The sequence below is a fragment of the Pinus tabuliformis genome, chromosome 7 (genome assembly GCF_031772625.1).
Source record: "Pinus tabuliformis cultivar Carrire ecotype Pingquan chromosome 7, CPIR1, whole genome shotgun sequence".
Lineage (NCBI taxonomy): Eukaryota > Viridiplantae > Streptophyta > Pinopsida > Pinales > Pinaceae > Pinus > Pinus tabuliformis.
The window spans coordinates 32,760,142-32,832,230 of record NC_142293.1 but is presented as its reverse complement, the minus strand read 5'-3'; the positions used below and the strand labels follow the sequence as shown (position 1 = coordinate 32,832,230).

The following is a 72,089-nucleotide window of genomic DNA, read 5'->3' as shown; positions in this document are numbered from 1 at the left end:
AGGCACAAAATTGTCTATAACAGATGCCCCCTAAAGTATGAGGTCGTTTATCGGGTGAAATGCTTTATTGAGAGGATCCGAAGTTCATTCAATCCGCTGAGAGGTGTCCTGTAATAAGATACAATACGATACATTATTTTTCATACATTTTCATGATCTAGCTGAGGCGGGCATTCCCACGCTCAGCTTTATAAATACATTTTGGTACATAGAACATACGATCGTTTGATTGTAGACTGATAATTCTCTGCTGAAATTATCATCCTTTGAGAAGGATGATCATCTGCTGCAATGATGTACATATCAAATGTCTTTATATCCTGAATATATATCGCAGCCCGGATGGATGAAACTAGATCCGGGGTCTTCAATCTCTTCCGATCTTCACTCGATGTACAAGTCGATCCATGTGAGAATTTCTTGAAGTCGAACATGGAAAGACATCGCTTGATTACCGGCCAATGATGTAAACCGTTAACAAGTGCGAGAGGAATCACCGATAAGGATGATGACCCTCAAGGTACAGCAGTACAATTCACATGGTGGGAATAAAGGACTTGGCGTCGACCACCATGCAAAATCCTCTGGTCGAAGGTCATTGATGTATACCTGTCGCCGGAAGTGAGAAACTTGCCATTGAGGCATGCAAGCTTCAAAGTACTGAAGGGGTTGTTCCTAGATCAACTCCTTGGATAGTGAGCTGATGTCGACAAGGAGCGATCCGTCAAAGGAGGGCCTTAATGAATCCCACATCAGTGACACGGAACGGAGCTAGTGATTGTGATGAGGTGAAAACAAACTGTGATGTATGATTCAGGGTGGCGGTCATGAAGCAGATGAAGGATAATGTATGGCAGTGGGTGGGACACGGTTGACTCTTTGCAGAACCACATCTCTTGAACATATAACGACACTGGTGTGATGGATTGGTAGCATTACCCCAATTGTGGATGGTGTGGCGAGGACCATGGTTATGAGACCGGTGAATGAAACAACCCAACCCGATGTGATACGGAGGACAAAGTGTCATGTTCAAGAGCGACTTGCTACCATTAATGCTGTGAGGTTCTCCCAATTTTTCCCCAGTCATTGCTGACCAGTACCTCTTTATTTTTGTCAAGCTTGAGGAGGATAACATATGCTTGTTCTATAACCTGCCCTTCGGGCAAGCCCATCGCTATGTTTTAACGAGCCTAGCGATAGGGAAACTCGTTCTCGTCTAAAGACAAGTTTGTCGCTATTTAATCATTTTAACGAGTCTAACGACAAGGAAAACTCGGTCCTTTTCATTTTTAGAGAGTCTGAAAAGGTACATAAAGTCAACTCCAAAATCCCTTTTTCGTCATCTAATCCCTTAAGTCCGAAAAAGTATAAAACAATACAGAAGGGATGAATTTTCGATTGCTTTAACGAGCCAAACAAAACAAGCGCTCGATATTTTTGTGCAATAATCCCTCAGGTCCAAAAAGATTAAAATCTAGAGGAGGGATAGCTCTTCCGGTCGCTTTAACGAGCTGGAAGGCCAAAACTCGGCAAACTTTTCATATTTTACGAGTCAGTGAAAAGAACTCAAAGAAGACTCGTCTTTTGAGGAACGAGTGATTAACAGGGTAGCAGCAGATTCCAGGTACAGGTTGGAATATTCCAATCACGACAGTGTCACAAGGATGGCTTAGTGAGATCACTCTTCGCAGCTGTTCCTCAAAATGGGTAAACAAACATATGGAGATGAACGATTGGCCAAATGAACGGATGGAGGTGAGACTGCAAGAACACGACCAAGGGCTTTAATATGGCTGTCAAAGGTTACATTCACCGAGGTTATTTACCGGTTCATTTTTTCTGGGTGAGCTTGAACTCTAGGGGAAGATTGCTCACAACTTATGTTTATTTTTTAACGAGCATGAACTATGCGCTAAAACTGCTCGGATCTTGCGTTTATTTTTTAACGAGCATGAACTATGTGCTAAAACTGCTCGATATGGATGCCCTCTAGCATAATAATGCAGACGAGGCATATGCCCCCTAATCCTTGAGGGGACATTTCATTTTTTAAAGAGGTTGACATCGTAAAGAACTATCCTCTTAACTCCTTATTTCATTTTTTAACGAGGTTGACATGATATAAGAACTATCCTCATAACTTTTAGATCCATTAAAAATAGAAGGTTTCATATTCCGTTGCACCCATCTCCGTAAGATTACTTGGTGGTGGTGGGGCAAAAGTGCCTATCGAAGAGGGGCCTTTTAGGAAAATTACTCCGATATATGGGAGAGGATGATTGCCTTCATGGATTGTTGGAATGCTTCTTGTATTGGATGGCGGCACAACTTCTGTTGAAGTCGTGGTTGAACTGCCTGATCGACCTTTTCTCTCGCCATTCAACAACTGTGAATTTCCATGACTTTTGTTTAATGTTGAAATTAAAGCATCATCTTGGCGCTCAAAACTTGACAACATCATGACTTGCGATGGGGAAGCATTTCCACTATCAACCAGATTCTGACTTGGATCGGCAAAAGGATCAGTCAACACAGCTGGAGTATGCGGATTCTTTACGAATCTTTTAAACTCAGCTTTGTACGGGCAATCTGCCGTCCAATGATCATCGTCACATATGTGACACCCCCCAGGTGGTTTCTCCTCTCTATGAGGAGTTTTTCGAGGAGATGACTTTCTTTGATCTTTCTTCCCTTTGTTTTGCTTCTTCTTGCTTCCTGGTTGATTGGTTTCTTTGCCCTTATCTATCGATATGGCATTTACTTCCGAAGTAAGAACTTCTTCATGCGCATTTTGGTTCGAATCCTTACGGGCCTTCTTTTGATGGGTCCTTTTCGGATTCGTGTTTGCCGTGCCAATCACGCCATCGCCGGCATGAGAGTCACTATTTGATTTAGGAGGAGGAGGGATTGAAAACTCTGGTCTAGGGGCGTCTGGTATTTTGTCATAGAGCGTGCCGGACTGAGTATATACTAAGTCCAAATATTGCGCACGAGCAATGACTTGCTCTTCTGTTACGACTCCCCCCTTTGCCACATCTTCCGTTATGGCCGGAAGTAACGACTTTATAAACCACTCAGCTAAAAGCTGATCAGGAACGTATGTTTTAACCATTCTTCGTCGACGTCGCCACTCATGTATATGATCTGATATATGAGTTGCGGTTGTCTGTTTGAAGTTAGTCAATATTTCTGTTCCCGTTTCATACCTTATTGGCAATTGAAAGTGGGTTAAGAATGTCGTGGCAAGGGAGCTAAAATTGTCGAACGAAGCTCTTGGCAATTCTATATACCATTTTGCCACTGGACCTGTCAATGTCCTCTGAAAGAGGCGAAGCCTTATTGAATCATCATTTAGAGTGTTCGACGAACACCACAGATGAAATGTCATCACATGATTCGACGGGTCTTCACCTGGATTTCCATTGAATTTAGGAATGTCGGATGGAAGTTTGTGTGGAATCACTGGCCACCAAGGGGCGTAAGCAATTGGATCGTTGGTTAACCGATGTAAATCAGGCAACTCTAAAGTCGCCACGAATGGTAACTGTTGGTTTAAGTTAGGTGAAGCGTAACCAGGGTACGATGGAATCGCCTGAACAGTTGGTCTTTGCATACCAGCATAATGGAGTTGATGTTGGTATGATGAATACGGTTGATGGACTTGACCACTATAAAGTGGTTGATTTTGACCATTTTGGATATATGGTTGTCCAGTATTCGCAAAGAGTTGCTGTTCAGAACCTTGGTACACTTGCTGGAATTGTGGCTGTTGGTATTGCACTATCCATGGTTGCGATACCATGGGTTGTTGTGCTACACTAACCATTGGACCAAGATGTGGGGTACTTGTACCCGATTGCACTTGTGTTGCCCCACCAGTAGGCGATTGTGGTTGGGTTGCAGGGTCAAGGGGCTGTTGCATGAGAACCTGAGAAATCTGAGGTTGACATGCAACAAGCATCGTTTGAACTTGCGACACGGTTACAATAGCCGGTGTAGTTGGGATGTTCGTCACAGGTACACACTGTTGCATAGAATATACAACTCTTGGTGGCTGGGATAGCATAGGTACCCAACTACTCGTTGCAATTCCACCATAACTTGAGTAAGGTTGAGAACTCCCGTATGGGTACCCTCCCGAAGGGGGTAATGAAAAGGCATACTGCCCCCTATACGGTGGTAATCCAGAACTCAAGGCAATTGATTGTCCTGGAGGACTGGATGGCCTAAATTGATTCCCAAAAGGGTTAATTTGATGAGTCTCACCATAAGAGTTACCAGACATTACTCCGGAACAGACAGGAACAGACCATACAGTCGATATAGTCCCTTGGTGGACTCCTTCTAGCGATTGAGAGCTAGTTGGGACTGATGGTATGCCGGTGAACATTGTTGGATTTGCAGCAGGTAATTCTGCTGTCGCCGTGTCATTTGACACAGTCCTAGATGTCGACGGTTGTTCAGACATTTTGAGTCTATCCAATTGATTGCCTAGTGATTCTACAGGAACTTCCACTGGTGATGGACAAACTTCTGTTGTAGCAGGGAATAGAGTGACCCCTACTCCAAATTGAATTGGAGTGGATACTTGCGGTTCCTCTATAATTTCCTCTATCGCAATCAGACCAGGTGGAAGAGGAAGACCGTCAGGTCCGTAAAAGATTTCCGGTGCCGAAGAAGGGGTTGTATCGACCGCGACGGATGTTTGAGGAACAAAACTCTCTGGACCGGTTACAGATGGAACTGGTTCAGTCATACAAGTATTTGCCCCCAGACTAGGATCAGTATTACTGTCCCTCTGTGGCAATTGAACTTCTTCTATAGAGGCAGGTTTTCCGGAAATGTTTGGAGTGACCAGAATCTCAGATGTTGTTGGAACACTTGTTCTAACTTTTAAAGGAGATTTTGAACTGGTTCGACGAGCTCGCTTTGTCCGGATTGTTTTCGATTCTGGAGACAAAGACGGTTGACTCGCAAGCCTCCGAGAACGACGGATATTCAATTGACTTTCTTCCACGATTGCGGATTACTCGATCAACTAAAATATAAAGGGGAAAATTTGTGTTTCCGATTTGAATGAATTTTATTAGACGCTTTTAAACATAACTTTGCTTTTTCATGTTTTAAGAGTCGAGAAAAAGCTAAAGATGACTCTGGTCTCCTTCGATGTATTAACGAGCCCGAAGTGACAAATGCTCGGTTGGACCTTTTCAGTTATAGAGTTTGAAAAGGGCCAAAAGAAACTGCTCTGGAGATCTAGGCAGAGGGTGTGCCAAACCTTTCGCGAAACCACAGAATACGTTTTACGGTATGGGTGGTCGATCTTCGTGAATGCTGTGTTCACTGCATCGCGATCAGTAGGGCGGCCGACACGGCTTCCTATGGATAAAGGATAATTGCCTATAGGGGTCTCCCAATATATACGCGACGGTACGTGGGAGCACAAGTCCGTATTAGTGCCACCGAATCTCAGGAGGAATCACCCACCTTCGTAGAGATCGACAATCACTATGTTTAACGACGCCGGAACACGTCTCTACCTAGACCTCTAGATGTTTGCGTTATGTTTCAAATGCGTTGTTAGGTTCATTCAGTATATTTTAAGTTGATCTTTTTAAAGTTTGCCTTTCAAGGTTCACCATGAGATGTATATGACAAATTCCTAAATGCAGCCTAAGATGAGAAGCAAGCTCTTTCAAATCTTTTTGACTGATGAAAATCTTAACTACTGAGAGAGAAGGAAGGCAAATTCTTTTCACACAGTTCATACAGCACAAACTAATGCACTTTCTCCCAAATCATCATGCAAACTTTTTCAAATGCAAAATGCACAATGCATGTATTTTCTTTTCCCTTTCTTAATATGTATGGATTACAAAAAGAAAGTGGTTATATAACTTTGATTTCGATTTAAAGCGAAAGTAAACAAGTTTGTCCAAAATCAAAAGACACCTTAAGATTCACTTGCTTAATCACTGGAAAATACATGAAATCAAACCATACTAACGAAAGTAAAATGACTAATCAGCTATGGACAGCAAACAAGCTAACTCTTTAGACCAGCAAAATGCCTAACACAGGTTCGGATCTAAGAGGCCAAAAGCATGACTAGTTTACTTTTCGTTATGGGAAATTGTAAATGAGTAAGAAATACAAAGAACAAGTACAATTTCGTTATATAACAGAGGCAGAATGATGGCAAGTAATATCGGTTTCAAAACAGGTACAAGACTGACACCTAGCAGCAAAACTAAGTGAAAACAGGCAAGAGAAAGGAGGAAACCCCAAATGCACTAGGAAAATTTGGGCCAACGCAGGCTCTGCACAGCCAAACTGGCTCTCAGCACAGGTAGCCCCTTCGGGACCTGCGTTGCAAAGCAGGTAGCCTGTGTACTACCTGCTTTGGAAAACGAGAATTGCGTTTTCACAGTTTCCGGGTCATAATTTTCTAAAAAATGCTCAGTTTTTGCTCAAATCAGAAGAAATCAGTCAAGCACACTCAAAGGGATGATTAAGAAGGTGCAAAGCTATCACTAAGAGCTTACAAGGATCCTTGTAGATCAACTTTTCAAATAATGAACTTGCTCAGAAATGAGCCAGAGTAGCTGCCCTCTACTTCGCTTTTGATATAGTCAAAAGCTTTTCGATTTGGTACTCTTTTGTTCAGGAAATGAATAGCAAAATACTACAAACACAATCAAACGGATACGATCCCCAGTGGAGTCGCCAGTTTGTTGTAGGGAAAAGTATCCGACTCGGATGACCCTATCCCACTCTAAGGGTGACAGTTCCTTAGCAACAACTGTAAAACTAACTACTTAAGGTTTACTTCTTTATGAAAGCAAAAGAGAATGGAGAAATGCACTAACCGTTGCCTTGCGCTTAATGTCGAATCCAAACTCTTCTCTTTGGCCGCTTGCTCCTAGCTCCTTGTTCTTTTGCTCGCCCAGCTACAATGAGATCCTGCAAAATAACAAAGAAGGAAACTACAAGAGGCATGCAATCATAACTGGTTCATGGATTAGTGTAAACCAAACATGCAATCATCACAATATATCATTGAAACAAGAGCACATAGAAGAACCTCAATAGCTTTTATTAATGAAGAAATAAAGGTTCTGAGAGTATTACAACCATTGAAGGCTCCAACCCAGCAACACCTCCCAGCAGAAAGAATTGCTCTTCTTCACCTCTCTCAAACAATCACCCAATAGTTCTATAGTGAAACCAACAGCATATCATTACTTTGCACAAAATTCCAGCCCCCTGAGCTCATAGGAGAGAGCTCAATATATAGATGAATTGAGAAAGGATGAGTCAGCTTGCAACTGATGTGTAGCTGCCTTGTGTCCTCTCTCTCTTCAGTTAATCTTTAGTTGATCTTCAGTTCTTGAGTCCACTTGGTGAACCTTGCTTCCACTTGGAGAAACAAAGCTTCTGACTCATCACAAGGCGAAATCCCTGATCCAAGTGTCATTTTTGGAAGATTCCAGGGCAATGACGCAGTGTGCCACATGTCCAAACTCGCTCAACGCAGGTGGGCTTTGTTCTACCTGCTTTGCAACGCAGGTACACCATGGAGTAGTTGTGTTTCAGCGCAGAAGCCTAGTGGAGCACCTGCTTTGATTTCAGGATTGCTTGTTTTTGAGTGTTTTCAGGTGGAGAACTGATCTGAGAGCTGTTGGTTTGCTGACCTTGTTCCTCTAGGGGTAGGAACATCATGCTTAGGGAACTTTGGATCCCTTGGATTATTGACAATTCATGCTTGTTGCTGTAAGGCACAAAATTGTCTATAACACAGGGTTCGTGGATGATTTCTTTGAAGATGCGTTTACAGAGCCAATAACACCGTCAACAGATGGCTTTGGCGGAGTTTTGGATGTTCCGGGTCTTGGGGCATCTGGCAAATAATCATATAAAGTATATGACTGAGAATAAACTAAGTCGAGGTACTGAGCATGCGCGATTGCTTGCTCTTCAGTTACACAAGCTCCCATAGCAATGTCTCGCACGATTGCAGGGACAAAGGAGGTTGTAAACCAATCGGTTAGGAGCTGATCAAGAATCCAGAACTTGATCAAACGACGACGCCATCTCCATTCATGTATATGATTGGATATATGCGTGGTCGTGTCCTGTTTAAGAGACATAAGGAGATGCGTCCCTGTCTCATACTGAATGGGTAACTGAAAATGAGTTAGGAATGCCATAGCCAATGAGTTGAAATCTTGAAATGTTCCGCGATTCAACTCAATATACCACTTAGTGGCCGAGCCGGTGAGAGTCCTTTGGAAGAGGCGGAGCCGGATGGAATCATCAAGCCACGAGTTGGATGAGCACCAAAGGTGATAGGTCATGATGTGGGCTTGAGGGTCCTCACCAGCTTTGCCATCGAATTTCGGGCAATCACCGGGTATCTTGGTCGGAACTGGTGGCCAATATGGATTATGAAGAATGGGATCATTAGTCAATTTGGACACATCTGGCAGTTCCAATATCGCTAAGAAAGGTAACTAAGGATTGAAGGACATCTGTGGCCATGGAAGAGAGGTAGTACCAGGGTTCCAACCAGGTGGTGGTTGCCCCCATGGACTTTGTCCGGACGGGCCTGGCCCATAAGGGTTCTGCCCATAGGGATTTTGTCCATAGGGGTTCTGTCCATAAGCAGACAGTTGACTCTGGATCTGCCCCCCAGCACCCCATGGATTAGCAACTTGACTTGCAGGTGCAACATACTGTTGCTGATAATTCTGATAAGGGGTGACCTGCATTTGTTGATAATTTTGATAAGGGGCTAACTGAGTTTTCCCCTGGGGTTGCTGGTAACCATACGGTTGCTGAGCTCCATACTGAGCCTGGTAAACAGGCTGCGCTTGGTAAGAAGGTTGGGATTGTAACCCACCTTGCATCTGAAAACCAATTTGAGTCTGGGGCCCAGAAGGATGTCCTTGAACAGGTTGAGCTTGGACCATCTAGCTGGAAGGTTGTCCTGGTTGGGTTTGGGACAGATCCATTTGCCCAGAAGGACAAGCTTACTGGGTATTAGGTTGTCCTTGTGCAACCGAGGGTTGTCCTTGCGGAACAGATGGTTGGGCGGGCTGGACGGCCGATTGACCTTGAGGTTGACCAACTTGTCCAGAAGGATGACTAGGCTAGGCAGTGGGTTGGCCCTACTGTACGCAAGGCTGACCCCCTTGCCCAGAAGGGTACCCTTGCTGGACTGCCGATTGACCTTGTTGAATATAAGTTTGTCCTGTTTGTCCAGAGGGATAACCTTGCTGGACACCAGGTTGACCTTGTTGGATGTAAGGTTGTCCTGGTTGTCCAGACGGGTAACCTTGCTGGGTACCAGGTTGCCCTGGATTACCAGAAGGTTGAGTCAGATAAGTAAAAGATGGACCACCAGCGGCCGAAGGTTGTCCCTGATAGGGTTGTCCTTGTGGGCCCCCAGGTTGTCCTGGGTAAGACTAGCCGTAATATTGCTGCCCTTGGGGGGTTTGCGTATAAGATGGCTGGCCTTGGTTAGGCGGTCCCTGAAGCTGCGTAGGCATTGCTTGGCCCCCATGGTAAGTGGTGGTGCCCCAAGCAACGGATAATGGTACTGAGACCTCAACAACAGGTTGAGTAGGCAAGGGTCTGGAAAGATAAAGGAACTGACCAGTAGAATCGTAATAATAAAATGGACCTTGCGCGTTCGGATCCTGAACAGCTTGCATATACTGATCATATGGCCCCCCTCCTGGGACGGGACCAGAAGAGGGTGGTGCACTTTGTGCAGGATGAACAACTTTGGGTGTATGTGCTGGCTGGCCACTACTCACTTGACCGTGAGGCGGACCAACACCAGTAGTCACAGCTGAAGATGCCGTAACGGCACTAACAACCAGAGTTGAATGCGCTACACAAACAGTTGGATTCGTTGGAACTGAAGTGACGGGTGTACGGTGAACTTGTGAAACAAAAGGTCCCGTAGTGGAAGTGATACGGAGGTCCCACATGGTACTTGAAGCGGGGATCCTGGCACTCATATTATCCCTCAACGACTTATAGCGTGAGGGTACCGGAGAAGTGGCCAGGATAGGAGTTTCGATACTTGACAAAATGGGTGTCTCACTCACTCTAGGAGATGTCTCATCCATGTGAGAGGTAGACATTGGAGACGAAACACCAGGAGGGGTAAAAGGAATATCGTCCTCTTCAGGCTCCCAAATGGGGTTCCAATGAATTTCGTAATCCTCGTCATCCGGAGCACGAGAGTTGATCGGTTGGATACTCGGGATAACAGGAAGAGTATCACTCACAACCGGTACCTCAGGAGCAATGGAAGACGGAGACCCTTGATCACTTGGAACGGGAGACGGGATCGATGGTTCAGCCAGGATGACAAACTTCAAAACAAAACCTAAGGGAATCTAACGAGAAAGGACCCTACTCAAACTAACGCACACAAGATCTAACCAGGTAATGTTAATCGCGGCCAAATAAATTTTAAGACGCAAGGACACAACTTGACCTTTTCATGTTTTAAGAGTCGAGAAAAGGACAAAAAGATGACTCTAGTCTCCTTCGAATGTTTAGTGAGCCCGAAGTGACAAATGCTCAGATGAGCCTTTTCGTTTAAGGAGTCTGAAAAGGATCAAAAGTGACTACTTTGGACAACTAGGCTAAAAGGTTTACCAAACAAATCCGTAAAACTGCATATACACCTTGGCAGTCATATGAAAACCAAGGACTTCCCGCACGACAGTCAATCTTCTCGAATGTTGTGTTCAGTGCATTATGGCTTGTAAGGTGGCAGACACAGCTTCCTGTGGATAAAGGATGATAACCTAGTGGGGTCTCCCCATATACTCAATGGTACGTGGGAGCTCAAGTCTGTGCTAGACCACTTGTTACGTCACGGAAGGAGGAATCACCCAACCTTAAGTGAAACAAAAGTGACTAGGTTTAATGATGTCGGAGCACGTCTCTAGCCTAGACCTCTAAACAGTGAGCGTTATGTTCCAATGCATTTTTAAGTTCATTCAGTTCATTTTACGGTTGATCTTTGATTAGGTTTCGATTTCCAGGTCCTACCGTATGTAATCTCTCACAATTCCCTAAATGCAAGCTATATGCCAAAAAGTATCATTTTGTTCGATGAACACTAACTACGAGAGAGTTGAGAACTTTTCAATCAAACAAAATGACCATAAACAATCAAGAACCACTCTAATGCAGCTAATGGCAATAAACGAAACTTTTCTTTAAAGTCACTAATCAATGAAAAGCTCTAATTTCCATTAACTAATTTAACGCAAAAGAGACTGTTGGTTTTCTTTTCAATGGCAAAGTGCACTACACAAATTTTGAGAGATAATAACACCGAGTAAAAGAGAAAAATTTCACTCAATGAGAACGCAATCAAGTCCTTAAAACACCAAGGCAGTCCTTCAAACCAAAAAGAAACACAAAGACCTCTATGAGTTATGTGATCTAAGCCCAAACGAAGCCAAGCGAAATCCAAGCGGAAAAGAAGCAAATCGCTTGAATAACAATAAAAGGCTTTGACAACCACTGAGCAAATGCAAAAGAGTAATCACAAAGTCGACTGGACGATCAAAGAACCCAAGACTCCTACGGAAGGCTCGATGCACAAAGCCACTAGATGCCCTAGGGCTGAAATGTGAAATCGATGGAAAGAGGCAAACACCCGAAGGATGGAGGTTGAAAACCAGTCAAACAAGGATCAAACACGCACCAGTAATTGAAAAAGATGTGGCAAGATAGAAATCCAAGCTCAGAAGGCTTGCAAACAAGCAAACTAGAAAATTTGACAGGCTTGGCGTGACTGTCAGGCTGTAACTCGCGCTTTTACGGGATTGGCGTGGGTTGTCTTTGAGCAACATGCGCCAACTGGCGCGACTGTCAGGCAAAAAGGCGCGCTAATCAAGCTTGCTAGGTCAAAAATAAAAAAAAATCAATCCAAGGCTTGGTTAACAGTATCCAGGCACACCAGGAAGCAAGAGACAGCAAGAAATCCAACCTAGAAAGCTATCTAAGCAATCCAAACAAAAGAAAACCAAAGAGACAAGACAAACTCCAAGTTGTTTAGTCCGTAAACCAAACCGGAGATTGACTGAAGTGGTGTTGATCTACTTCGCTAATGCAAAGAAATAGCGTTTTGAAGGCTATCTGGCCGTACTTCAGGCTCCGTCTAAAGTTTACAAATCAAACAACAAGCTAACTCCCCAGCGGAGTCACCAAATTGTTGTGGAGGTAAATCCCCTCTGCGGACAGAGACGATCCCTACTAGCCCAGACCGGGTCTAGCAACAATCAAACAATGCTATCACACAAGTTCCTAATTGCAAATTAAAGGTGGATGATAAGAACCTACTTGGATTCCTATGCTAATATTCGTAGAAGAGACGTCGCTCTCGTTCCTTTGCTTCAGCCGGTCACGATCCCCACGATCTCCGTGATTGGATACCTGCACATGCAAAGAACAACAAATATACAAGCATAAAATCCAATAGATGCAATTATATATCAGTCAGAAAAGATATAACTAAACATCGATCATTACAAAGGACAATGAGAGTGGAACCATAATGACAGTCATCTATTATTGATAAACAACAAAGAAGAATACAACCATAGTTCTGACGTCAAATCCTCCTTTGGCTGGGTGATCAGCTACACAAGTCTTGCAAAGCTTGTTGGGATGGGAAACAAGCCTCTCTCTCTTTGGTGACAAGAATCTCCTCACTTAGATTTGGCCTTATGGATGCAAAGAAGGCTCTTGCAACTTCAATCACTTGAACTCCTGGAATTCTCACTATCACTAGCACTAGCTTGCCCAAGGCATAGAGACAAGCTTTTATAGATAGAGGGGAAGGAGATAAGATCAATCACAATTTCCATAGGATTGGCTTTATCACTTAGAAGCTTCCATGAAAGGTGGCAAACCACTTCCCTTCTATGGAGATTCGAAGCCAAACCATCCTATATCAACATGGATTCAGTTGGTGAATGGGTTAAGGAGAACCTTCAGAAATTTGTTCGTTAAAAACTTTACCCAACTGGGTTGGCGTGAGTGTGACTCTGAGACAGAGTGCCAACTGGTGTGCCCCCTTTAGAGGATTTCCTCCATTGGTGCGGGAAGTACACTGTGGACCCGCGCTAATGCAAAAAGGGCTGTTTTTATGGGTATACTGCAGGAGATGTCTTCAGGGCATATGAAGCTCACATTTAGAGGAGTATAATGCAAGTGGTTTCAGGTTATGTCACTTCTCACAAGTCCCGGAATGAGTCCTCCAATGTACGGGAGAGGGGAAACAGGGACGGTGATAAATGGTGACAAATTATTGTGTAACAGTGTGTGTGTTTTCATTTTTTGGTTTGTTGTGAAGGCTTGATTACCGCTTATTGTGTCCTTTGCTTCTTGTGCAGATGTCTAGTGCACCTTACGTTGGTTTCGCTGATGGTGCCTGCTGCATTACCCGCAACTTATCCTCTGCGGCGTGGGTGATGTACAATCCTCACGGTGAGTTGATAGATCTTCAAGGTGTGTGTTTAGGTCGTACCACAAACAATGTCGCTGAATATAGTGCTGTGATGAGTTACTGGCCGAGGCGATTAATCTCGGTATTTGTGCATTGGTTGTGAACCTGGACTCTCAACTTGTCGTCCACTAACTCAATGGGCAATATTCCGTCAGAGACCATCGCATTTTAAGGTTGTATTTATGTGTTAAATTGTTAGAGAGGAATTTTGACTTCATTACATATCAGCATATTCCATGACGATTGAACACATTAACTGATGCATTGGCTAATCATGTATTAGGCAGAAATTTGCGTAATATGTAATCAAAACATCATACAAGAAAACATACAAAGCACAATAGTAGACCATAGGAATATATATATATATATATATATATATATATATATATATATATATATATATATATATATATATATATATATATATATATATATATATATATATATATATATATATCGTGTGGCGCATCGAGGCGCTCAAAAATAAGTGTACATGTCCAAATATAGTCTGTGTTCTCTATACATCTGAGACACATGTCTCTCAGAAATCACCAGCAGGAAATAAAAACCTAGTGTCTACTACGGTGGGTTGTGCTCCCTATAGTGCACCGCCACTCATGCCACCCACCTCAATAGGCGGTGCATCCTGGGTTCCACTCCTACTGTGTAGATCTGGGATGCTCTCGGGACCTCCTCGATCCCCATGTAATCTGGAATCCTTGCTAGCAGGCCCTCAAGGTTCTGGATCACTATCTCCATCGTATCATCTTCCGGAGGAGCCAGGGCTAGTGCTCCAACGCCCTGTGCATCCCTCCACGCCTCTGGAGCCAGTCCAAGGGGTCTCATTGGTCCTACATCTGCATTCCATAGCATTTGTTATTAGGACATGTACATGAAAAAATAAAAAACATCATTAAAAAAAAATGTGATCAAGTGTCTTACCACCATCATCCCACTACTCTCCAGTAGGCAGCTGCATGTCAGGATCTCCGCGGAAGTCCATGTCGGCATATGGCTAGTCCTCCACGAAGATCGTCTGTCGCTCTAGCCACTCTCGGAAAAATGTCCCCCACGCCACTGGTCGTCCACCACCTCCTCGTGGCATGATGTGAGCCCATCGCATGGCCCTCGTCTCACATGGCCTGGGTAATTCCAAATCCATGTCTTGCAATTGCAGTGCTGACACCCGCTACAGCATGAGCGGGACTAACATGGATACATAACCAAACTGCTTCGTCTCTCCTCAATGACAGTTGGTGAGTTGCTTCTTCATGTTTGCCGCTACTGCCTCTACCCAATTAAAGATGGTAGGATTGAGACACTCGAGGGTTAGCCGGAGATGGGTCTTCGAAGCCTCATGTTGGGCTTGGGAGCCCGCTACCCGGGTCACCATGAAAAGCATAGCATGAAGGATTACGTCCTCCACTTTTGGGATTGCCACCTTCCCACTCCTTGACTTGCGTGCCTGTGGGCACACTTGAGCCATAAGCATATGTAAGGTATCACCCCCAGGTTTCTGCCCCTCCAGAATGGGCCTCTCACCTCGACGAGACAGCTTGGTCAAAAAATAGATGTCTATAGAATCGAACTCGATATCCCAGCCTTGGATGATAAATTTCCCATCTGTGGGATTCCAGGCCCTGATCAGTAGCTCCAGCAAGTTAGGTTGTGCCCGCAGGTGTGGAGTTAGGAAGAATTTGAGCAATCCGCATGCCCATAATGTGTTTCAGCACCCCGCATCGGCGAAAGATTCTATATCATTGTTATCATGCACGCATTCTTGCCAGACGAACGCCATTATAACCCTGCATGACAAAAAATTCCATTAGCGCCTTGGTTGCAAAGATTTAAACGTAAATTTTATTAAAACATGGTCGCGCGGCATCATCGCGTTTGTTTCTAAAACAGACGCGATGATCGTGGGCGCCAGTGTTATTTTTCCCGGTCATCGTGGAAGTACATCACTTTTCCGCGATGATCGGGGCACGGTCTGTGTAAATTTTTATCGGTCATCGCGGACCCGATAGCTAAACCCGCGATGACCGAGAGTGGAATGCGAATTGAAAAATCCACCCAAATTCACACATCCCACCGTCAAATGCAGCTAAAAAGACATTAAATCAGAGCGTAGGATAAAGTCTATCTACCTGGAAGAAGTTTCGGGACGAATGATGGACGAACGGGCTGGAATTTGCTCGCCAACCTCAGTGCTCCAAAACGCTCCACAGTGATTGAACAGTAACAATGGTAAAAAAATTATGGATTAACCTCCCTATTTATGGTAATTTTGTGAAATTAAATATTATATTTCATAAATGTGGGTTTTTTCCTCATGGTTTTTGCTATATGCATGGTCAAAATATGCTTTTTAACTATGTTTTTATGCATTGTTCATATTATCTCGAACGGGTTTACGTGTGATGTGTTCTTTGTGTAGGATCTCAGATAGTGGAATTATGACAGTTTCATATACACTTGATCCCGAAAAGTCGTCTTTAAGCTCTTTTCCGACTTGAAACATGAAAAGATGGCCGAATTTCACTCTTGACTCGTTAAAAGAAATGAGAGGCGGTCGCCTTTAAGCTCTTTTTTCGACCGTCTAAACATAAAAAAGATCGCCGGGATTTTGTCGTTTCAAGCTCGTTATTGGTTATGAAATGACGTGCTTTTGACCACTTTTTTACTTTTTAGGGTTGAAGTTACTACTTATGAAAAGTACTCCTCGATCGTAACGGTCGGGCGGTTCTTTCGAGTATCATTTTATACTTTTTCGGGCTCGAGAGACACAACTCTACGAAAAAGGACCCCCCTAGAGTTTTCTTTTCTGTGTCTTTTTCAAACTCTCTAAACATGAAAAAGACTCCGAGTTTTACCTATGTCGGACTCATTAAACCCTGACGACATTGGACTCGTCACCATGACAGGACTCGAGCTTCTCCTTCCTAGGGCTCGTTAAACTATTACTAGGTTGGACTCAACAACAGGTTTATCATTGACTGTTTATGGCAGCTAGTCACCCTTGAACATCGACACTTTTGCTTCTTGTCGGGTTGGGACATCCATACATCGTCATCTGGCCTTCTGCGGGTTTGGGTTATCATTCTAGCCTCATTTAATTTGATTCATGCCATCTCCTTCGAGCCTCTGATCCATTGATGCCTGAATGCTGCCACACCCCCCTCCGGAGTTGTGTCACCAATATATTCAAGAGTATAATCCTTTTGCAGTTTACACCCTCACCTTTCCCTCTAGTACTCTGTTTCGCCATCTACCTCTTGTTCTGTATCTCGTGTCGTTGATGGGGGAAACATTATGGCCCTCCTGCGACGGGTCGTCTCCTGTTGACTTCAGCTCATTATCCAGGATATTGACCTAGAGATCCCCTTTGGTACCTTAGAGCTTGCATGCCTCAATGGCAAGTTCTTCGCACCTAACGGTCGACTTTCATCATTGGTCGTCGATTAGGTGATTCCACGAGTGTTAGACTTCAACTCCTTTTCACACTCCGTGGATTGTGCTGGACAGTACCTTGAGAGCCATTGGCATTATTGGTGGTTTCTCTCGTGCTTGTTAACGGTTTTCATCATTGGCCGGTAATCAAGTGATTTTCTATCATGCTCGACCTCAACACATCTATTCTCATGTTAGTATTTGTACTATGATCAGATCGGTTCAAGACCCCGAACTCAGCTTACACATGTTCGGGCTGCGTGGATTGGTTTTATGATTACATGACTCATTGATGGATGGCTGCGACCATACCTGAGTCTTCATGGATGGTTGAGACCATACCTTTATTATCATTATGGTCTCATTAGCTGGGTGGCTGTGTCCATACCACAGACCGATTTCGTATGTCTTTTGGATGGCTACGCCCATGCCTAGACTACATGTAATTCATTATCAGAGATATCAGTTGTACTTGCGTGCAGGTTCTTCCGGATGGTGTTCCAGTTCAATCAGTTTCGTAAAGCATTTCAGCTCTCCCTCTCTCTCGGGATTCATACTTTAGGGGGCATCTGTTACACAGTAATTTGTCACTGCCTTCCTCCTAGTCTTCCTACTGTGTCATGAGTCCAAAATCATTCATGCTCATGCTCTCTGATGTTGCCAAATGACCCACTTTTCCAAAGTTTTTGCCTCATCGTGTCTGTTACACAGTAATTTGTCACTGCCTTCCTGTCAGTCACCCTGCTGTGCCAATCATTAAGCTTCATGCCTTCTGAACTAGCCCAAAAACCCATTTTCCTAAAGTTTTCTTCATCAGCGCGTCTGTTTGCAAAATACCCGCGATGACTGGCGCTCCATAGTGTATTCTGCGCGCTGCCAGCTCGGAAGGACATCACTTTCCCGTGCTGGTCGCCAGCGTGCCTTTCCCGTGTTCTTCCGCGCTGACATGACTGTCCCAGTTATGTAGACGCGGCGACATCGCGTCAGTTGCCTCATAATTCGCGCTGATTCAGTTTGGGCGAATTTGTTCAAATAGCCAGCCTTCCAGATCACTCCAGGCTTGGTTGTTAGCTTTGTGAATGTCGACTCCCTTCTATGGCATGTCTATTCGACCCTTTGCAACAACCTTCCCTTGAAGATAAGCTCATCCTTCCACCCTTTTAGGAGGCTCCTTCTCCTACATATACTTCCACCATTACCATGAGCAACTAGTTAGACATAGCTTGGATTGTATAGAGCTTATAGTGCTCAGATTGCTGCTACTATAGGTATTTGGTGTGCTAGGTGTGGAAGTGATTGATTGCTTAGGGAAGGATGTTTTGTGTTGCTTGTGTGTGAGAGAGAGTTGTTTGTCTTGGGAGAATTATCCTCAAAGGCGAATGCTTGAGATACATGCTGACCGGCCCCTCCTGAGAAGGTTACCGATGTCAGAACATTTGGTTGTACTCTTCTCTATTCTGATTAATAATAGATGACTGCTATTATTGTTCCATTCTCATTTGTACTTGCAATGGTTAAATGTGAATTACATCTTTTCTGACCGATGTATGGTTGCTTTTACTAGATTTCACGCTTGCGTTTGTTTCCTGTTCGTGTGTGCAGGTATCTATTCTCGGAGATCGCGGAGGATCGTGATCAGCCAAAACGAAGGAGCGAAGGCAACATCTCTTCGTCAAACGACAGCGCTGGAATCCAAGTAGGTGCTCTTTACCTCTTGTTTAATTGTAATTAGGAACATGCAGAGCAGCATTGTTTGATTGTTGCTAGACCCTTGCTGGGCTAGTAGGGATCGCCTCTATCCGTAGAGGGGATTTACCTCTCCAACAATTTGGCGACTCTGCTGGGGACTGAGGTTTTTTGTCTCTTGAGTCCACTTTTGTGTTTGACTTTGATTGGTCTCTTTTTCCGAGATTCTGGGATTATCTCTCTGCTTATAAACTTTCTGGGTACATCTGGGAAGTGTCTTGATTGTTAGAAGGCTTTTGCTTTTGGTTTGGGAAGTTTTTGCTTTGGCTTTGCTTGTTTTTTATCCTCAGCGCGTTTTAATTCAGAACAGTCACGCTGACATCGTGCCCCTATTCCTTTGGTATCCTTTTCATCGCGCCTTTACGTCTAACAGTCGCGCTGACCTCGTTTTTAGAGACAGCGCGCTTCATTCGTGTCCTTCCGCGCTGACATCACGTCCCCGCTTCTTTGTGATCTATGTCATCGCGTCTGTGTGGTTTCTTTCCGCGCTGACCTCGTTTTTCTGAGACAGCGCGCTTTATCCTTGTCCTTCCGCGCTGACGTCGCAAAGTTGCTACAGGCCTCCTCCTGTCAGCGCTGAGTTGCTGAAGGCTACCCGCGCTGGTCCTGTAAAATTCACTTTTTACCAATTTAGCCTCCTGAACCTCTTGCTTTGACTATCCCTTCTTCTCTCCACCTGCTTTGTGACTTGCTTTTCGCCATCTGAACTCTGAACTCCTTGATTGCAAAGTCTGGATCCATAGGGTTCCGCTTTTTCTTAGTTTTTGGTTTTGTGAATACCTTCCCTTTTGCTTTCGCTGCTTGGTTTGTGTTTACACCGTCACTTTTTCGATTGTTGAATGGTTTTGAGTCTCTAATTGACTGGTTGTAACTCTCATCCTTTGGGTGTTTGCCCTTTTCTGTTGAATTTTGCACTCTAGCCCTAGGGTATCTAGTGGCCGTGTGTGTGTCAAGCCTTCCGTAGGGATCTTGTTTGCTTGTTTGATCAGCCAACTTCAGATTTGTTTGTGCACTTGTTCAGTGATTGTTGAAGTGCTTTGGGTTGTGTTTCTGAGTGTTTTTCGCTTTCTCCTTGCTCGCAATCCTTGCTTGACTTGCCGAGCTTAGATCACATAGCTCGTGCAGAACTTAGTTTTCCTTTTGATTTGGAAATCTTTGTTGAGTGTTTTGGGAACTTTGTGTGCTTTCATTAGGCAATTGCATTTTGCTTGGTGTTCTAGTTCCTCCAAATTATTTTAGATGCTTTGTGTCACTGAAAGAAAATCAAACTAGTGGCTTTGCTTTAAAAAAAAAATAAAATTGAAAAGGAAAAGAATGTTTCATTGATTTGCATTTTCAAAAGAAAAAGTTTCCTTTCCTCGCTTTTAGTTGCATTAGGCTGTTTGATTGATTGTGTTCGTTTTGTTTGATTGAAATCTCTTTACCCTTCCATAGCTAGAATTCATCGAACAAAATGATTCTCTTTGGCATGTAGTTTGCATCTAGGTAATTGTGAGAGAACATACGATAGGACCTGAAATCGAAACTTAATCTCGAGATCAACTATAAAATGAACCGAATGAATCTAAAAACGCATTGGAACTAAACGCAAACATTTAGAGGTCTAGGTTAGAGACGTGTTCCGGCGTCTTTAAACATAGTCACTGTTGTTTCACATTACGGTTGGGTGATTCCTCCTTCTGTGACTCGATAGTGGTCTAACACGGACTGTGCTCCCACGTACCGTCGCGTATATAGGGAGACCCCACTAGGCTTTTATCCTTGATCCATAGGAAGCCGAGTCTGCCGCCTTACGATTCGCAATGCAGTGAACACAGCATTCACGAAGATTGACCACCCGTACCCTAAAAAGTATTCTGTGGTTTTGCGAAAAGTCTGGCACACCTTTTACCTAGAATCTCCAGAGCAGTCACTTTTGATCCTTTTCGGACTCCCTAAATGAAAAGGTGTAAGTGAGCGTCTTGTCACTTCGTGCTCATTAAATATTCGAAGGAGACTGGAGTCATATTTTCGTCCTTTTCTCGACTCTTGAAACATGAAAAGGTCAAGTCTAATTCCAATGTCTTAAAAAATTTATTCGGCCACGATAACATTTCCTGTTAGATCTTGTGTGCGCTAGTTTGAGTAGGGTTGTCTATCGTTAGTTTCCCTTAGGTTTTTGTGTGGGGTTTGTCATCCTGGCTGACCCGTCCACCCCCGATCCAAGCGATCAAGGCTCTCCATCTTCGGTTGCTCCTGAGGTACCAGTTGTAAGCGATACTCTTCCTGTCATTCCGAGTATCCAGCCCATCAACGTACGTGCCCCAGAAGACGCAGATTACATAGAAGATTGGAATCCTATCTGGGAGCCCGATTATACCCCTCGTACCCCTCGTACTCCTCTCGGTATGTCATCTCCGATGTCTACTTCCCCTATGGATGAGACAGCTTCCAGCACAGGCGAGACGCCCGTGGTGATGGACATTGAGACTCCGATCCTGGCTTCCTCCCCGCTCCCTCCACGATATCAATCAGTGAGGGATAGGATAGCCACTAGGACTACTTCTACGACTATATGGGATCCTAGTCTCATCGCCTCCACCGGGCCCTTTGTTTCGCAACCCCTTAGTACACCCCTTACGTCAGGGCTTAACACGCCCGTTACCTCAGTTCCCACTAGACCTACCGTCTGTGTAGCACGTTCGACTCCGGTCGTCAGTGCTGTACCGGCGTCCTCATCTACAAACCCTGAAGCTGGTCCCTTTTCTGGTGGCATTCCAGGAGCAGGACCGTATGATGCTTTTGGGCAACCCATTACGGACCCGGATTACGAAGGTCCCCTCTTTTATTATGATGAGAATGGTGAGTACCTCGAGAGCATTTCAGTTCTTCCTCATCGTCCTTTCGAAGAAAATGAGGAACCTTTGAACATGAGGTATGACCCCGCCTCTCATTTTTTTATGGGAACCGGGATCCTCCCGTACAACCTCACGGACCACCCAATCAAGGCCAGCCGCCTTATGTGCAAACCCCTCAAGGGCAACCACTTTATGGCCCGCCTTACCCAGGACAATCTGGGGGCCCACAGGGACAACCCTACCAGGGACAACCCTCGGCCATTGGAGGTTTGTCGTATTCGTATCAAGGTCAACCTACTGGGTATCCAGGACAACCTGGTACTCAGCAAGGTTACCCGACTGGACAACCTGGGCAGCCTTACGTTCACCAAGGCCAACCCGGTTTCCAGCAAGGGTACCCATCTGGACAAACTGGGTCAGCTTATAATCCTCAAAATCAACCAGCAGTCCAACAGGGATATCCTCTTGGGCAGGGTGGGCAACCCTATGTTCAACAGGGTCAACCCACTGCTCAATCCATGAATGCTTCTGGGCAAGGGGGGCAACCTGCTATACAGCAAGGCCAACCCTCTACTCAGCCTATGCACCAAGGAGGGCAGCCTGCTATGCAGCAAGCCCAGCCCTCTGCTCAGTCTGGTCACCCTGGGGGGCAAACGGGCCAACCTTCTACGCAGCAAGGTCAACCCGCTGTCCGCCCTAATCGTCCAGCTGGACAAGCTGGCCAACCTCGGCGTCAACCAGCTATCCAGCCAGCTCAGTCATCCGTTCCACAAAGACCACCCTTGGTGGCACATGGACAACCTGGTGCCCAACAAGTTTATCCTGCTGGCCAACCAGGCCCATCTCAAATCCAACCAAGTCAACCTTCGGGATAGATGGTTCAACCCCAGTCGGTTCAAGGACATTACCCTGGGCCTCAAACTCAAACAGGTTATCAACCTCCTTACCAAACGCAGCCTGCCTATCAGGCTCCGTATGGGGCCCAGCAACCATATGGCTACCAGCAACCCCAGGGGCAAAATCAGTTTGCTCCGTATCAAAATTATCAGCAACCACAGGTCACTCCTTACCAAAACTATCAATATGGCGCACCTGCGGGTCATGCTGCTAATACATGGGGTGCTGGGGGGCAGTATCAGGGTCAATCATCCGCATATGGACAAAATCCGTATGGACAGAACCCCTCTGGACAAGGTCCTTATGCGCCTGGCCCTTTCGGGCCCGGCCCGTCGGGACAAGGTCCTTATGCGCCTGGCCCTTTCGGGCCAGGTCCGTCGGGACAAAGTTCTTATGCTCCAGGCCCTTTCGGGCCAGGTCCATCTAGACAAGATCCTTGGGGGCAACCACCATTTGGTTGGAACCCTAATACTGCCTCGAACCCTCAGCCTCGGATGTCCTTTAATCCTCAGCTGCCATTTTTAGCGACATTGGAACTTCCGGATGTGTCCAAGTTAACAAATGATCCCATTTTGCATAATCCATATTGGCCGTCGGTTCCAACTAAAATACCTGGTGATTGTCCAAAGTTTGACGGTAAGGCAGGAGAGGATCCTCAAGCACATGTTATGACTTATCATCTTTGGTGTTCATCGAACTCATGGCTTGATGACTCTATCCGGCTTCACCTCTTTCAGAGGACTCTCACCGGTGCAGCTGCCAAATGGTATATTGAGCTGAATCGCAGTATGTTTCAAGACTTCAACTCGTTAGCTATGGCATTTTTAACCCATTTTCAGTTGCCCATTCGGTACGAGACTGGGACTAATCTCCTCACGTCTTTGAAACAGGACACGGCTACGCATATCTCTGATCATATACATGAATGGAGAAGGCGTCGTCGTTTGATCAAATTCTGGATTCCTGATCAACTCCTGACCGACTGGTTTACAACCTCCTTTGTGCCCAAAATTCCAAAAGATATTGCCATGGGAGCTTGTGTTAGTGAAGAGCAAGCGATCGCGCGAGCTCAATACCTAGACTTAGTCTATTCTCAGTCAGGTACTCTATATGAGTATTTGCCAGATGCTCCGAGGCCTGGGCAGACCAAGGCTCTGCCGAAACCATCAGTAGATGGAGTCATTGGCTCTGTCAATTCGTCGTCGAAGAAATCCTCCGCAAACCCTGGAAAGCAAAAGCAAAATGCTTCCAATGAAAATGCTTCTCAGGGCCCATCGAATTCTGTTAGTACCTCAGAGGTTAACGCCATTCAGTCCACCGCGGCGGACAAATCCTCGAAAGGGAAAGGGAAGGGAAAAGGAAAACCGAAAAATGAGAATAAACAACCCAAGCAGGAACCTTCTAAAAATTCATCTGAAGATGGAGCTAAGCGAAAACCTAAGTACCCTTGCCTCATCTGTGAGGAAGATCACTATACCAAAGACTGCCCTAGGCGGTCCGAGGTTAGTCGGTTATTGAAAGGCGCTCCTGGACCTCCTGCCATGTTGAAAGAACCTTTCCCTTCCCAACAGACGCATCAGGTGGCTGACCCCTCTCAGCCCTCTTCCTCGTTCGGTTCTCAAGTGTTCATGGCTGGCACCATTCCCATCCATGTTTCGACTCGAGCAAAAGATTATCCTTCTTCAGCCGGGAAGGAGCCGGAGATTCCCTCCAGCGCTCCTCCGTCCAGTTCTAGTCCCCTTCACATCGAACGGCCCAGCGCTGAGACGATCCCCCGACCCCCTCCTAAAGGTGTACTCAGGAAGTCATCCTATAACCCCAATGCTCGTGCCGCCCAGCACTATAGCATTGTCGAGGACTTAGCTCAGGCTCCGTCTGCTATGTCCACGTTAGAAGTCCTCCAGAGCTGCCCCTCACAGAGGAAGTCCCTGCTATCAGCCATTGGTGGTCTCGACCCGGCAGATTCGAATTTGATTACTTTTGATCTTGAGGGTTTTTCCCAGAGACTGCCTCACCAAGTAGCATTCCTTATCCAGGTCATCATTAATAGCAAAACGATTCATCGTACCGTTATTGATGAAGGTGCCTCAACCTGTATCATGTCCGTCGCTTGCTGGAAGGCTATTGGTTCCCCTGCTCTGAGTCAATCTCCTACGACCCTAGAAGCGTTCGATGGAAGAGAATCTCGCCCTTACGGTATTCTCCAACGTTTACCCATTTCCTTAGAAGGCAAGACAGTCGAAGTAGAGGTAGAGGTCGTTGACGCAAATCTCACGTACAACCTCCTCCTCGGCCGCAGCTGGACATATGCCATGCAGGCCGTAGCGTCCTCCTTATTCCGTGTCATTCGTTTCCCTCACCAAGGAAAGATTGTCACGGTGGACCAGCTCTCTTTCTTCACCTCTTCCTCCGAAGGTAATGTGCCATTTGTGGAGCATACCTCCAAGTCCTTAGAAAGTGTGGGAGCTAGACTTTTCAAAGATCCTGCTTTGATGGGAGTCTTTCCCCTCCCACCTCCCAATTTCGCCTCTGTCAATATGATCTCTGTACGTTCAGATCCATGGGTTCTTCCTCCCCCGAATCAGGAAGACTCTTGGGGCGATATGATGCCATTGAGTCCTGCCGAGCTCAATTACATCGAGATTGTCGCTGCATCGGCTCCACCCCCTGAACCTGCTTTTTCAAGCAGTGTTCCCGATTCATATGATCATTTCCCATGGTTAGGAGATGAGCCTACTTCGGACCCTTTGAAAGAGATTTTCCCATCCGATGAGGCCATTATAGAGATTATGTCTCTAGAAGAGCTCCCTTGGTCAGATTACCACCATCGCTCTTCGTTTCTCCCTCCCCATCCGGAAATGGCCGCATGTCTCGAGCGGTTTGCTTCATGTGTCCCATCTCCGCCTCTCCAAACACCTATCCAGCTATATCAAGTGTCGTCGGAGGGCAATTTGGGAAATATAACGCAAACCCAGCCAATCGACATCTTTGTCAAACCAGGGATTGTCGAGCATATTCATATTGGAGTCACTTGCACTCCTGAGGAAGTTCGACTTTATACCGCTTTATTTCGTGAATTCCGGGATGTCTTTGCATGGTCTTACGAGGAAATGCCCGGCATCGACCCTAGTATTGTGGTGCACGAAATTCCTACTTACCCAGGCGCTAGGCCTGTCCATCAGCGCTTACGTCCGGTGCACCCTCGAAAGGCTGCAACCATCAAGGCCGAAGTTGAAAAGCTTCTTCGAGCTGGTTTCATTTATGCCATTCCCCTCACGGAATGGGTATCCAATATAGTCCCTGTAAATAAAAAGCAGGGTACTATTCGGGTCTGTGTTGACTACCGTGATATCAACCGCGCCTGTCCAAAAGATAACTTTCCTACGCCTTTTATTGATCAGCTTATTGATGACTGCGCGGGAAGCGAGATTTATTCCTTTATGGACGGCTTCTCTGGTTACAACCAGATCAAGATAGCCCCCGTAGACCAGCACAAGACAGCTTTCATTTGTCCTTGGGGTACCTTCGCTTATAAGAAGCTCCCTTTCGGTCTCAAAAATGCCGGTGCCACTTTCCAGCGTGCGATGTCGTATGCTTTTCATGACATCCGACACATCGTATAGCCTTACCTGGATGACCTCCCAGCTCATTCAGCTAAACGTCAAGACCATCCATCTCATTTACGCGAAATCTTCCTCCGCTGTCGACACTACCATATTCGACTTAATCCGCACAAGTGTGTCTTCTGCGTGGAAGCTGGCCGACTACTCGGGTTCATCGTCTCCCGAGAAGGCATCCGCTTGGATCCCCTCAAAGTTGAGGCCATTTTGAATCTTCCTCCCCCTGCCTCTTTGCAGCAATTGCAGAGCTTGCAGGGAAAAGCTAATTTTCTCAGATGATTTATCCCAAATTATGCCGAGGTGGCTAAAGGCTTCACACGATTATTAAAGCGAGACACACCCTTTCGTTGGGATGCCATCGCCCAGGAGTCTTTTGAGCGCCTTAAAGACCTTCTTGTCTCAGCTCCGCTCTTAAGACCTCCGAACTATCACCGCGACTATATTCTCTATTTAGCTGCCGCTGACACCACCATCGGTATGGTTCTAGTGCAGGATGATGATGCTGGCACCGAGCATGTTATCTATTATCTTAGCCGCAACCTTCTGGATACAGAAACTCGCTATGCATACGTCGAAAAGTTGGCATTGGCAGCTGTCTGTGCCGTCCAACGATTCCGGCATTATATCCTGTTGCACACAACGACCGTGATCTCTGATTGCAACCCCATGACCTACATTTTGTCACGTCAGCTGCTGGGGGGCAAATACTCGAAGTGGATTGTAATCCTCCAAGAGTTCGACTTGGAATTTACTGCAGCCAAGTCTAAGAAATCTCTGGTCTTTGCTGAACTGCTCTGTTCCTTACCATCTCACTCTGCACCATCCCGCTCAGAGGAGCATATTCCGGATGAAACTTTGTTTCTCATCAGCACCCTCGACCCGTGGTACGGGGATATTATCGTATATTTACAGACGTCTTCGTTCCGTCCCAACGTATCGAAAGATTCTCGACGACGAATTCGTCACCAAGCTCAACCATATTGTATCTTGGGCGATACCCTGTACCGCCTCGGCGTCGATTCTGTTCTTCGCCGATGCTTAACTCTCGAGGAGGCTGAGCGAGTCTTGAATGACTGCCACTCCGGCGCTTGTGGCGGCCATATGTCCGGATATGCTACTGCCCAGAAGATCCTCCGGGCTGGTTATTTCTGGCCTTCCATCTTCAAGGATTGCATCCTTGCTGTACGTGCATGTCACGAATGCCAGGTTTACCACCGGAAGATGCGTGCACCTGTTGCACCACTGCACCCTGTTGTAACCGTAGGTCCATTTGCCAAATGAGGCATCGATTATACATCCTGTAACCCTCGTTCGGCCGGGGGGCATGGGTACATTATCGTTGCTGTGGATTATTTCACCAAGTGGGCCGAAGCGATGCCTACATTGAACGAAGACGGTCACACAGCGGCACAGTTTTTATTCAATCATGTTATCACTCGTTTCGGAGTCCCTCAGGCTATCGTTACAGATCATGGAAAGCATTTCCGAAATCATATGATGACGGAGCTAACGACCCAACTAGGCTTGCGCCAAGATAGTTCGTCACCGTACTATCCACAATCTAACGATCAAGTTGAAGCCGTGAACAAAGTTTTGATCACTATGCTTCAGCGCACCGTCAATACGCACAAGTCTAACTGGCACCTTATGCTTTTTCCAGCCTTGTGGGCCTACCGGACTTCTGTGAAGGATGCCACCGGTTTCACTCCTTTCTAGTTGGTTTATGGACTGGAGGCTACCCTTCCCGTCGAATGCGAGATTCCTTCATTAAAATTAGCTGTCGAGTTACTTCCCAACACCACTCCGGTGGAGGAACGGCTTCTTTACCTAGAACGGTTAGACGAGACTCGTCGTTTGGCTTCTCTGGCTATCGAAGCGTAGAAGAAGAGAGTCAAGGCTCACTTCGACCAGAATATTCATCCTCGTTCCTTTGTTGAGGGAGATTTAGTACTGCTCTACGATCAAGCTAAGGATAAGCTGGGGGCAGGGAAACTCGAATCTATGTGGTTAGGCCCCTACATCGTGAAAAGAGTTTTACAAAAGGGCGCATATGAGTTGATTGATTATGAAGGAAATCCTCTTGACAAGCCCCACAACGGGCTGTATCTGAAGAAATATTATGCATAACTTCGCGCACTCACTTTGTATATACGTATGTTTTGTGTGTTGTGCATGATTCCGTTTTTGCTTTGGTGTGAAGGCGTGTTTTTCCTCTTATTGTGCTCTCTTTTTCTTGTGCAGATGTCTAGTGCACCCTATGTTGGTTTCGCTGATGGCGCCTGCCGCAGCACTTGCAATTTGTCATCTGCTGCGTGGGTGATCTACGATCCTCACGGAGAATTGTTAGACCTTCAGGGTGTCTGCCTAGGTCATACCACTAACAACGTTGCCGAATACAGCGCTGTAATTGAATTACTTGCCGAAGCGGTTGACCTCGGCATCCGAGAATTAGTGGTGAACCTGGACTCCCAGCTGGTCGTCCATCAGCTTAACGGGCGATATTCCGTCAGAGACCAACGCATACTAAGGTTGTACCTACGTGTAAGATTGTTGGAACGGAACTTTGATTACATTACTTATCAACACATTCCAAGACGATTGAATACGTTGACTGATGCATTGGCAAATCATGTGTTAGATAGACATTTGCGCAACAGATAACGTCATACAAGAAGACATAGAAAGCATAATAGAGTAAAGCATATGTAAATATTTTCTCAAGCATAGTTTGCATGTGTGTGTGTATTTTTAAGCTTGTTTAAAAATATAAAATACATGGGTCATGTGTCGTGCAAATTCATACACAAGATCACAGTTGTACTGAACAATTGCATAACATAAACAAAACATCATCACATGTAACAGTGATCCATCCCAAAAGCCGGTATGTATATATATATCGTGTGGCGCACTAAGGCGCTCAAAAATAAGTGTATATGTCCAAAAAAAAAAATCAGTACATCTGAGTCATGTGTCTCAAAATAACAGTGGAAATAAAACCTAGGTAACTATTGAGCCGGGTGATGCTCTTTGTAGTACACAGCTGCTCGTGCTACCCGCCTCAGAAGGCGGTGCACCCTGGGTTCCACCCCCACTGTATGGATCTGGTGCTCTAATGGGACCTCCTCGACCCCCTGGTAGTCAGGCACTCCCTCCAGCAACCCCTCAAGGTTGCGAGCTACAGTCTTTGACGTGTCAACCCCTGGAGGGACTAAGGCCAGGGCTCCAGCTCCCTGTCCCTCTCTCCGTGCCTCGGCAGCCAGGCCAATCGGTCTAGTGGGCCCCACATCTGCATACCATGACATTTATTAGGACATGTACATGAAAAATTCAAAAACATTACAAAACTCAAAAAGTCAAGTGTTATACCTGCATCATCCCACTGTTCCCCTGGGGGCAGCACCATATCAGGGTCATTGCAGAAATCCATACCCGCATATGGCCAGTCCTCCACGAAGATAACCTGCTGATCTAGCCAGTCCCAGAAGAATGCTCCCCAGGAATGCGGCCGGCCACCGCCTCCGCGTGGCATGATGCGAGCCCATCGCGTGGCCCTCGTCTCCCGAGGATCCCTGGGAGCATCCACAGCCATCGTCTGCAGCCGCATGGCTGGCACTCGCTCTAGGATAAGCGGGACTAAGATAGACCCGTAGCCGAACTGCTTCGTCTCTCCGCGACGACAGTTGCTGAGCTGCCTCTTCATGTTGTTGGTCACCGCTGTGGCCCAATCGAACACAGTAGGCTCAAGGCAATCGAGAGCTAGCATAAGGTGAGTCTTCGAGGCCTCGTGGTTGGCCATGCTTCCCGCTGCCCGGGTCACCATGAACAGGATGGTGCGAAGGACTATGTTTCTCACCATGGGGATTGCCACTTTCCCACTCCACGTCTTCTCGGCTTCTGGACATACTCGAGCCATGAGATCGTCTAGAGGACCGCCGCCAGGTCGTTGTCCCTCTATGATGGGCCTTGCACCCCGGCGTGACAACCCAGTCAGAAAGAAAATGTCCATATGGTCGAATTCAATGTCTTGGCCCCGGATGGTGAATTTCCCATCCACCGGGTTCCATGCCCTGATCAGTAACTCGAGGAGATCATGCTGGGCCCTTAGGCGCGGTGTGAGGAAGAACTTCATGAACCCGCATGCCCGCATGGCATTGCAGCACTCCACACTTGCAAATGCAGCTATGACCTCAACCTCGTGCACTCTTTCCTGCCATTGGAAAGCCATTGCGTCCTACACAAGCCATGAAAAGAAATTAGAAGTGCTGGCATGAAATTTTTCACGTTCAAATTGAAACAAAAAAAATTTTCCGCGCCAGCGCGGCTGTTTTAAAAATAGCCGCGCTGGCCATGACAGCCCTGTGTTATTTTTCAAGGTCAGCGCGGAAGAACACTGGTTTTCCGCGCTGACCCGAAGTTGGGCGCGTTTTGTCCTAATTCGGCCAGCGCGGACCCGCGTGGGTAATCCGCGCTGACCGAGAGCGCATCCATGCACCAAGAATTTGTCCAATTGGGCAAATTCGACCGTTAAAATCCTATAAAATATGATCGAAATGCAGGGCAAGGAGAGGAGAACCTACCTGGAAGAAACGGTTCGAAGAATGGTGTTCGTACGAGCTGGAAATCACTCCGTCAACTTTCTGGCTTCTCCACATCCTTCACGTCCCAAAATGGTAAAATGGTAAAAATAATTTTTCACCCCCCCTATTTATAGTAAAAACTCATAAATGACCATATTTTTTGGGTTTCTACCATCTTTTTCCATGGATTTAACCCTAGCCTTATTGAATCCATGTTTTAATATGTTTTTTACACATATCGAATGGATTTATGCGGGTAGTGTTCCTGTGCAGGTTCGAATAAAGGTGAAAATCATCATGGTCCTGAAATCACTTGGTCCCAACAATGTCATCTTTGAGCTCTTTTCCGACATAAAACAAGAGAAGATGGCCGAGCCTCCTTTCAGCTCGTTAAAGGGAACGAGAGGCGGTCGCTTTAAGCTCTTTTTCCGACCGTGTAACTTAAAAAGATTGCCGGATGTTTGTCGTTTCACACTCGTTATTGGCCCTAAAACGACGTGTTTTCGACCGCTTTTTTACTTTTTCGGGTCAAGAACACTAGTTACGAAAAGTACTCCTCGATCGTAATGGTCGGGCGGTTCTTTCAAGCATTGTTTTATACTTTTTCGGGCTCGAGAGACACAACTGTACGAAAAAGGACCCCCCTGGAGTCTTCTTTTCTGCTGTCTTTTCAGGCTCTCTAAACAAGAAAAGACGCTGAGTTTTTCCTTTGTCAGGCTCGTTAAACACTTGATGACATCGGACATTGTCAAAATGACACTCTTCAAGCATATGCTATCCCCGTCAAGCTTGTCATCCAAAAATAACCGGGGTACCTGCCAGAAATGGTGGGGAAAATGGAACTGTAATCATAGTCGTGTCGGCAGTATGTCGCTCTTGAACATGGCACTCTTCTGCTTCGTGTCTGGGTGGGACCATCTCATCTTGTTTTTCACTAACCTCCGTGGGTTTGGGTTATCCTATTCGACCTCTCATCTGCCCATCGCCATCATCACTATACCCTTTGCTCATTTGATGTCAAATACTGCCAAACCCGCTACAGTGCCATCGATATGTTCAAGAGAAGTTGACCTCTGCAATAATACAACCTCATCTGCTATCTCACACAAATCATTTTTCCTCTGTCTCGCGTCGATGATGTGGGAAACATTATGGCCCACCTTCGATCAAGGTCACTTCCTGTCGACTTCAGCTCATTATCCGGGAAGGTGACTTAGAGACCCCCTTCAGGTGCCTTAGAGCCTGCATGCCTCAATGGCAGGTTCTTCGTGTTCGACGTGAGGTTTACATCATTGGCCTCCGATCGAATGATTCCGTGGGTGTTCGACACCAGCTCATTGATTCACATGCCGCGGATTGTACCTATAGTACCTTGAGGGCCATTGTCATTATTGGTGGTACCTCTCACGTCTGTTAACAGTTTTCATCATTGACTGGTAATCAGACGATGTTCATGCATGTTCGACTTCAACCCATATATTCACATGCTTGAACTTGTACTTTGTTCGGATTGGGACGGAGCGCAAGACCCTGGATCCCTGTCTGTTATGGTCCAGGTTGCGATTTTGTGGATGATCATTACATGACTCATTGATGGATGGCTGCGCCCATACCTGAGTCGTCATGGATGGCTGCGACCATACCTTATCATTATTATGGTCTCTTTAGCTGGGTGGCTGCGTCCATTCCAACAAGACCTTTTCGCATGTCTTTTTGGATGGCTGCGCCCATGCCTAGACTGCATGTACTTGATTATCAGAGATATTTCGGTCCTTCCTGGTGGTGTTCCAGTTCAGCGTGTGTTGTAAAGCATTTCACCCCTCCCACTCTCTCGGTCTTCATGCTTTAGGGGGCATCTGTTACACAGTAATTTGTCACTGCCTTCCTGTCAGTCACCCTGCTGTGCCAATCATTAAGCTTCATGCCTTCTGAACTGGCCCAAAAACCCATTTTCCTAAAGTTTTCTTCATCAGCGCGTCTGTTTGCAAAATACCCGTGATGACTGGCGCTCCATAGTGTATTCCGCGCGCTGCCAGCTCGGAAGGACATCACTTTCCCGCGCTGGTCTCCAGTGCGCCTTTCCCGTGTTCTTCCGCGCTGACATGACTGTCCCAGTTATGTAGACGCGGCGACATCGCGTCAGTTGCCTCATAATCCGCGCTGATTCAGTTTGGGCGAATTTGTTCAAACAGCCAGCCTTCCAGATCACTCTAGGCTTGGTTGTTAGCTTTGTGAATGTCGACTCCCTTCTATGGCATGTCTGTTCGACCCTTTGCAACAACCTTCCCTTGAAGATAAGCTCATCCTTCCACCCTTTTAGGAGGCTCCTTCTCCTACATATACTTCCACCATTACCATGAGCAGCTAGTTAGACATAGCTTGGATTGTATAGAGCTTATAGTGCTCAGATTGCTGCTACTATAGGTATTTGGTGTGCTAGGTGTGGAAGTGATTGATTGCTTAGGGAAGGATGTTTTGTGTTGCTTGTGTGTGAGAGAGAGTTGTTTGTCTTGGGAGAATTATCCTCAAAGGTGAATGCTTGAGATACATGCTGACCGGCCCCTCGTGAGAAGGTTACCGACGTCAGAACATTTGGTTGTACTCTTCTCTATTCTGATTAATAATAGATGACTGCTATTATTGTTCCATTCTCATTTGTACTTGGAATGGTTAAATGTGAATTACATCTTTTCTGACCGATGTATGGTTGCTTTTACTAGATTTCACGCTTGCGTTTGTTTCCTCTTCGTGTGTGCAGGTATCTATTCGCAGAGATCGCGGAGGATCGTGATCAGCCAAAACGAAGGAGCGAAGGCAACATCTCTTCGTCAAACGACAGCGCTGGAATCCAAGTAGGTGCTCTTTACCTCTTGTTTAATTGTAATTAGGAACATGCAGAGCAGCATTGTTTGATTGTTGCTAGACCCTTGCTGGGCTAGTAGGGATCGCCTCTATCTGTAGAGGGGATTTACCTCTCCAACAGTGTCTGTTGGCCAAACAAATGCGCTGAAGGGCGCTCCAAAATAGTCCAGAAGTGCTGCCATCGCGGAAGTACATGTGATTCCCGCGATGGTCGAATTTCATGTGCCAGCGCCATTGTCACTTGTAGTTTCCTGCGATGACATGACTAGCTACGTTATTCAATAGCGATGTCAACGTGGCAGACCAGTTATGGGACTGCGATGATCCAGTTTGGGCGAGTTTGTTCCGACAGTCGGCCTTCCAGATGACTCCAGACTTGGTTGTTGGCCTTCTTTATGTCGCCCTCCTTTCTCTAGCATGTGTGTTCCGTCATTTGTGCTACCCTCCTTGGAGATAAGCTCATCCTCCCACCATTCACAGAGACTCCTTCTCCTATTTAAGCTCTCACCATTGCTATGGGCTGCTAGTTGGGAATTCTTAGTCTTTGGAGTGGTTGCTGATAGTACTATTTGTGCTTGTGAGCTTGTTAGATAGCTGGTGTGAGTGTGACAAGTGTGGGATTGTTGATAGCTTGAGGAAGGTTGTGAAGTGCCTTTGATCTTGTGTAAAAATTGTGAGTGAGAGAGACTTGTATGTTGGGAGATCCATCTTCATAGAGTGAATGCTTGAGGAACATGCTGGCTGGATCCCTCTGAGAAGGCTTGTAACGTCAAGACCTTGGTTGTAAGCTTACTCTATTTCATACTTAATGCAATCAATGATGTTTTCCTATGTCTTGTATGTAATGTACTAGATAGCTCACGACTTCTTGACTTTGTGGGTAAATAGATCATTTGTTGTATTGGGGTTACGTGCTTTGTTGTATTTCCTTTGCTTTATTTCAGGCTGATCACTCATTAGGAGAAGGAAGCAGAACCTGGAGCAGCGCAACGGAACTCCATCGACCATCGGTTGAGGTAGGCCTCCAACTTGAACTATTTAAGGAGAATTTTTATTGATTTGTCCTTGTTTGTGACTAGACCCACTCTAGGGCTAGAGGGGTTGCCTCTGTCCGTAGAGGGAACACTTTCCTGCATCACAGTCACCATTATTCCATCATGCGGAAAACAAACCACACGGAAAAGTTAAGAAACAAGAGCTCCCATGGCATAAACATAGTCACGGCCAAGGAGAAGACTGAAATCTAAAGCACCTTGGACAACCATGTAATCTATATAGACAGTTTTTCCCCCCAAAGTAACAGGAAGTTTCGAGAGGATCCCTAAAGGTTGACTAGTTCCTCCATCAAACGCCAACAAATTCTGTATGACTGGCACAAGCTGTGGGGATCCCAAAGCTTGCCAAGTAGTGGAAGGCATAAGACTGACAGACGCACCCTCGTCCAAGACAATGCCAAGTACTGCCTTATTATAGGCATGTACTGTATTCTGGAAAGGCACATAGGGTGGAAGGTGGAAAGCTATCAAGTGACTCAGGTCAAAGGAAATGACCGAACTACTTGGTGGGGTAATCATATGATTGCTCCCCTGCTCTTCAAGAATTGAAGAAGGAATCTCTGAATCAGCTGGGATAGGAGTGTCATTCTTGGACTCAGGAGAATCTAATGAGATGAGAAGAACATGAACATGACGCTCTTTCGAAACAGAGTGATCAATAGGTGGTGAACCCAAGTGACACTCTCGTCGACCAATGGTTGGTCTAGAGCAGGCTTAGCACAGCTAGGTTCGGAAAGAGGAGGATGGACAAGAGAAGAATCTGAGTCAATCTCTTTGTCAACAGGGAGAGGGTCTGAAGAGAGCCTCTAATAATCAACGGGAAGTTGGGGTGAAGAATCTGTAAGACTTTCCAAAAAGGCGGAAGCTTTACCCATGAGCAGACAAAGTTGAAGGGGATGGTTGCCTTCACATAGCCTACAGGGGAATCGAATCTTCCCTTTTTCCTTATCGCTGCCAATTGATAGGGTAGCATCGTCATGAGCTTTAGAGGACGATGAGGGATGAGTCAGATCACGAGACTATACTTCTAAAATCCTAGGAATGCCAGGACAATCACGAAGAAGATGGTCACCCTTGCACAATTTACAAGGAAACTTAACCTTTCACGGAGGAGCAGAAGGTGGTCCGACCTGAGATGTACTCGGAGTAATCGCTGCATAGTTGGCCTCGTGTTTATCAGACTTCTTCTTCTTCTTAGTCTTCTGGTTACTAGATGTGAAACTTTCACCAGGTGAAGGAGGAAATGAAGGTGAAGAAACAGGGGAAGAAGGCGTAGGCTTAACTTTGGAATCATCGTGTCATGGTTCAGACAAAGGAGACGATGGAACAGGAGTCATGACACTTGGGACCACCGAGGTGGAAAACAACCACACGGGCAAACCGATGGTTAACCCAGGCAAAGACAATGTTTCCATATACGGAGCATCGACATTTCCAAAAGGCAGAAACGGACTAGGATTCCCATCTGGGGAAAGACCTTAGCTGGTAGACTTGGGGAATGTTGCCATCAGGAACGAGCCTGAAAAACACTTAAACTGTAACGAAGAACTCTAACTATCACCAGGAATATTTCGTGGGTAGCAAATCTTATGACACAGGAACAAAACTTGACCTTTTTATGTTTCAAGAGTCGAGAAAAGGACGAAAAGGTGACTCTATCTCTTTCGAGGTTTAATGAGCCTGAAAAGACAAGTGCTCAGATGGACCTTTTCTTTTAAGGAGTCTGAAAAGGAACGAAAGTGACTGCTTTGGAGAACTAGGAAAAAGGTTTACCAAACAACCCGTAAAACTGCATATACACCTTGGCAGTCATATGAAAACCAAGGACTTTTCGTACAGTAGTCAATCTTCCTGAATGTTGTGTTCGGTGCGTTACGGTTTGCAAGGTAGCATACACGGCTTCCTAGGGATATAGGATGATAACCTAGTGGGGTCTCCCAACATATACTCGACGGTACTGGGAGCAAAATTACGAGCTAGACCACTATTGAGTCACAAAAGGAGGAATCACCCAACCTTGAGTGAAAACAATAGCGACTAGGTTTAACGACGCCGGAGCACGTCTCTAGCCTAGACCTCTAAATAGTGTACATTATGTTCCAATGCGTTGTTAAGTTCATTCAGTTAATTTTAGAGTTGAGCTTGAATTATGTTTCAATTTCCAGGCCCTACCATACGTATACAACAAATCCTAGGATGCAGCTAGAATGAGCAAAATATCCTTTTACTTCAATGAACACCTACCTACAGGAGGGTAGAGAGATCATTCCCAAACCAAGAAAACCAAGATAAACAAATGCAGTCACTCAATGCATACAGACATCAATTCCAAAAGTGCACGGGTACTACTAATGAGAGATTTTATCATTCGCTTTCCAATATGCAAACTTGAAATGCAAATTCACTTTCACTTTCGTATACTAAATGAATGCAATCTTTTGATTTTGATGTCTTTAAATCTAGAAGAAACAAATAAGCAAACAAGAAAGCATGGAAAAAACCAGTTGATCCAAACAATTGTGATCTATGTTTGGTAGTGAAAAAAAATCGAATCAATACCAAAGATTGGTTCAACAACGGTCACTAAAAATCAACCAGCAACAAGCAATGGGGAAGGCTCAATCAAACTAACAATAAAGTCACAAACAAACCTTGGGCAAACCAGTAACCAAGCCAATTGATTTCAAGAAGTTGAAAGAACGAACTAGGTCACACAGGCAAAAATGCAAGATTCATTCAATAAATCCAAAGAAAAGGTGCCTTAACCATAAACAGTGAAAAATAGGCTACTGAGCAAGAGGAAAAAAAAGTAAAGGATCAACAGGACTAGTGAAAGGAGGCAGAATTGAAAAAATCAATCATACAAGAATCGTCGCGAGTACAACACAAGAAACTAGCGCTGATCAGCAACTAGTTGTAGCAACAGAGCAACATCGTCACGGAAGTACATGTCTTCCCCGTGACATACGATTTTAGGATCGTCACGACTGTACGATGTTATTCAGCGACGCACAGGATTTTACAAAAGATTGAATGCGACGTCGACACGACTATTAAACTATTTTTCCACGATGATATTAAAAACAATGACAAACAAACAAAAGACTCCCAAACAAAAACCAGTCAATCCAATAGACAATAGAGGGATTTCCCAGATCGATCTAGGTTACCCAAAACACTGATAGTTAATCCCCAAAATTCAAGAGAGACCAAATCAACATCAAAACAAGAGCAAACAAGAGAAGAACATAGGACAGACTCCCCAGTGGAGTCACCAACTTGTGATGCAGGAAAGTGTTCCCTCTGCAGACAGAGGCAACCCCTATAGCCCTAGAGTGGGTCTAGTCACAGCAAGGACATATCAATAATAGATTTCCTTAAACAGTCATAGTTGGAGGCCTACCTCAACCGGTGGTCGATGGAGTTCCGTTGCGCTGCTTCAGCTTTCGCTTCCTTCTCCTCAATGAGTGATCAACTTGAAACAATGCAAAGGAAATACAAAAAAGCACGTAATCGGAAAACAATGATCTATTTACTCACAAAGTCAAGAAGTCATGAGATATCAAGTAAATTACATACAAGACATAGGAAAACATCATTGATTGTATTAATAATAATATAAGAGTAAGCTTACAACCAAAATCTTGACGTCGCAAGCCTTCTTAGAGGGTCCAACCAGTGTATTTCTCAAGCATTCACTCTTTGAAGATGGATCTCCCAACACACAAAGTTTCTCTCTCACTCATAAGTTTTAGCACAAAGTTAAGGAACTTCACAACCTTCCACAAGCTATCAACAATCCCACACTTGTCACCCCACACCAGCTATCTATCAAACTCAAAAACACTAACATCATTGCTCAATCCAAGAATTTACCAACTAGCTGATCATAGCAATGGTGAGTGTTTAAATAGGAGGAGGAGTCTCCATGAAAGGTGGAAGAGTGAGTTTATCCCCAAGGAATGTAGCACAAAAGACGGAACTGCCATACTAGAAGAGGAAGGACGACACAAACTATGCCAACAACCAGGTTTGGAGACATCCAGAAGGCCGATTGTTGGAACGAATTCGCCCAATCTGGATCATCGCGAGTTTATAACTAAGCTTTAGCGCTGACATCGCTAGTAGGCAATGTAGCTAATCAGACCGTCGCTAAAGATAGCAAGTAGCCTTGTGCCGGAGCATGAAATTGGACCGTCATGGGAAACAGATGTACTTCCGCACTGGAAGCACGACTGGACTATTTACAACCACTGTTCATCATGTATATTAAGTCCAGAGTCACGATGAGGCAGAAAACTTAGGAAAAATAGGTCAATTGGCAACATCAGAGAGCATTTGTTCAGTATGAGCATGTTTCACTGGGACACATGACACAGTAGAAGGATTGGGGTGAAGGCAGTGACAAAGTACTGTGTAACACCCTCCCCCTCTTCCTATTCGTTACCCGTTGAAGAGGGGGAGGGAGCGAGATACTTGCGGGTGTGATCATACCAGCGTTAACTCACCAGATCTTGTCAGAACTCCATAGTTAAGCATGCTTGGGCTAGAGTAGTACTGGGATGGGTGACCTCACAAAAATTCCTAGTGTTGCACCCTCCCCCCTTTTCTTCGTGTGGCGAGGCGGTCCATGCGAATTCATTGAAACGTTGACGCCAAAGAGATCGTGTGCGATTAACTCGGAAGAGCCTCTTCTCTTGCCGTGATGAATCATGGAGGTTCGAGTTTAGAAACGAAACTCCAGATTATCATCCTAGTTGGGAGTCATAGTGGGGATTATAGAGGCAACAAAGGTGACTTATTGTGAGAGTGGAAGATGAACCGGGGACTAGTCACGTCATTGCAGCGAACACGTCATGAGGAAAGTAGGTTAAGGTTCAAGTCATATGCTCTCTCTTTTTATGAATTCGGATTTTGGAAAAGTGCATGGATCATCAACGGAAAGCCCGACGAGCTCTACGCAGCGTCATCGGTGGAACAAAATTTACGCCTTCTTCTTCGCCATATGGGTGGCCCTGCGGGGCCTGAGGGCGGTGCCGGGTCAAGGAATGTGTTGTGCCAGGGGAAGGGGAGCAAACACTATGTCGAGCCACTTCAGATTGAGGGCCGTGGATGGGCCGCGAGCACTCCCTGTGGCTCGCAGGTCTCCGTTGAAGGGGGGGGGGGCGAGATCCTTGCAGGGGCGATCATACCAGTGTTAATGCTAGAGTAGTACTGGGATGGGTGACCTCCCGGGAAGTCCCAGTGTTGCACCCTCCCGCCTTTTATTCGCGCGGCGAGGCGGTCCACACGGATTCATCCAAATGTTGACGCCAAAGAGATCATGTGCGATTAACCCGGAAGAGCCTCTTCTCTGGCCGTGATGAATCACAGAGGTTCGAGTTCAGAAACGAGACGCCAGTTTATCATCCTAGTTGGGAGTCACAGCGGGGATTCTAGGGGCAATAGAGGTGACGCATTGTGAGAGTGGAAAATGTACTGAGGACTATTCACGTCATTGCAGCGAACACGTCATGAGGAAAGTAGGTTAGAGGTTCAAGTCATAAGCTCTCTCTTTTTATGAATTCAGATTTCAGAAAAGTGCATGGATCATCAACGGAAAGCCCGACGAGCTCTACACACCTTCGTTGGTGGCCGTGGAACTTACGCCTTCTTCTCCGCCATCTGAGTGGCCCTGTGGGGGCCGAGGTTAGTGCCGGGTTAGGGAATGCACTACGCCGAGGGAAGGGGAGCAAACACCGTGTCGAGCAGCTTTGGATCGAGGGCCGTAGATGGGTCGCGAGCACTCCCCATGTCTCGCTAGTCTCCGTTGAAGAGGGGGAGGAGGCGAGATCCTTACGGGTGCGATCATACCAGCGTAATGCACTGGATCCCATCAGAACTCCGCAGTTAAGCGCGCTTGGGGCTAGAGTAGTACTAGGATGGGTGACCTCCCGAGAAGTCCTTGTGTTGCACCCTCGCCCCCCTTTTCTCATGAAGTGCCCGTTGAACCTCAGGGGAAGGGGGCACGATCATACCAGCGTTAAATGCACCAGATCCCATCAGCGGTTAAGCGCGCTCGGGCTAGGGTAGCACTGGGATGGGTGATCTCCCGGGAAGTCCTAGTTTTGCACCCTCTCCCTTTCTCGGCATGGTGCTTGTTGAAGAGGGGGAGGGCACAAGGTCCTTGCGGGTGAGATCATACCAGCATTAATGCACCGGACCCCATCAGAACTCCACAGTTAAGCGTGCTTGGGCTAGATTAGTACTGGGATGGGTGACCTCCCGGGAAGTCCTAGTGTTGCAACCTCCCCCCTTTTCTCGTGCAGTGCTCGTTGAACCCCAGGGGGAGGGGGCGCGATCATACAAGCATTAAACGCACCGGATCCCCTCGGCAGTTAAGTGCACTTGGGCTAAGGTAGCACCTAGTTGGGTGACTTCTCGGGAAGTCCTAGTGCTGCACCCTCCCCCTTTTCTTGCGCAGTGCCTGTTGAAGAGGGTGAGGGTGCGAGATCCTTGCGGGTGAGACCATACCAGTGTTAACGCACCAGATCCCATCAGAACTCCGCAGTTAAGCGCACTTGGGCTAGAGTAGTACTGGGATGGGTGACCTCCCGGGAAGTCCTAGTGTTGCACCCTCCCCCGCTTTTCTCCTGCGGTGCCCGTTGAACCTTAGGGGGAGGGGTGTGATCATACCAGTGTTAAACACACCAGATCCCATCGGCAGTTAAGCGCGCTTGGGCTAGGGTAGCACCGGGATGGATGACCTCTCGGGAAGTCCTAGTGCTGCACCCTCCCCCTCTTCATGCGCAGTTCTTGTTGAAGAGGGGGGTGCAAGATCCTTGTAGGTGTGATCATACCAGCGTTAATGCATTGGATCCCATCAGAACTCTGCAATAAAGTGCACTTGGGCTATAGTAGTACTGGGATGGGTGACCTCCCGGAAAGTCCTAGTGTTGCACCCTCTCTCCCTTTTCTCGTGCAGTGCCCGTTGAACCTCAGGGGGAGGGGGCGCAATCATACCAGCATTAAATTCACTGGATCCCATTAATGGTTAAGTGCGCTCGAGCTATGTAGCACTAGAATGGGTGACCTCCTGGAAAGTCCTAGTTCTGCACCCTCCCCCTTTCCCGGCGCGGTCCTTGTTGAAGAAGGGAAGGGCGCAAGGCCCTGCGGGTGAGTTCATACTGGCGTTAATGCGTCGGACCCCATCAGAACTTTGCAATTAAGCGCGCTTGGGCTAGAGTAGTACTGGGATGGGTGACCTCCTGGGAAGTCCTATTGTTGCACCCTCCCCACTTTTCTCATGCGGTGCTCGTTGAACCTCAGGGGGAGGGGGCGCGATCATAGCAGCGTTAGACGCACTGGATCCCATTGCCAGTGAAGCACGCTTGGGCTACGGTAGCACTGGGATGGGTGACCGCCCGGGAAGTCCTAGTGCTACACCCTCCTCGTTTTCTTGCGCGGTGCCCGTTGAAGAGGGGGAGGGTGCGAGATCCTTGCGGGTGTGACCATACCAGTGTTAATGCACCGGATCCCATCAAAACTCCATAGTTAAGCACACGTGGGCTAGAGTAGTACTGGCATGGGTGACCTCCTGGGAAGTCCCAGTGTTTCACCCTCCCCCCCTTTTCTTCATGCGGCGAGGCTATCCACGCGGATTCATCGAAACGTTGACGCCAAAGAGATCGTGTGTGATTAACCCGGAAGAGCCTCTTCTCTAGCCGTGATGAATCACAGAGGTCCGAGTTCAGAAACGAGACGCTAGTTTATCATCCTAGTTGGGAGTCACAATGGGGATTCTAGGGGCAACAAAGGTGACGTATTGTGAGAGTAGAAGATGAACCGAGGACTATTCACATCATTGCAACGAACATGTCATGAGGAAAGTAGGTTAGAGGTCCAAGTCATACGCTCTCTCTTTTTATGAATTCAGATTTCAGAAAAGTGCATGGATCATCAACGAAAAGCTTGGCGAGCTCTACGCAGCGTCGTCGGTGGCCACCGAACTTACGCCTTCGTTTCAGCTGTCTGGGTGGCCCTGCGGGGGCCGATGGCGGTGTCGGGTCGAAGAATGCGCTGCGGCAGGTGAAGGGGAGCAAACAACGTGTCAAGCCGCTTCAGATCGAGGGCCATGGATGTGCCGCGAGCACTCTCGGTGGCTCGCGGATCTCTGTTGAAGAAGGGGAGGGCACGAGGTCCTCGCGGGTGCGATCATACCAGCGTTAATGCACCAGACCCCATCAGAACTCCGCAGTTAAGCGCTCTTGGGCTAGAGTAGTATTGGGATGGATGACCTCCTGGGAAGTCCTAGTGTTGCACCCTCCCCCCGTTTCTTGTGCAGTGCCCATTGAACCTCAGGGGGAGGGGGCATGATCATACCATCGTTAAATGCACCGGATCCATCGACAGTTAAGTGCGCTTGGGCTAGGGTAGCACCAGGATGGTGACCTACCGGGAAGTCCTAGTGCTGCACCCTCCCCCTTTCCCTGCGTGGTGCGATCATACCAGCGTTAACGCACCGGATCCCATCAGAACTCCGCAGTTAAGCATGCTTGGGCTAGAGTAGTACTGGGATGGGTGACCTCCCGAGAAGTCCCAGTGTTGCACCCTCCGCACCTTTGCTTTGCATGGCGAGGTTGTCCACATGGATTCATCGAAACGTTGATGCCAAAGAGATCCTATGCGATTAACCCGGAAGAGCCTCTTCTATGACCGTGATGAATCATGAAGGTTTGAGTTCAGAAATGAGACACCAGTTTAGCATCCTAGTTAGGAGTCACAACAGGGATTCTAGGGGTAACAGAGGTGACGTATTGTGAGAGTGGAAGACAAATAGGGGACTATTCACGTCATTGCAGTGAACATGTCATGAGGAAAGTAGGTTAGAGGTTCAAGTCATACACTCTCTCTTTTTATGAATTCTGATTTCGGAAAAGTGCATGGATCATGGAAAGCTCGGCGAGCTCCATGCAGCGTCATCGATGGCCGCGAAACTTACACCTTCTTCACCATTTGGGTGGCCCTGCGGGGGCCGAGGGTGATCCTGGGTCGGGGAATGTGCTGCGCCGAGGGAAGGGGAGCAAACATCATGTTGAGCGGCTTCATATTGAGGACCGTGGATGGGCCGTGAGCAGTCCCCATGGCTCACGGGTCTCCGTTGAAGAGGGGGAGGGGGCGAGATCCTTGCGGGTGTGATCATACCAGCATTAATGCAGCGGATCCCATTAGAACTCTTCAGTTAAGCGCACTTGGGCTAGAGTAGTACTGGGATGGGTGACCTCCCGGGAAGTCCTAGTGTTGCACCCTCTCCCCCCTTTTCTCATGCGGTGCCCTTTGAACCTCAGGGGGAGGGGACGTGATCATACCAACGTTAAATGCACTGGATCCCATCAGTGGTTAAGCACGCTCGAGCTAGGGTAGCACTAGGATGGGTGACCTCCCGGGAAGTCCTAGTTCTGCACCCTCCCCCTTTCTCGGTGCGGTGCCCGTTGAAGAGGGGGAGGGCGAGAGGTCCTTGCGGGTGTGATCATACTAGCATTAATGCACCAGACCCCATCAGAACTTTGCAGTTAAGCGCGCTTGGGCTAGAGTAGTATTGGGATAGGTGACCTCCCAAGAAGTCCTAGTGTTGCACCCTCCCCCTTTTCCTGCGGAGTGCCCGTTGTAGAGGGGGAGGAGGCAAGATCCTTGCGGGTGCGATTAAATGAGCATTAATGCACTGGTCCCATCAGAGCTTCGTAGTTAAGCGCGCTTGGGCTAGAGTAGCACTGGGATGGGTTATCTCCCAGGAAGTCCTAGTGTTGCACCCTCCCCCCTTTTTCGTGTGGTGCCTGTTGAACCTTAGGGGGAGGTGGCATGATCATACTAGCGTTAGATGCACTGGATCCCATCAGAAGTTAAGGGTGCTTGGGCTAGTGTCACACAGAATGTGTCGTTCTTATGGACAAGATCGACCTCCCTAGTATCTAATGATATCTAGTGACAAGCAAGCCAATCAAATTCTATCTTTATCTAAATATGTAATTTATAAACAAAGGCAAACAAGTGTTTTAGGCCTACCTTGGGTCCAATGCAAGTTTGTGGAAGCCTCGCTCCTTTGATCCAAATGAGCTCCGTTGTAGCAAATATGCAAACACAAACAAGCACACAAATTAAATAGCACCTGAAAAGCCAATATAATAAAGCATACTTATCATGATGATCAAGGAATTCATGAAACAAATCACATAAGACAATTTGTTGAGAAAAATGAATCTGATTGTATTAATTCAAATCAAAGAACTTTACAACCTGTGCCTTGATGTTGTACAAGCTCCTCCCTGGGTCCAACAAGAAGTCTCCTCTACTTTGACAAGTTTCACTCTCTTCCCAATAAAGCCAAAAGGTATGTGATCTCTCCTCTCAAGCTTAACTAGGAAGTCTCAATTCCACCAGCATTTACCCTAAAAAATGTTCAACTTCTAACCTCCCTAGAAACCAGCCCAATGCCTTAATTTATAGTGCAATGGAGGGAAGTTACTAGGTCCTCCTTCAAAGGGATAAAGCCCTCCTTCAAAGGGATAGCTCCTCTCATCAAGGGATTACTCCTCTTTTGGGATGCATGAACCACCTAAGAGTGAACCATCCACGTCAAAATTCCTTCTAGAATCATCTAGAATTAACCCAGAGTGAGTTTTTTAGAATAAATTTGCGCCTTTTTGACTTTCATAGGGGTCCGCACCCACTCCTTTAGAGACAGAGTGGGCAGGTCCGCAGGTAACACGAACAAAGGGTGTGGGACCATAGGCAATAGTGAGAGAAAGTGCGGAACCAGAGCTTTATTGATTTTTAAGGTCTTTCTCTCATTTTCAAAGCTTGACATGAAGAGCTTGAGGTTTGAGACTTGCTTAGGAGGACAATATGAATGATGATAGACCCATACTAACTGCAAATAGTCATGGTGACAATATTTTGTGTAACAGATTGCCCCCTAAAGTGCGAAGTCTGTAGTAGATGAGGATTTCATTTATCAGCTAAGAAGAGTGAAGTAATTTATCATTTCGAGGATCATCTTGTGGAGAGCCCGGTTGGAACCTTTAAAAACATTCAATGCAAAATATATATATGAGATCATATCATCGCTGAGGTAGGCATTCCCATACTCAGATCAAAAATGACTAGAAAACTAACTACTGCTTTGATATAGGAATGATCTTGTAATACATCACAAGTATAGACACATGTAGACACAGTATGGACGCAGCCATATGTTTATGAATAGTCCACTGTATAATGAATACAAAATTCCTCGCAGCGTGGATGGTGGAAACTAGATCCAGGGTCTTCATTTCTACTTCCCGAAATAGTACGATTCTATCCATGCGAATGAATGTGTTGAAGTCGAACATGGTAGAAACCACTTGATTACCAGTCAATGATGTAAACTGTTAACAAGTGTGAGAGAAACCATCAGTAATGTCAATGGCTCTCAAAGTACTCAGTACAATCCATGAGATGTGAATAGATGTGTTGATGTCAAACATGCCATGGAATCCTTTGATCGAAGGTCAATGATGCAACCTATCATCGAAGGCAAGAAACCTACCATTGAGGCATGCAGATCCCAAGGTACTGACGATTTCTAGATCATCTTTCTAGATAATGAGATGAAGTCTATAGAAAGTGATCCGTCGTAGGCAAGCCCACAACACGAAATCATAGATCAAGTTGAAGAAATTTAGTTGCAAGGACTGACTCAGGGATGGTCAAGGTGGATGACAGATATTTTGCAAATGAATGGCTTATTTGCACTGACCTCTTGAACACATAACGAAACAACAGATGGTTTGGTGACAATTGACCCAAAGTTAATACCCAAAAACTGGCTGAAGACTTTCAATATGGTTTGATCAACTGTTAGGCAAAGGATTTCCCAACCCAGGTGAATAAAAGTGTCATGTTCAAGAGTGGTTACAAAGTATGACAAACAGGCTCATTTTTCTCTCTTTTCCCCCACCATTTCTGGCAAGTACCTCTTTATTTTTTACAAGCTTGAGGAGGATAACATTTGCTTGATTATAAGCTCATCCTTCGAATGAGTCCAACTTAGTTTAAATTCGAACCCTAAGAAGGAGTGGTCCGTTTCTGTTTGTAATTGAACAGGTCCTTAAATGTTAAATTTTAATGAGTCCAGTATAGGAGAAACTCAGCGTCTTTCAATTTTAGAGAGACTGAAAAAACTTAAGAAAACTCCATGGTTGTCCTTTTTCGTAAATTTGTGTCTCCCAAGCCCGAAAAAGTATAAAATAATACTTGAGAGAACCGCTTGATCATTACGACCAAGGAGTACTTTTCGTAATTAGTGCCTTTGATCCGAAAAAGTAAAAAAGTGATCAATGACACGTCATTTTATAGCCAATATCGAATTTGAAATGACAAAAATCCGGCAATATTTTCATGTTTTTACAGTTAGAAAAAGAGCTATAAATGGACCGTCTTTTTAATTTCGTTTTAACGAGTTTAAAAAGAAAAACTCGGCGATCTTTTCATATTTTAGAAGTCGGAAAAGAGCTTAAAGGTGACTTTAATGTTTTTTCTTCGAAAATAACCGATTTCGCCTGAAAAATCCGTTATCCTGAACAAAAACTCAAACATTACTCATACCTGTTTAAAATGGATAAAAATGCTTCAAAAGTTACCTCTTTAAAGTGAAAAATAAACAAATTAAAAACTCATTTATTCAAAAAACTTATAAAAAGGGATTTTGTAAATTCATTTTTACTGTTTGAGTTTTGGGTGAGAAAATAGAGCTTTTAGTCAGAAACTTCTCGTGAAGATTACGGAAAATTTGTCCGTTGGAATCGAACGTCGTCTCCTCCAGGTAATCTACATCATCCTACTCTTTAATTTCATCCGTTTCAAATTTGTTTTTAGGCTTTAATTTCATTTTTTAAGGGATTCTTAGGTTAGAAACTTGCATGCGAGGGCCCGTAGGCAGAACACAGGTAACCTGCGGACCCCGAATTTTTTGTAACAGGAAAAAATTCAGGGATCCGCACCTGCCATGAAGGCAAAGTGCGGACCCACGCACTGTCTCTAATAGAGAGGGTGCGATCCCCGCAACAAGGGTTTTTAAACCTAAATTTCTCAAAATTCACCCAAAAACTTTGCTTTTAGACATTCTAATTCGCCTTTTTGTTGAATGTAGAGTATACATCATGCTTGATTGGCGAGAACGGGAACATGAGGATGTAGATGTTGTCGCGATAAATCATCAACCTTCGATTGATGCATTGAAGGCATGCAGCTTATACAAATTCTGGGCCATACCTGGCATGAGGGCCCAGGTGGACTTCTTGCAGTGGCTGGTAGACAGGTGGAGCATACAGGACCAGTGCTTCTTTATTGGTGGTCACCAGCTCGAAATGGAACTGGCAGACATTTAATTTTTGACTGGTTTTCCTAAGAGAGGTGAACACTTTACTCTATTCGGGACGAGGCTAGGTGGCCAGTCTGTCGATAGCCTCCGGCTAGAGTTCTGTAACAACTAGAATAGAGACAAAGGGATAGATATCAAAACCATATCCCTTCCTGAACTCAAGGTAATTGTGTTTACTATTACCAGGCTCTGCGGGAGCGCAACACTACATGTAGCCACTGGTGCCCAGATGCGGATGGCAGTAGACTACTTTTGAGGCACCATCTTCAAATGGTGCGATGCTGTGTTGGCTAATATAAAAGGCCAGCTGACTAGAGAAAAGAACGGACAATTGAAGACCTTTGGATATGGTGCTTTAGTCGTGAGCTTTGGTCTGGAGAGGGTCCCAATGTTGGTCCCACAACACCTCACTGTTGGAGCTGGACTTCCTTGAGAGTCCAAACTGATGCGATGGGTTGTAGTTATGGCCCGTCATCCTGAGGAGGGGACAGAGGTCATTCGATTCACTCCTGAGTATTTCCATTGGTTGGAAAACCAGTTTTTGCTATTCAAGACTTCCCTTATGCTGGGGTAGATTTTCATGGTGACCCAAACATGGCTCTTCCATCAGGAGAGCAATGGGATGATTCAGGTAAAATCATTTTCAACATTTTCCTAATTAATTTGTTTTTTGTTTTTATCTCGTCCCAAAATTGATAGTAAAAGTTTCAAATGCAGATGTAGGTCCACGACGACTAGCCACTCTCTGGCCCTATGAGAGGAAACAACCAGCTGCAGCAGCACCAACCCCGCAGGACGAATCAGCAGAGACCTTGGCCGAATTGGAGAGCCATCTAGAGTGTTTGACAGGAGACATTCCGGAGACCAGCATAGATGACATTCCTCTTAGGCTACAACGCCATGTGATTGGGGTCCCAGGACCTTTCAGGGGGTTCCTTTGTAAGGTGGCCCGCACAGTGGTTTCTTATCATGATCATCACCAGTGATAGGATGATCGCCTGTTGTAGACACATATGACATTTTTTGCTTTTTGTACTATCATTTTTGCCGATCATAAGGTGTTTTTCAACCTATGATTGAAGACGATGTATATTTTACACACTCCTATATTATACGATATCACTATTACCGGCTTATCTTGTAAAACATGTTATGGAATGTTTTTAAATTTACTTGTATGATTATTGCAAATGTCTACTTAACATTCGAGAAGCAATTGCATTTGCTAATGTATTTAAATATCTTGGAATATGTTAATATTCAATATAATCAAATTCACGTTCCAAGAGATGAACTCTAAAAAATAATCTCAATAACACTGGATTTCTAATGGAATATACTCTATTAAGCTGTAATACAATGAGTTGAGAATCTAACCTCACTATCAAACTCTGAATCCCAAATGAAATAGAATTAGATAATAACTCAATCACTGCACTATACTCGGCAATGTTGTTCATTGTTTGACCAAGGCTTACCCCATGCATAGATACCAACTCGTTAGAGGGCGAATAGATAACCCAAGCTACGAAAGAAATGTTCTGTGTATTACGACAAGCACCATCAACAAAACCAATGTATGTTTGGAGAGGCGTCGACATATGCAATATCAAGAGTAAAACCAAGATAAGCAGGAATAATGACGAAAAACACTCTCTAAGCTAAGCACACTTTTTAATCTAAAACACACCAGCTAGAAAGAAAACTAACCTTAACCAAAAATCTCCACACCCAGATTTAAGTATAATACCTCTTCAGGTAAAGACCATTTCTGGGTTTACCTAAAGAGACCCCGTCAAAGTCTACCAATTCATAGGCCCCTTTTGCTAGCTTTCACTTAACAACATAAGGACCATGCCACATGGGTACGAATTTTCCAACGCCTAATTTATCATTTGCTTGATCGTACAATAAGACTAGGTCTCCTTCCGAAAAATTTCAAGGGGTAACATTTCAATCATACTGAGCTTTAATATGTTTGGAACGAGTTTCGATCGCTAATGCAGCATCACGTAGATTCTCATCTAGCTGAGCCAAGTATAACAAGCGTTTTTCCTCATCGGAAGTGGTTGGAAGTAATTCGATGGCCATTTGCAATGACGGGATTTTGCATTCAATGGGTAACACAGCTTCCAGACCATAAACTAGTTGGAAAGGAGTGAACCCGGTTGACGTTTCTACTGAGGTTCGATACGCCCAAAGCGCTGAAAATAGCATGTTATGCCAATTCGACCTATGAATCCCAATGATTCATCGGATCATGATGACTAGAACTTTGTTGATGGCTTCAACCAAACCATTAGCTTGTGGATAATATGGAGTTGAACTGTCGTGACGCAAGCCAAGTTGGCCTGTAAGTTCAGTCATCATAATGTTTCGAAAATGACGCCCATGATCAGTGATAATCGCTTGTGGAACACCAAACCTAGCAATTATATGATTGAACATGAAAATCACATCTGCTTTGCCATTTGCCTCAAATGTAGGCATCGCCTCGGCCCACTTGGTAAAATAATCTACCACAAGGATAATATACGCATGCCCCCCAGCCGAGTGAGGGTTACATGTAATAAAATCGATACCCCATTTTGCAAATGGACCGACAGCAATTATAGGGTGGAGAGGAGCAGGTGGAGCACGCATCTTTCGATCAAAAATTTGGCAGTTGTGGCATTTTCGGACCGCGTTAATACAATCTTTAAACAAAGACAGCTAGGAATAGCCAGCACGCAATATCTTTTGGGCTGTGGCAAGCCCAGACATATGACTGCCACACGCTCCAGAGTGACAGTCATTTAGAACCCTTTCAGCTTCCTCATGAGTTAAACAACGTCAAAAAACAAAGTCCGCCCCACGACGGTAAAGTGTATCTCCAATAATTTTGAATTGTTGGGACTGGAATCGTATTTTTCGACGTTCTAACCTTGAAATTTCTGGCCAAAAGGATTGGGTTTGGAGATAAATGATGATATCCCCATACCATGGATCTAAAGTGCTAATTAGAAACAAGGATTCGTCCTCAATGGGCTCCTCTGCCACAGTTTCCGTGTCAGCACGCGGGAAGTCACACATCAACTCCGCAAAAACTAAAGATTTCTTCGACTTAGACTTTTCAAATTCCACGTCGAACTCCTGCAGGATCACAATCCATTTGGAGTACTTTCTCCCTAGCAATTGCTTGGTCAAAATATAGATCATAGGGTTGCAATCAGAAATTACTATAGTTTTACGTAGTAAAATGTAATGACGAAAACGTTGGACAGCTTGAACAACTGCCAATGCCAATTTCTCCACATGTGAGTATTTTAGCTTGGTTGTATTTAAAGTTCGACTAAGGTAATATATTACATGTTCAGTACCGAATTCATCTTCCTGAACTAACACCATTCCGATGGTGGAATGGGAGGCAGCAAGATACAAGAAGTAGTCCTGGTTGTAGTTGGGAGGATGCAATAACGGTGCATGGGTCAATGCATGCTTTAGTGCATCAAAAGATTTATCAACTATCTCATCCCAAAAGAATGGAGTATTCTGTTGCAACAACCGGGTAAAAACCTTTGTAATCTCGGCGTAGTTAGGAATGAATCGACGTAAAAAGTTTTCTTTCCCTTGCAAACTTTGGAGTTGGCAAAGACTCGAAGGAGGAGGCAATTTGACAATAGCTTCAACCTTCGAGGGATCGATGTGAATGCTAGCTTTCGAAACAACAAACCCCAGTAACCGACCTGTTTCTATACAGAAAACACACTTGTGTGGATTCAACCTAATTCGATAATGCCTACACCTCATAAATATTGCTTGTAAATGGATGAGATGATCAGCTCGATGTAATGAATGAGCAGGTAAATCATCGAGATAGGGTTGCACAATGTGCTTGATGTCATGAAACGCATAAGACATGGCTCTTTGAAAAGTTGCCCCGACGTTCTTGAGCCCAAAAGGTAATTTGCAATAAGAAAATGTCCCCCATGGACAAATGAAAGCCGTTTTTGGTTGATTAGTAGATAAAATATTGATTTGACTGTATCCGGAAAAACCATCCATAAAGGAGAATATTTCACTGCCAGCACAATCATCAATGATTTGATCGATATAGGGAGTTGGGTAATTGTCTTTTGGACAGGCTTGATTAATGTCCCTATAATCGATACATATTCTTATTGTCCCTTGCTTTTTGTTAACATGAACAATATTCGATACCCAATCCATTAACGGAATCGGATAAATGAAACTTGCTTTGAGTAATTTTTCAACTTCTGCTTTAATAGCAGCAGCTTTTCGCGAGTGGATCTGACGCAAACGTTGCCAGACGGGTTTAGCATCTGGGTAAGTTTTGATTTCATGAACAGCAATTTCTGGGTCAATTCCTGGCATTTCCTCATATGATCAAGAAAACACGTCGCGGAATTCTTGAAATAGGGCCTTATATGTTTGAATTTCATCTTCCGTACAAGAGGCACCTATATGAATGTTTTCAACAATTCCAGGCTTAACTGAAATATCAATAGGAATAGTTCGGGAAATGTTTCCCAAATTTTACTCTGAATCAATATTTTTCATTGGATTCTGAGATTCCTTGACATATTCAGTTGTAAAAATAGATGAAAAATCATTTTCAAAACGATCACTCTCGGGTAGAAATGAATATCTATGATGAAGATCTTCCCATGGTAAATCATCGACACATAGGATTTCACGAATTTTCTCATCATTGTGAACAAGTTCAAAAAACGTTGTTGAATCCGAGTTTGATGTTGAAAGTGATTCCTCGTGGACCACATTCATTAAGTCAATTTTGGTTGAAGAAGGGTCAGAAAACGACTGCATGGCCTGATACGCAATTTCATATGGACTCAAAGGCATAACATCATCAAATGAGTCTATCTCAGATTCAGAAGGTACAATCCAAGGATCATCATAAATAATAGTGTCTGACGAAATCATATGAATGGTTTCCGTAGAAGACGATGCGTTGATAGGAGGAAAAGGAAAAGTTCCCAATAAACTAGAATCTTTAACTAGTCCTACTCCAACATCCTTATACGGGATAGTTGTTTTGCCGACATGCTGAATACTTTCAAAAGAGGCTAGGTCGGATGAAAAGTAAGTCAGCGGGTCTATAGTTATGATCTTTCCATTATGAGGGAACTTTATAAGCCGAAAGACCGATGAAACGATAGCTATCATAGCGTAAGACCAACTACGACCCAAGAGAAGGTTGTAATCTAGAGGGGCATCAACCACCTCCACATCTAGATTAACAATTTTGCCTTCAACCCCTATAGGTAAATCCTATAGAATACCAAAAGGATGAAACCCACGGCCATCAAAGGCCTTTAGAATCGTCAGGGATTGATTTAGCGTAGGAGAACCAAGCGATCTCCAACACTGTATCATCATAATACACGTTGAGGCTCCCTCATCAATCATAGTCCTATAACAAGGTCTGTTTTTTACTAACACTGGGATCTGGACAGCCATTTGATGAGGTAAGCGCGGTGTACTATTTTCTAGATCAAAAATTATAAGGTTCGAGTCCTAAACGTCAGCAAATCCTATAGCCAACAATAGTAATTTACGCTATGCTGGACATGATTGCAGCACTTCCAAAGCCGACATTGCTGAAGGTGAAATAGCCAAATCTTCAACAATGTTATAGTTCTGAGCCGTTCTCGCATGTGGATTGAAAGCTAACTTTCGAAGTATACCCTTGGCGGGCGGTTTGATTACTAAGTCTGGGTTAGGTTTCTCGATCTGTAGTGGATCGGAACCGGGAGTTGAAGTTGATGGGTTCGAATGAGAAGATTCTGCTTCTTTACCATCAACATGAATTTTACTTCCATAATCATGCAATCGAGTCACAATCCTAACATGGGACATCATCATTATGGGTTCTTCAGAGGCATTTGAGGAAGAACCTATCATCTTACTGTCTTGACTAGGAAAAGGATCCTTCAAAACAACAGGCATTTGGGAACCTTTGACAATTTTCGCAACCTCTGCACGATGAGGGCAATTTCTTGTAAAATGATATTCGTCACAAATGAGACAAGGATAACAAGGTTTGCATTTCTCATCAATTGATTCCTCTTTTTCTGGTTTCTCTTTCAAATTTTTATCTGTTTTATTTTTCTTCTTCCCTTTCTTCTTACCACCGGTTTTTAATTTGGCTGTAGATGACTCTACAACATGAATATCGGCAGAAATTTCCGCGGAAGAATCTCCTGTCGGGGAATCTGGTAAAGTTATGATAGGAGAAGAATTCTTGTAAGATTTCTTCTTACTTTTGGTATTAACCGTACCAATCATACCATTAGCGACGTGAGACCCTGAAGGAGCTGTAGTTATTTGATTTTGTTTAGGAAGATCAGGGATCTTTTCGTGTAACGTACGTGACTGCGTATAAACTAGGTCAAGATACTGAGCTTGAGCAATTACTTGCTCTTCAGTAACGACTCTGGCCTTAGCTACATCCTTAATGATCTTCGGCAATAAAGATTTTACAAACCATTCAGCTAAGATCTGATCCGGAATAAAAACCTTCACTAAACGACGTCGACGTCTCCATTCATGAATGTGATCTAAAATGTAAGTGGACGTTGACTGCTTTAATGAAGTTAATAATTCCGTTCCATTGTCATATCTGACTGGCAACTGAAAATGAGTTAAAAACGAAGTAGCTAACTGACTAAAGTTATAAAAAGTGGCTCACGGTAACTCAATGTACCACTTGGCCGCAAGACCAATTAGAGTTCGTTGGAAAAGCCTTAAATGGATTGAATCATCTAAAATGGAATTAGACGCACACCAGAGGTAATAATTCATCACATGGTTCGACAGGTCCTCTCCTGATTTTCCTTCAAACTTAGGAATATCACTAGGCAACTTATTTGTCATTGGCGGCCAAAACGGAAGATAGTTAATTGGATCGTTCGTAAGGCGCGACAAGTCAGTCAAGTCCAAAGTTGCAATTAAATGGTAACTGATGATTAGGGTCCCTGAAACCCTGGGTCATGAGACCAGCCCCAGGAGGAGGATATCTAGGATAACTAGGAATTGGAATTGCATTTGGGATATTATATGCTCCCAGAAAACCAGGATTAACCAGACCATACTGGGGTTGTTGAGGTTGTTGATATGTATACCCAGGGTACGGTTGATACTGATAGACTAGCTGCTGCACAGCAGGACCGAATTGGTACTGTCACTGGTATGGTTGATAAGTGAATTGAGGTTGACTTGTGACAACCGTACTTGGACCAGGTTGTCCTACAGGCATTTGAACCGAAGTCTAAATTGTGGATCCAGACTGAGGTAAATATGTCTGAGGAGTTGATACAGGAATAGTAGAAACCGGAGTTGTCGATACTCCAGAAGTAGGTGGGGTAGATTGAACAGATGTTGCAGCAGTTGCAACAGTCGTTTGAGGTGAAGTACGAGGCGTACTAGGCCCAGACTGAGAAACTACAGAAGGTGTAGAAGTTTGAATGGTGGACTGGACCGGTTGCTGGGGTGAACCAGAAACCAAGGGTTGTCCAGTTTGAAATGACAACTGTACATTCGGTTGCAAGACTTATTGAGATTGAGATGGATCCCACAATAAGTTCATTCCGGGGTACGGACCCATAACAGGTTGAGAATATTGAAGACCATAAACGGGTTGAGGGTAGGGTTGATAATTCAAAGGTACATTTCTAGCTCCTTGCATGAATGACTGACCGGAAGGTGGTTGGAAACTTTGGGTTGGGTACTGACCTTGAGGTTGATAACCTTGAGGCACGTACTGATACTGGGGTTGACCTTGAGGTACATATTGAGTCTGGGGTTGACCTTGAGGAACGTACTGTCCCGTAGGTATGTACTATCCTTGAGGTTGCCCCCAAGGCGGAAATTGGGTACCTTGAAGTTGCCCCCCAGGCGATAATTGAGGACTTTGAGGCTGCCCCCCAGGCGGTAACTAGCCACCTTGAGGTTGAGGATTAGGAATAGTACCTGACATCATAAGAATATCTTCTACACTCAATGGCTTAGTTCCATTATTTCCAGTTAATAACCCTTGTGCAATAGGTTGAGGAAATGCTCTCGAAAAATTACCAGTAAGTGACTAATACCCAGAGGGAATAGAAGGACCGCCGCATAAAAAGTTTCTGGAGATTAGGAAAACATGGATGACTGTCTTGACATATTTAACGGAGGATAGTAACCCCTAGGTGTTGGGTGAAAAGGAATGCGAGGTGGTGAAAAACTTAGTCCTGGGTTTTCCAAAACATTGGTCAATGAAAGATACCAAGCGTTGCTCCTAGGTGGACTGTAAAAGATTGATTCACGCTCCCTAAGTTCTATAACAGGTTGATTTTCAGGGATAGGGATACCTTCTTCTTCCGGAGTAGCAAGTTCTTCAATAGCTATAAGTCCAGAAGGAAGATTTTGGGTAATTATTCTTTCTACCTTGGGTGAACCAGGACCACTAGAAGTTGGAGAGGAAAATCCCGATGTTGGCGTAGCAGCAAATTCAGTTTCAGGCAGATTGTGGATTATAGTCTGCTACTAGAGCTTGATAATCAGGATGTACCACTAAAGAAGATTCTCCTTCTTCAGGTGACCCAAGTCTACTGTATCTAGGAGTTACAAGGGTTTGTAACCCTTCAGGCTGGCTCGGTGAAAACTCAGGAGGTTGGCCCCGAAGTCTACAGGACTTCCTCGGTAATTCAGCCACGATTAAATATTTTAACTACTTCACACGCAAACAAAGAAAAATCTCAATGTAAACCACCTAAAGTATCTAAAGAACCAAACAATTTTGAATCACACGCCTAAAGAATCTAGGAGATCAAACCACACACAAACAGTAACTTTTCGTACTGAAAACACTAGTTGGTGATGAAATCCAACGTCGCAGAGTTCAATATAGAAATGGCGGTTGGAACAATTACCTCGGCAACCTACTTAATGAATAGACTGGCATAAGTTTCTCCACTAAACCGTCTCGAGTGAAGAGAACCCCCCAGAAAATCCAAGTGAGTCTAGCCGACGTCTGCTCCAGGTACAGTGGGATCTTCCCTCCACCATCACCTTAGGAAAGAATCCTATAGAATATGGTCACTATGGTTACCAACGGAAACAAATATACCTGGGGGAACAGTCTACGATCTGATACGCACGCAAGGGCAGAGTAACAAGCTCAATCCCCTTGAAGGCTCCTTGACATAATCCAAGGTTTACCAACAAGTGACCCCAGGCTCCTCGACAATGGTTAATCCGAGATTTACTGTTTTTAATACGTGAATATCTTCTATCGTTCCCAATGAGGAAGGATTGATTCCCACACTGGTTCAGATATGATCTCGTGCTTCCCCTTTAAGAGGAGCTTTCCCAGAGCATAGATGTAACAATTGGATTTTTCTCCTACCGCAAGATACAGCTACTTGTTTGTTTTACTATCTTGGAGAGTTAATTACTTCCTACTCCAAGATACTAGCCTAAGCTATGTTGGTGTAATAGAGCCCTAGAAATAAAAAGATTACTAGATAGATTTTACTTTAAGCGTTATTTTTATTGGTTTTTCTTTAAGTCAAGAGGTGCGGAGATGAAACTTATGGTGTGAAGACTCAACTCGAAATCACTAAAAAATGCACTTAAGATGATAAGCAATCTTTTCCCTTCAATGAATTTCTAGCTAGGAAAGAGTTTGAGAATGCAAATGCTTGTAAAACAAATCTTTTCCTTAACAAACAAATCAAAAGAAGAGCTTTTTGTCTTTTCCAATGCACTCAAAAACAAGACAACTAGTTATGCTCACAAAAATTTCCCTTTTCTTTCAAACACTCAAATACTACAAAAACAAACTTTTTCCAAAAGAGATTTTTTTATTTTTTATTTTTTATAAAACACTCAAAACTATGGAAAAATCTAATCTTGAGATCTACAAATTCTAAGAACTATTTGAAGTAAAAGCTTACAAGATTTCTTTTCAAGGATGTTTTACTTAGCTATAAGCAAACTAAGGACTAATTTGTCCAGAATCACAAATCAGTCAAAAAACAACCAATTTTTGTTTTCTTTTCTAAAAATGAAATCCAAACTTTTAACACAAGTCTTTTCGAAGTTTCACAAAGAGAAACACAAGATGAATTCCTCAACAAAGGTAGATTTTGCAAATGGTCAGACTGATAAGAAGGCCAGTAAAAACCAAGGTGATCTGAGGCTTCTAAGGCTTCTAAGCTTTGAGCTACTACAAGACCAAAATGAAAATCAAGCCCAACAACCAAAACTTCTAGGAATTTCACCTAAAACCCTAACACCAATGGAATTAACCTAAGAAAGGTTCCTGACAAGTCAAATGTAGGTCTAGGGGATAACAACACCTAAACAAATCCTAAGCTGACTGAAAGAGAAAATCTTAAGTTTTTCAAAATTTTGACAGGGTCCGCAAGCCCACAGTCCACACAGGTGCGGTACCGCTCTGTGTGTAAAGCAAAAGTGTAGATAGGTCCGCACTATGTTACAAGAAGAGGGTGCGGTCCTCTCCCAAAAGTATGAAAAAACAAAAATAATCCAAGATATACTAAATCTACCCAATTCCACACTCAACAAGCCAAAAACAGAAACAAAAGCACAATTTCTCAAGTCAAAGTAAAGCAAATCAAAAAATCATTTCCCTAGTGGAGTCGCCATTTTGTCACACGGAATGAGTCGTTCTTGCGGACAAGACTGACCTCCCTAGTATCTAATGATATCTGGTGACAAGCAATGTTACACAGAAATTTGTCACTGCCTTCATACCAGTCTTCCTACTGTGTCATGAGTCCAAATCATTCATGCTCATGCTCTCTGATGTTGCCAAATGACCCACTTTGCCAAAGTTTTTCCATCATCGCGATTGTTGTAAAAATAAACGCGCTGATGAGCGCTCCAAAATAGACCGAACACACTGCCATCGCAGAAGTACACGTGATTCCCGCGATGGTCGAATTTCATGAGACAGCGCGACTGTTGCTTATATTTGATCGTGCTGACATGACTTTCTCCGTTATGAAGTAGCGATGTCAGCGCTCTAGTACATTTATGTACCCGCGATGATCTAGTCTAGGCGAGTTTGTTCTAACAGACGGCCTTCCAGATGACTCTAGACCTGGTTGTTGGCCTTGTATATGTCGCCCTCCCTTCTCTGGCATGTCTGTTTCGTCATTTGAGCCACCTTCCTTGAGATAAGCTCATCTTCCCACCATTCATGGAGACTCCTTCTCCTATTTAAGCCTCCACCATTGTTATGAGCTGCTAGTTTTGAATTCATAGTGTTTGGAGTGTTGCTGATAGTGTGTGAGCTTGATAGGTAGCTGGTGTGACAAGTGTGGGATTGTTAGAGAGCTTAAGGAAGGTTGTGAAGTGTTTTGATCTTGTGTAAACTTGTGAGTGAGAGAGTTTTTGTCTTGGGAGATCTACCTTCAAGGGTGAATGCTTGAGGAACTTGCTGGCTGGACCCTCTTGAGAAGGATTTGACGTCAGAACTATGGTTGTATTCTTCTTTGTTTATCAATAATAGACGACTATCATTATGGTTCCACTCTTATTGTCTTTATGATGGTGTTTGAGTTATATCCTTTCTGACTGATATATAGTTGCATTTATTGGATTTTACGCTTGTGTTTGTATCGTTCTTTGCATGTGCAGGTGTCCGTGTACAAGGATCGTGGGGATTGTGACTAGCCAGAGCAAGGGAACGAGAGCGTCAACTCTTCTACAAGTACTAGCTTTGGAATCCAGGTAGGCTTTCTTCATCGGTCTTTAATTTGCAATTAGGAACCGGCGTGTTAGCGTTGTTTGATTATTGCTAGACCCTATTTGGACTAGTAGGGATCGCCTCTGTCCGCAGAGGGGATTTACCTCCACAACAATTTGGTGACTCCGCTGGGGAGTTTACCTTGCTGTTTGATTTGTAAACTTTAGACAAAGCCTGAAGCACGGCCAAGTAGCCTTCAAAATGCTATTGCTCTGCATTAGTGAAGTAGATCAATGCCACTTAGGTCAATCTCCGGTTTGGTTTAAGAACTGAACAGCTTGGAGCTAGCTTTTGTCCTTTTTTGTTCATTCTTTCCTTGAGCTTGTTTTTGGTCTCTTTTCGAAATTTTGGGATTAGTTCTCTGTTTCTTGGTTTCCTGGTTCGGTCTGGGAGATGCCTTGTTTGTTTAAAGATTGATTGTCTTGGTTTGGAAGTTTTTGGCTTGATTGTGGCTGTTTTTGAGCGTCATCATAGTTTATAATTAAACAGTCGCTTTGTCATCACGCAGCCCTTTCTATGACCTCCTGATCATCGCGTTAATACACCAAATAGTCGCGACGGTTCTGTAAATCGGACCATCGCGGGTAAGGCGTGTACTTCCGCGCTGACATCGCTTTGTTGCTACGTGTAGTTCTTTATCAGCGCATTGTTGCTGTGTATCGCTCGCGCTGATTCCTGTAGAATTGAATTTCTTCAATTCTGCCTCCTGAACCTGTTGGTCTTGCTATCCCCTGCTGTTCTCACTTGGTTTATAACTTGTTTTTCACTGTCTAGAGATTGAAGCACTCTCTTGTGAGTTTTTTTGAGCGAATCTTTCCTTTTTGTCTTGTGACCTAGTTTTATTATTCCAAGTTTGTTGGATCAGCTTTGCTTGGTTACTCGTTTGCAAAGGTTCATTTATTGCTTGCTATTGGTTTGAATGAGCCTTCCTCTTTGCTTGCTTTTGCTCGGTTGTTTAAGTGATTGTTGTTGAACCAATCTTGACATTGTTTCGATTTATTTTCACTACCCGAACACAGATCACAATTGTTTGGGGTCAACTGGTTTTTCACATTTGTTTGTTATCATTTCTCAAAGTTGGTTTAATGCACTTTGCCATCAACAAAAAAAAAAAAATCTCTTTTTCTTTGTATTAGTTAATGAGAATTAGAAGCTTTTCATTTTGATTAGTGATTAGTGATCTTGAAGAAAAGTTTGTGAATTTCCATTAGCTGCATTAGGGAAACTATTTGTTGTTTCGTGATCATTTCGTTTGCGTGAAAGCCCTCAAACCCTCTCGTAACTAGCATTCATCGAATGGAATGACGTATTTTGGCATATAGTTTGCATTTAGGCAATTTTGAGAGATTTCATACGGTAAGGCCTGAAAACCGAAACCTAATACAATATCAACCTTAAAATGAACTGAATGAATCTAAAAACGTATTGGAACATAACGCTCACTGTTTAGAGGTCTAGGATAGAGACGTGCTCTGGCGTCGTTAAACCTAGTCACTTTTGTTTCACTTAAGGTTGGGTTATTCCTCCTTCCGTGACGCAATAGTGGTCTAGCACGGATTTGAGCTCCCACGTACCGTCGAGTATATGGGGAGACCCCACTAGGTTATCATCCTTTATCCATAGGAAGCCGTGTCTACCACCTTACAAGCCGTAACACACCGAACACAGCATTCGGGAAGATTGACTACCATACAGAAAGTCCTTGGTTTTCATATGACTGCCAAGGTGTATATGTAGTTTTACAGATTTGTTTGGTAAACCTTTTTTCCTAGCTCTCCAGAGTAGTCACTTTCGTTCCTTTTCAGACTCCCTAAAAGAAAAGTTCCATCTGAGCACTTGTCACTTCAGGCTCATTAAACACTCGAAGGCGGCTAGAGTCATCTTTTTGTCCTTTTCTCGACTCTTAAAAAATGAAAAGGTCAAGTTATGTCCTTGTGTCTTAAAATTTATTCGGCCATGATTCACATTTACCCGGTTAGATCTTGTTTGCGTTAGTTTGAGTAGGGTTCTTTCCCGTTTGTGATGGCAACTTTTCCGGAGTTTACCAACCCAGGCATTCCCTCTGATGGGAATCCTGGTCATTTCCCTCCTTTTGGAAATGTTGGTGCTCCTTACATGGCAACGCTGTCCCTTCCTGGGTTAACTATTGGGTTGCCTGTTTGGTTGTTCTCAACCTCTCTGGTCCCTACCGTCTCAACTGTTGGTCAATTAGTTCCTCCACCTGAACAACATCATGTTGATTCTAAGGTGGACCTCTCCCCTTCTTCGTCTGTTTCTATGTCCTCGTCTTCTACTTCGCCTGGTGAAAGTCCGGATTCAAGTAACCAGGTGGCTAAGAAGAAGAAGAAGAAGACAAAGAAGAAGAAGTCTCATCAGCAAGAGGCTAAAAGTGCAGTGACTGCTCCAAATCCAACTCAAGTCGAGCCACCTTCTGCTCCTCGGTGGAAGGTTAAATTTCCTTGTAGATTGTGCAAGGATGACCACCTTCTTCGTGATTGTCTTGGCATTCCTAGGATCCTTGAAGTATGGTCTCGCGATCCGGCTCATCCCTCATCGTCCTCTAAAGCTCACAGTGATGCCATCCTATCATCTGACAACATTCAAAAGAAAGGGAAGATTTGAATCCCCTATAGACTATGTGAGGGAAATCATCCCCTTCACCTATGTCCGCTCATGGATAAAGCTTCCGCTGTTTTGGAAAGTCTTACAGCTTCTCCACCCCAACTTCCTGTTGGTTATCAGAGGCTCTCTTCAGACCCCCTCTTTGTGGACAAAGAGATCGACTTAGATTCTTCTCTTGTCTATCCTCCTCCTTCTGAACCTGGCTGTGCCAAGCCTGTTCCAGACCAACCATTGGTTGGAGAGAGTGTTGACTTGGGTTCACCACCTGTCGATCACTCTGTTTCGGAAGAGCATCATGCCCATGTTCTTCTCATCTCCTCAGATTCTCCTGAGTCTCAGAATGACTCTCCTATCCCAGCTGCTCCCAGACGTCCTTCTTCAGTTCCCATGGAGCATGGGGGCAATCATACGATTCCCCCACCAAGTAGTTTGGCCATCTCCTTCGATTGGAGTCACCTGACTTCTTTCCGCCTTCCATCCCATGTGCCTTTCTAGATTACAGTACTTGCCTATGATAAGGCAGTACCTGGCACTGTTTTGGATGAAGGTGTTTCTGTCAGTCTCATGCCGTCTACTACTTGGCAAGCTTTAGGTTCCACGCAGCTTGGGCCGGTCGCACAGAATCTGTTAGCATTTGATGGGGGAACTAGTCAACCTCTAGGGGTCCTCCCGAAATTTCCTATTACTTCGGGGGGCAAAACCGTCTATATGGACGTGATGGTTGTCCAAGGTGCTTTAGATTTCAGTCTTCTCCTTGGCCGTGACTATGTTTATGCCATGGGGGCCCTTATCTCTTCGCTTTTCCGTGTGGTTTGCTTTCCACACAACGGAAGAATCATGACTATCGATCAATTATCATTCTTTAGTCCCCCGGTGCCTCCTGCGTAGCTGTCGCCCCCTCCTGGTTTTTACCCACCGATTGTGTCTGCCCCTCCACAGGTCAACTACGTGGCTACCTACCCCGTGCCTGTATCCCATGATGATGCCGTCGTGCATAATGTCCTGGGGGCATTGGGTCCTGACTTCCAAGATGTTGTCCTTCCACCGGGAGTGCCCTTCTTGGAAGTGACGACTTCCTGTTCATTATGATGAAGTTCGTTTGGAGCATAGCTCGTTTTCCTATGTCAAGCTCCTTAAAAAATGAAACTGGGTCTGGTCGAAACATAGTTCATGTTCCTATGTCAAGCTCCTTAAAAAATGAAACTAGGTTTGGTCTGAGCATAGTTCTTGATCTTGTGTCAAGCTCGTTTTAAAAAATGAAACAAGGGTTACGAGGATAGTTTTGATCTTATGTCGACCTCGTTAAAAAATCAAATAAGGGTTATGATGATAGTTCTTTTACTGTGTCAACCTCATTAAAAAATGAAACAACTCCCTTTCCTGATCGAGTCTTTTGATTAAGATCTCGTAAAATCCAAGTCGAATCTTTCCAAGATCTCGAAAGTGAACCTTCATTCCATCCACTTTTTTGAATGTAATGAAGCTTGGGGGGCATGTACCTCGTTTTGCGTCATTATGTTGGGGGCATGCGAACTTATAACAAGCATAATTTTTCGTTTCAAGCTTGTGTAAACATGAAACCGAATCCAAGCAAAGTTCTCCATGGTTCACGCTTGTGTAAAAATGAACCCATACTCGATTTACATCTCGTGATTGCTATCTTTATCTGCTAAATTCTGCTAGATGAGCCTTGGTTGTTTTCATTCCATCGCCACCATCTCTTTGGCCGATCATATGCTTTCACTTGGTTGTTTTACCTTTCCTGAGGGACCGCAGTTATGAGTGGTTTTGTTAGCCAGCCTCTTGACCATTACATGTTTTGAGCAGTTCCACCATTGCCAAAACCAGTTGCTACCCTTTATACCACTCATTCCTCTAGGATGAGTCACCTTTAAGCTCTTTTCTGACTCGTAAAATATGAAAAGATTGCCGAGTATTTTCCCTTTTTGACTCGTTAAAAAGAATAAAAATGGAGGTCTGCTTTCAACTCTTTTTCGACCGTTTAAAGACGAAAAGATTGCCGAGTTTTTCCTCTTGAATCGTTAAACGTAAATAAGAGGCGGTCGTCTTTAAACTCTTTTCTGACCGTGTAAAGATGAAAATTTTGTCGGGCCCCTTGTCGTTTCAGGCTCGTTAACGGTTATGAAACGACATGATTTTGATCACTTTTTTACTTTTTCAGGTTGAAGTCACTACTCATGAAAAGTACTCCTCGATCATACTGGTCGGGCGGTTCTTTTGGGCATTGTTTTATACTTTTTCGGGCTCGAGAGACACAACTTTACGAAAAAGGCCCCCCTGGAGTTTCCTTTTTTGTTGTCTTTTCAGACTCTCTAAACAGGAAAAGACGCTGAGTTCTTCCTTTGTCAGACTCGTTAAAACTTAATGACATTGGATTCTGTCGAAATGGCGCCTTTCAAGCATATGCTATCCCTGTCAAGCTTTTCATCAAAAAATAACCAGGGTACTCGCCAGCAATGGTGGGAAAAATGGAACCACAATCATTGTCGTGTCGGCAGTATGTCACTCTTGAACATGGCACTTGTCTGCATTCGTGTCTGGGTGGGGACATCTCATCTTGTTTTTTACACTTGCCTCCGTGGGTTTAGGTTATCTTGTTTGACCTCTCATCTACTCATTGCCTTGTCACCATGACCCCTGATCATTTAATGTCAAATACTGCCAAGTCCACTGTTGTGCCGCCGATATGTTCAAGAGAAGTTGACCTCTGCAGAATACTCAACCTCCCTCTGATACCTCACACAAAACATTTTATCCCTCTCTGTCTCGTGTCGACGATGTGGGAAACATTATGGCCCACCTTCGATCAAGGTCACTTCCTATCGACTTCAGCTCATTATCCAGGAAGTTGACCTAGAGACTCCCTTCAGGTGCCTTGGAGCCTGCATGCCTCAATAGCAGGTTCTTCGTGTTCGACGCAAGGTTTTCATCATTGGCCTCCGATCGAATGATTCTATGGGTGTTCGACGCCAGCTCACTGATTCGTACGCCGTAGATTGTACCTATAGTACCTTGAGGACCATTGTCATTATTGGTGGTACCTCTCGCGTCTGTTAACAGTTTTCACCATTGACTGGTAATCAGACGATTCTCTTGCATGTTCGACTTCAACTCCTATATTCGCATGCTTGAACTTGTACTTTGTTCGGGTCGAGATGGAGTGCAAGACCCTGGATTTTGTCTGTTGAGATCCAGGTTGCGATTTTGTGGATTATTATGATCATTACATGACTCATTGATGGATGTCTTCGACCATACCTGAGTCTTCATCGATGGTTGCGACCATACCTTTATTATCATCATGGTCTCATTAGCTGGGTGGCTGCGTCCATACCACAGACCCATTTCGTATGTCTTTTGGATGGCTGCGCCCATGCCTAGACTACATGTAATTGATTATCAGAGATATCAGTTGTACTTGCGTGCAGGTTCTTCCCGGTGGTGTTCCAGTTCAGTCAGTTTCATAAAGCATTTCACCCCTCCCACTCTCTCGGGCTTCATGCTTTAGGGGGCATCTGTTACACAGTAATTTGTCACTGCCTTCATACCAGTCTTCCCACTGTGTCATGAGTCCAAATCATTCATGCTCATGCTCCCTGATGTTGCCAAATGACCCACTTTGCCAACGTTTTTCCATCATTGTGACTGTTGTAAAAATAAACGCGCTGATGAGCGCTCCAAAACAGACCGAACGCGCTGCCATCGCGGAAGTACACGTGATTCCCGCGATGGTCGAATTTCATGAGACAATGCGACTGTTGCTTATATTTGATCACGCTGACATGACTTTCTCCATTATGAAGTAGGGATGTCAGTGCTCCAGTACAGTTATGTACCCACGATGATCCAGTCTGGGCGAGTTTGTTCTAACAGCCGGCCTTCCAGATGACTCCAGACCTGGTTGTTGGCCTTGTATATGTCGCCCTCCCTTCTCTAGCATGTCTGTTTCATCATTTGAGCCACCTTCCTTGGAGATAAGCTCATCTTCCCACCATTCATGGAGACTCCTTCTCCTATTTAAGCCTCCACCATTGTTATGAGCTGCTAGTTTTGAATTCATAGTGTTTGGAGTGTTGCTGATAGTGTGTGAGATTGATAGGTAGCTGGTGTGACAAGTGTGGGATTGTTAGAGAGCTTAAGGAAGGTTGTGAAGTGTTTTGATCTTGTGTAAACTTGTGAGTGAGAGAGTTTTTGTCTTGGGAGATCTACCTTCAAGGGTGAATGCTTGAGGAACTTGTTGGTTGGACCCTCTTGAGAAGGATTTGACGTCAGAACTATGGTTGTATTCTTCTTTTTTTATCAATAATAGATGACTATCATTATGGTTCCACTCTTATTGTCTTTATGATGGTGTTTGAGCTATATCCTTTCTGACTGATATATAGTTGCATTTATTGGATTTTACGCTTGTGTTTGTATCGTTCTTTGCATGTACAGGTGTCCATGCACGAGGATCGTGGGGACTGTGACCAGCCAGAGCAAGGGAACGGGAGCGTCAACTCTTCTACAAGTACTAGCGTTGGAATCCAGGTAGGCTTTCTTCATCGGTCTTTAATTTGCAATTAGGAACCTGCGTGTAAGCGTTGTTTGACTGTTGCTAGACCCTATTTGGACTAGTAGGGATCGCCTCTGTCTGAAGAGGGGATTTACCTCCACAACAAGCAAGCCAATTAAATTCTATCTTTCTCTAAATATGCAATTTATAAACAAAGTCAAACAAGTGTTTTAGGCCTACCTTGGGTCCAATGCAAGTTTGTGGAAGCCTCGCTCCTTTGATCCAAATGAGCTCCCTTGTAGCGAATCTGCAAACACAAACAAGCACACAAATTAAATAGCACCTGAAAAGCCAATATAAAAAGCATACTTATCATGATGATCAAGGAATTCGTGAAACAAATCACATAAGACAATTTGTTGAGAAAAATGAATCTGATTGTATTAATTCAAATCAAAGAAGAACTTTACAACCTGTGCCTTGATGCTGTACAAGCTCCTCCCAGGGTCCAACAAGAAGTCTCCTCTACTTTGACAAGTTTCACTCTCTTCCCAATGAAGCCAAAAGGTATGTGATCTCGATTCTCAAGCTTAACTAGGAAGTCTCAATTCCACCAGCATTTACCCTAAAAAATGTCCAGCTTCTAACCTCCCTAGAAACCAGCCCAATGCCTTAATTTATAGTGCAATGGAGGGAAGTTACTAGGTCCTCCTTCAAAGGGATAAAGATCTCCTTCAAAGGGATAGCTCCTCTCATCAAGGGATTAACTCTTTCTCTTTTGGGATGCATGAACCACCTAAGAGCAAACCATCCATGTCAAAATTCCTTCTAGAATCATCTAGAATTAACCCAAAGTGAGTTTTTTAGAATAAACTTGCGCCTTTTTTACTTTCACAGGGGTCTGAACCTACTCCTTTAGAGACAGAGCGGGCAGGTCCGCAGGTAACACGAACAAAGGGTGCGGACTGCAGGCAATAGTGAGAGAAAGTACGGAACCAAAGCTTTATTGATTTTTAAGGTCTTTCTCTCATTTTCAAAGCTTGACATGAAGAGCTTGAGGTTTGAGAATTGCTTAGGAGGACAGTATGAATGATGATAGACCCATACTGACTGCAAATAGTCATGGTGACAATATTTTGTGTAACACCTAGGGTAGTACTGCGATGGGTGACCTCCTGGGAAGTCCTAGTGCTCCACCCTTCCCCTTTTCCCACTCGGTGCCCGTTGAAAAGGGGGAGGGCGCGAGATCCTTGTGGGTGCGATCATACCAGCATTAATGCACCGGATCCCATCAAAACTCCACAGTTAAGCGCGCTTGAGCTAGAGTAGTATTGGGATGGGTGACCTCCAGGGAAGTCCTAGTGTTGCACCCTCCCCCCCCGTTTTTTTGTGCAGCGAAGCAATCCACGCAGATTCATTGAAATGTTGATGCTAAAGAAATCGTTTGTGATTAACCCGAAAGAGCATTTTCTTTGACCATGATGAATCATAGAGGTTCATGTTTAGAAATGAGACACGAATTTATCATACTAGTTGGAAGTCACATCGGGGATTCTAAGGGCAACAAAGGTGACATATTGTGAGAGTGGAAGATGAACACGAGACTATTCACGTCATTGCAGTGAACACGTCATGAGGAAAGTAGGTTAGAGGTTCAAGTCATATGCTCTCTCTATTTATGAATTTGGATTTTGGAAAAATGCATGGATAATCAATGGAAAGCCTGGCGAGCTCTACTCAGCATCGTTGATGGCCGCAGAACTTACGCCTTCTTCTCTGCCATCTAGGTGGCCCTGTGAGGGCCGAGGGCAGTGTCAGGTCGGGGAATGCGCTGCACCGTGGGAAGGGGAGCAAATACCATGTCGAGGCGATTCAGATCGAGGAACGCGGATGGACCATGAAAATTCCCCATGGCTCGCGAGCCTCCATTGAAGAGGGGAAGGGGGCGAGATCCTTGCAGGTGCGATCATACGAGCGTTAATGCACCGAATCCCACCAGAACTCCGCAGTTAAGCAAGAAAGCTTGGGCTAGAGTAGTACTGGGATGGGTGACCACTCGGGAAGTCCTAATGTTGCACCCTCCCCCCTTTTTCATACGGTGCCCATTGAACCTCAGGGGGAGGGGGCACAATAATATCAGCGTTAAATGCATCTTATCCCATCAGCAATTAATCGCGCTTGGGATAGGTTAGCACTGGGATGGGTGACCTCCCCAGAATTCCTAGTGTTGTACCCTTCCCCTTTTCCTGCGTGGTGCTCGTTGAAGAGGGGGAGGGCACGAGATCCTTGTGGGTGCGATCATACCAGCATTAATGCACCGGATCCCATCAAAATTTCGTAGTTATGCGCACTTGGGCTAGAGTAGTATTGGGATGGGTGACCTCCCGGGAAGTCCTACTGTTGCACCCCCCCCTCCCACTTTTTTCCGCGCGGCGAGGCAGGCCACGCGGATTCATCGAAATGTGGACGTCAAAGGAATCGTGTGTGATTAACCTGGAAGAGCCTTTTCTCTGACTGTGATGAATCACAGAGGTTCGAGTTCAGAAATGAGACACCAATTTAATATCCTAGTTGGAAGTCACAGTAGGGATTCTAGGGTCCACAAAGGTGACATATTGTGAAAGTACAAGATGAACCCTAGACTATTCACGTCATTGTAGTGAACACGTCATGAGAAAAGTAGGTTAGAGGTTCAAGTCATATGCTCTCTCTTTTTATGAATTCAGATTTTGGAAAAATGCATGGATCATCAATGGAAAGCCCAGCGAGATCTATGCATCGTCGTCAGTGGCCGTGGAACTTACGCTTTCTTCTCCGTCATCCAGGTGGCCCTACGGGGGCCTAGGGCAGTGCTGGGTCAGGGAATGCGTTGTGCCGGGGGGAGGGGAGCAAACACCATGTCGAGCCACTTTGGATCGACGATCATGGATGGGTCGCGACCACTCCGTTGAAGAGGGGTAGGGGGCGAGATCTTTGCAGGTGGATCATACCAGCATTAATGCACCGGATCCGCTTAGAACTCCAAAATTAAGCGCGATTGGGCTAGAGTAGTACTGGGATGGGTGACCTCCTGGGAAGTCCTAGTGTTACACCCTCCCCCCTTTTTCATGCGGTGCCTGTTGAACCTCAAGGGGAGGGGGCGTGATCATACCAGCGTTAACTGCATCAGATCCCATCAACAGTTAAGCATGCTAGGGCTAGTGTGGTACTGGGATGGGTGACCTCCCGAGAAGTCCTAGTGGTGCACTCCGTTATAAAATTATATATTACGGAGTAATGGAACACATAAAATATTGCCGAAATATAAACACAGAAAATCCATAAAACAAGAGAGACACAGATATATGTGGTTCACCCTGTTACATAGTAATTTGTCACTGCCTTCCTCCCAGTCTTCCTACTGCATCATGAGTCCATAATCATTCATGCTCATGCTCTCTGATGTTGCCAAATGACCCACTTTGCCAAAGTTTCTGCCTCATCATGTCTGTTGTCCAATTAAACGCGTTGATGGGCGCTCTAAAACAGTCCAGAAGCGCTACGATCGTGGAAGTACACGTGATTCCCGCGATGGTCAAATTTCAAGTGCCAGCGCAACTATTGCTTGTATTTTCCTGCAATGACATAACTAGCTCCGTTATGCAATAGCGATGTTAGTGCAACAGACCAGTTATGTGCCCGCGATGATCTAGTTTGGGCGAGTTTGTTCCAACAGTCAGCCTTCCAGATGACTCCAGACCTAGTTGTTGGCCTTGTTTATGTCGCCCTCCTTTCTTTGGCGTGTCTGTTCCGTCATTTGTGCTACCTTCCTTGGAGATAAGCTCATCCTCCCACCATTCATGGAGACTCCTTCTCCTATTTAAACTCCCACCATTGCTATGTGCTGCTAGTTTTGGAATAGTTTGGAATTCTTAGTCTTTGGAGTGTTGCTGATAGTATTGTGAGCTTGTTAGATAGCTGGTGTGAGTGTGACAAGTGTGGGATTGTTTAAGAGCTTGAGGAAGGTTGTGAAGTGCCTTTGATCTTGTGTGAAACTTGTGTGTGGGAGAGACTTGTAATTTGGGTGATCCATCTCTGAGAGTGAATGCTTGAGGAACATGCTGGCTGGACCCTCCTGAGAAGGCTTGTGACATCAAGACCTGGGTTGTAAGCTTACTCTATTTCATATTTAATGCAATCAATGATGTTTTCCTATGTCTTGTATGCAATGTATTAGATAGCTCATTATTTCTTGACTTTATGGGTAAATAGATCATTGTTGTATCCGGTTACGTGCTTTGTTGTACTTCCTTTGCTTTGTTTCAGGTTGTTCACTCACTAGGAGAAGAAAATGGAAGCTAGAGTAGTGCAATGGAACTCCATCGACCACCGGTTGAGGTAGGCATCCAACTTGAACTATTTAAGGAAAATTGTTGTTGATTTGTCCTTGTTTGTGACTAGACCCACTCTAGGGCTAGAAGGGTTACCTCTGTCCGCAGAGGGAACACTTTCCTGCATCACAAATTGGTGACTCCGCTGGGGAGCTGGCCTTTGTTCTTTTCTTGTTCACTCTTGCTTTGAGTTTTTGTTTTGGTCTCTTTTCAAGTTTTTGGGGATTAGTTGTCTTTTTTTTGAGTTTCCTGGCCTAGTCTGGGAAATGCTTTATTTGCCTAAAGATTGATTGTTTTGATTTGGGAGTTTTCAGCTCGCCTGTAGCTGTTTTTGAACATCATCGCGTTTTTTAATTTAACAGTCGCGTTGTCATCGCGTCACCCTTTTTGTAATTTCCTTTCCATCGTGTTATTACACCTAACAGTGGCGATGGTTCTGTAAATCAGACCATCGCAGAAAAGGTGTGTACTTCCGCGCTGTCATCGCTTTGTTGTTGCGTGTTGTTCTTTATCAGCGCTTTGTTGCTGTGTATTGCCCGCGCTGATTACTGTAGAATTGAATTTTTTCAATTCTGCCTCTTGAATCTGTCAGTATTGCTAGTCGCTACTGTTCTCACTTGGCTGATGATTTGTTTTTCACTGTTTAAAGGTCGAGGCACTCTCTTGTGAGCTTTGTTGAGCGAATCTTGCCTTTTTGCTTTGTGACCTAGTTTTATTGTTTCAAGTCCTTTGGATCAATTTTGCTTGGTTGCTTGTTTGCGAGGTTTCGTTTGTTGCTTGCTGTTGGTTTGATTGAGCCTTCCC

General features: G+C 44.8%; 2 non-coding genes and 10 pseudogenes across 2 annotated transcripts; all 12 read left to right on the top strand.

The window, feature by feature from the left end:
* Positions 1 to 39,079: 39,079 nt before the first annotated feature.
* LOC149244990 (5S ribosomal RNA) lies at positions 39,080 to 39,198 on the top strand (annotated as a pseudogene).
* A 1,240-nt stretch (positions 39,199 to 40,438) lies between these two features.
* Positions 40,439 to 40,557, top strand: LOC149244989 (5S ribosomal RNA; annotated as a pseudogene).
* Positions 40,558 to 40,769: 212 nt separating this feature from the next.
* Positions 40,770 to 40,888, top strand: LOC149244988 (5S ribosomal RNA; annotated as a pseudogene).
* A 210-nt stretch (positions 40,889 to 41,098) lies between these two features.
* On the top strand, positions 41,099 to 41,217 carry LOC149244987 (5S ribosomal RNA). Its single transcript, XR_016267534.1, has one exon. It is a non-coding gene; the product is annotated as a 5S ribosomal RNA (ribosomal RNA).
* A 207-nt stretch (positions 41,218 to 41,424) lies between these two features.
* LOC149244986 (5S ribosomal RNA) lies at positions 41,425 to 41,543 on the top strand (annotated as a pseudogene).
* A 538-nt stretch (positions 41,544 to 42,081) lies between these two features.
* On the top strand, positions 42,082 to 42,200 carry LOC149244985 (5S ribosomal RNA; annotated as a pseudogene).
* A 584-nt stretch (positions 42,201 to 42,784) lies between these two features.
* Positions 42,785 to 42,903, top strand: LOC149244984 (5S ribosomal RNA; annotated as a pseudogene).
* A 169-nt stretch (positions 42,904 to 43,072) lies between these two features.
* On the top strand, positions 43,073 to 43,191 carry LOC149244983 (5S ribosomal RNA). The gene has a single exon (XR_016267458.1). It is a non-coding gene; the product is annotated as a 5S ribosomal RNA (ribosomal RNA).
* Positions 43,192 to 43,768: 577 nt separating this feature from the next.
* LOC149244982 (5S ribosomal RNA) lies at positions 43,769 to 43,887 on the top strand (annotated as a pseudogene).
* Positions 43,888 to 44,099: 212 nt separating this feature from the next.
* On the top strand, positions 44,100 to 44,218 carry LOC149244981 (5S ribosomal RNA; annotated as a pseudogene).
* A 23,951-nt stretch (positions 44,219 to 68,169) lies between these two features.
* Positions 68,170 to 68,288, top strand: LOC149244980 (5S ribosomal RNA; annotated as a pseudogene).
* Positions 68,289 to 69,205: 917 nt separating this feature from the next.
* LOC149244979 (5S ribosomal RNA) lies at positions 69,206 to 69,324 on the top strand (annotated as a pseudogene).
* Positions 69,325 to 72,089: the final 2,765 nt, after the last annotated feature.